The sequence below is a fragment of the Leptopilina boulardi genome, unplaced genomic scaffold, assembly GCF_019393585.1.
Source record: "Leptopilina boulardi isolate dan_hultmark-lab unplaced genomic scaffold, ZJU_Lbou_2.1 LbouV2_347, whole genome shotgun sequence".
Taxonomy (NCBI): Eukaryota; Metazoa; Arthropoda; class Insecta; order Hymenoptera; family Figitidae; genus Leptopilina; species Leptopilina boulardi.
In genome coordinates this window covers 59218-131306 of record NW_026137915.1, presented here as the reverse complement: position 1 = coordinate 131306, position 72089 = coordinate 59218, and the positions used below count along the sequence as shown (strand labels likewise).

Here is a 72089-nt window from a genome sequence, read left to right as displayed (position 1 = left end):
AAAAATAAAACTTTTTTTTTGGATCGCATTTTTTCTTCATAATCATTTATTTCTTTAGACAATTTTTTAAAATAATTTTATATTTAGTTTTTAAATAGTGTTTCTTACTATTTACAATTTACAATAACAATTGCAATGTTAACTAATTGTTTATTAACAATCTACTTATCCAAAATACTTCATATAGGGCTCGTTGGATGCGGAATTACATTAACTTTCAATTACTAACTTCAGAATTACGGTAACTTTATTCGTTTGTAAAATATTTCATTTGTTATAAACATTAATTAATTAATTAATTAATATCTCAAAAACTTTAAAAGATCCCACTCTGAAAATAACATGTTTTGTAGGAAATTAGTCAAGCTTTCCATTGAGATAGTTAAAAATAATTTTAAAAAATCCGATTTTGAGATAAACGTAAATTAACATTTTGACCTTGAATTTCGAGGTCAAATGTTATTTAAAAAAAAAATTTATTAACAGTGTGTAGCCCGTCCAAAAAGCTTTAAAAATCATTATATATGTTAACTTTTATGCATTCTACTTATAAATATTGTACATTGAAAAAAATTTTTTTTTTCAAAAGTCAAAAATTAAAAACGTTGTAATTCAAAAACTATTTTATTAAATTCAATAATAATTGATTTTTAGACTTTCACCAACAATAACAACATTTTAGAAAAGTATGGATTAAATTCGAGAACTTTTAATTTTTTGTTCGGACATTTCAGGAATTTTGCCTCATATATATATAATTTAAGAATGAGTAGAAATATCATTATATTTTACCATTCGACAAATATTGAGAGTCGATAATGAAGTGTCACTCATTATCATAATCTTCTCTTCTTTACCCATAAAATGTCAAGTACAGCAGTATACTGTCAGTTAAAAAGTGATTTTTCGGAAAACTCTTTCCTTTTCCTCGATCGATATATTTTTATACTTTCTTTTTCTGTATATATCAAGAATTATGAATTTTCTACCGTTTTTTCAATGTTTCAATAGTTTTTCATATTACTTTAGCACCTTTTTAGACACGAGAAATAATGCGGATGATTGGGCATAATGCATTGGACAATTGAACACACACTTCAATTGTCCGAATGCATTTTTTTAAAAAATATTTTAAAAATACCAGAAAAAGGTAGTTAAACATTTACTTATTCATCTCCTAAAATATTATTAAAAAATTTATTACTATTTAGGAGAAATCTTACGAAATACAATTATCGATTTTTCTAATGATTTTCAATAACATGACCTTAATTTAAATTTTAAAACCAAAATGGGATTTTTTCATTAATCGCCTGCGAAGATATAAGTGTTCAAAATCAGATAAAAGTAAAATTAAATTAAGTATTAACAATGAATTAGATAAGTGAATTAGATCTAAAAGGGGATCCCCATGTCACATAAAAAACTCACTTAAAATTTTATTAATTGCATCATTTTTATCGTTCTTCTCTACCTTTGACAAGTTTTGAGATAATAGAACTTCTTCCTTAATTACAGAAATTAAAAGAGATCTACATAATATTGCGTGGGAGTGCGATTTCTTCTTAGCATTATTAAAAGCAGTTTTCTCTATGTAAATATCACTTTCTGGATATAATTCGACGGCCTAAAATTTTATTTTAATTAATTTTTGAACTATTTCACTCAAAATATTTTATGTATAATAGTTTAAGAAGAAGGATCAGTTTTCGTAGAGAATTTTTTTAAAATAAATTATGGTACTAGTCTAAATTCAAATTTTGAAAAAATCAATGTTTTTTAACGACATTATTTGTTACATATTTGGAGTTTAAAGAGAAAAAAAGAGACAGAGGGAGAGAAAGATATAAATTAAGCGAAAAGGAGGAAGAGAGGACAGAAAAGCTGAAGAGAGAATAGTAAAAAGTGAAGAATAGAAGAGGAATTCTGAAGATAATGGAGAGAAGAAAGCATAGGGAGAATAGAAGAGAGAAAATTGAAGTATAAAGAGCAAATAAAGAAAAGGGAAGAGAGGAGAGAAAAGAAAGAATCAAGAACAGGGCAGAAAGAAAAAAATAAAAGAGTGTAGGAGAGTTAGAAAAGAGAACAAAGAAAAAAGGAAAGAGAAGAGAAGATAGAGGATAGAGAGAGAGAGACAAGGCTGAAAGGAAAAGAGTGAGAGTGGAAGGGAAAAACCGATAAAAGCAAGAAAAAAAAGTAAAGAAAGAAAGTGGAAGAGAAATGAGCAAAAGGGAAAGAGGCAATTCCAATAGAGAAATTCAAAAGATATTTCTGTCTCTTTTACTCCTATGGTACACGACCCATGTATAGTCAGGATCGGTTAAAGTATACAAACGCCTTAACGGAGCGTAATCATTTGCAGTCTGCTTTGTGAATAAAAAAATATTTAAATCTGTGCCTTTATTTGCGTTCGAATTAATATCATTTTCCCTTTCTAAGACCTCATCCTCAGAATCGTAGTCCAAAATCAGTTTTAATGACTCAGAATTGAAAGCACTGTGGTTATGATTTGGAGAATTAGACTGTCTTTCATTTGGAGAAATAAGCTGGCTTCCAGAAGAAGAAGGTTGTCCTTCAATCGCAGAAGGAAACTGCTCTTCAATAGAAAGAGTAGACTATCTTTGACAAGAAGGTTGTTTTCCAAACGCAAAATGATTTTCAGTTGAAGAAGCCATATGATTTGCATTTGGAAAATTCAAGGGCACTTGAATGACAGGAAGAAGTTGATTTTTATTCGAAGGAGCCATATGATTTGTAGTTGAAGAAGAAAGTTGCTCATTAATGACAGGAAGAAGCTGATTTTTATTCGAAGGAGCCATATGATTTCTAGTTGAGGAAGAAAGATGCCCATCAATGACAGGAAGAAACTGATTTTCAGTTGAAGGAGCCATGTGATTTGTTGAATATGAAAATTGCTCTTCAATGACAAGAGACAAGTGATTTTCAGTCAAAGGATTAAACTGTCTTTGATTTGAAGAAGAAGGTTGTTCATGAATAAAACGAGTCAACGCTTCATCAGTTTCTAAATGAGTAAGCCCCGAACTTTGATCTTATAGAAAATATTCTACTAACTGAAAAAAATTTTATATCTGAATAATGAAACAAAATTAAAAATCTGCATTTTATTAATACAATATAATACTCGTATTCAAACATTTTCCATACTTGAAAATTAAGCAAATGTTAAAAGTATATATTGCCTTTTTAGCTTTTCTTCAAAAAGAATTTTAATAAAAATTTATCAAAAGGATAATTTTTTCAAGAAATTTCTAAATTAAATTAAATTCCTAACTTAAACAACTTTTGTTGAATAAATTGAAGGAGAATATTATAGAAGCAATAGGTTAAGCATAGCCCTTGGTTCCTCTAAACTATGGTGGGCCATAACATCGATAAGGATGGCGACGGTCTCTTACATTAGTCTAAACAAATGAGTAACCACATATGTGGAGTGGACTGCAGAGGACATTATATGTCGAATCTTTGACTAAGACACATCGTCTCTTAATAATAATTAAAATTCAATTCATTTGATTATTGGTTGTAATACTTTTGTCATTAATTTAATATAATAAAAATATGTTATTTTTTTATTTATAAAATATAATAAATATTAATTTTCCTACAAATCAGAAGTGGGATACATCTTCGCATGTATCTATAAAGTGACTGTTGAACGCTTTAAGTGAAATAAATTTCATAAACAAAATTGTTCTCTGTGAGTGATAAGTTTTTGTGTAAAAAAATGGCACCTCATAAATCGTCCCATCGACGCAGAGAAGAACGTCGTTCACGAAGTAGAAGTCGTCACGATTCACGCAGTAGACATCGTGGTCACAGGGATGAAAGAAAGAAAGAGAGGGCGGATGCTAATAGAGAATCTTTTCATAGAGAACTAGAAGGAAGTTTTACACGATCAAGTAGCAAAGGATCGCAGCCTAGCAGTTGAATGAGTCGAGAGTCTGATATTGCTAGATTGGCTGAAGTTTTGTCAGGTATGGTAAAAACAGGTTCGAAGGTTCGATCAAATTATATTAATGAAAAAGTGTTGCCGGAATTTGATCCAGAATTAAAAAATTTTTCTGCAGCGGATTGGGTAGAGAAGGTGGACACGTGTGGTGAAATGTATGATTGGGATAGTAAAACTAAATTATATCTTGCTTTGTTAAAATTAAAAGGGAACGCAAAATTATGGTACGAGGGGTTGGAAAATGCACTTTTAACTTGGGAGGTCTTTTCCATTGCAATAACCAGGCAATTTCCGGGTGAAATAAATTTTGGAAAATTAATGGAAGAAGCAGTAAATTATAAAAGCTCTCCAGGTGAAGATTTGCAAAAATATTGCTTCATTAAATTAGGTAAAATTAACAAATTAAAATTAGATCTTACGGAAGATAAAATTGTTGATATAATTGCTCAAGGTTTGCATGATGAATCCGTTCGTATTATTGTGTTGGCAGCGCGTAACAAAACAATAGCTGATTTAAATAAATGTCTTAGCATTTTTATAAATAAAAATAAAAATCAATTGCTAAGTAAAGATTCCAAAGATTCAAAAAATCACAAGTCTTTTAAACGTCCATATACAAGTAGTGAAGAAGGTGAAAAATCAAAGTCTAAATCTAGCAATAAATGTTATTTGTGCGGTAAAGAAGGACACATTAAGCGTTTTTGTCCGAAATCGGGTGAAACCTCTAAGAAAAATCACGAATCCGAACCAAAGGGATCTGATCAATTAAAAAAATCTAATAAAGCCGAGAAAAATAAAAAGAAATGTAATTTTTGTAAAATGCCGGGTCATTTAGAAGCGGAGTGTTATAAATTGAAAAATCTAAAAGAAAAAAAAAGAGAAAAAAGAGGAGACTGCATGACTAACCGACGATGACACACGACTCTTATCGGTTCTCGAAGTTGAAAACGTTAAAATAAACAAGCCTCTCAAGACTTGTATTATAAACGATGAAATTCGAGAATGCACTATAGACTTAGGGAGCGACTGCTCTATTATGCGAGAATGTGAGGCACGAAAATTAAACTTAGAGTTCAAAGAAACGAACAAAATTTTATCAGGATTTAATCAGAGTATTGTCAATCCAATCGCGTATTCGGAAATAAAAATATGTATTGATGAAATTAAAACAGAAATTGAAATATTAATAGTAGCTGATAATCAATTATCGAAACCAATATTAATAGGTCGTAATATTCTAAAATCGGGAATTCAGTCATTAACTGATCAATCAAGAATACTTTTTTTTAAAACAGAAAATGCGAAAAATAAAAATAATACATTAAACTCGGTCGAAAATGTTGATGTCTTAAAACCAATTACGGAAGAAGATATTAAATTTGAAAATTTAAATAACGAGGAAAAAAATCGTTTGATAATTCTATTGAATCGTTTTCGACAAAATGTATCCTTTAATTTAGAGGAACTTGGTGAATCAAAAATTGTGGAAATGAAAATAGAATTGACTAGCAATGATCCAGTTTATCAAAGACCCTATCGAATGTCGATAAGCGAAAGAAAATTATTAAATGATTTTATTCTTAAATTTGAAAAAGCAAAGATTCTTCGCAAAAGTAATTCAGCATATGGAAGTCCTGCTTTCTTAGTTCCTAAGAAAGGTGAGAAGAAACGTGTTGTCTGTGATTTTCGCGGAGTAAATAAAATAACGAAAATTATTAGATATCCTCTTCCGTTAATTGATGATCAAATTGACAAGTTAGAAGGAAAAAAGTTCTTTATCGCCTTAGATTTAAAATCCGGGTTTTATCAGATTCCGATGCACCCAGATTCAATAGAGAAAACAGCCATTATTACCCCCGATGGTCAATGGGAATTTTTAAGAATGCCAATGGGATTAGTAAATTCACCTGATGTTTTTCAGAAAACAATGAATGAAGTATTAAAAGAATCAAATGCATCTATTTATATAGACGATGTAATTTTGGCAGTTGTGAATATTGAGGAAGGTTTTGAAGAATTAGAAAAAATTCTTAAGGCTTTTGAAAAGTATAATCTTACGATTAATTTAGAGAAATGTCGATTCTTTCAATCAAAAATTGAGTATCTGGGTAGAGAAATTTCTTCCGAAGGCGTGCGTTTGGGGATCAATAAAACTCGTGCAGTAATGTTTACACCTGATCCAATAAACGTTAAGCAGGTACGGCAATTTTTAGGGCTTGCCGGATATTTTCGAAAATTTGTTAAAAATTTTGCGAATAAACTCGCGCCGTTAACCAATTTATTAAAAAAGAACGCCGTCTGGAAGTGGGGATTGGAACAATCTCAGCCTGTGAGAGAGATAAAAGAAATTTTATCTACTAGACCAGTTTTGGCTATTTTCAATCCTAGCTTAGAAACGGAAGTTCATACTGATGCCAGCTCAATAGGATTAGGAGCAATATTAATTCAAAAATCCGGAAATGAAAAAAGAGTTGTTTGTTACTATAGTCGAAAAACTAGCCCAGAAGAGCAAAAATATCATTCCTATGACTTAGAAACTCTAACAGTATATGTTGCACTTAAAGTATTTCGTGTGTACTTAATAGGAATTAAATTTTCACTAGTCACAGATTGCATAGCAATTCGCTCCACCGCGAACAAAAAAGATATTCAACCACGCGTTGCTCGATGGTGGGTATATTTTCAAGACTATAATTTTGACATTGTTTATCGCCCAGGAACTCAAGTAGCTCATGTTGATTATTTAAGTAGAAACCCTGTAGACTGTTTAGCCGTGGATATAACCTCTGCGGAATGGATTAAAGTAGCACAAATGCAAGATTCTGATATAGAGGTTATTAGGAAAATATTAGAAAATGGGGAAGTTCGTCCTGATGTAAAACAATATTTCGAAAAATATGATTTAAAAGAAGGAGTTGTTTTTCGAAATACTGAAAATGGAAAAAAGTGGCTTGTGCCTAGAATGTCACGATTTAATATAGTTAAATTGTGTCATGATGATCAGGGACATTTTGCGTTGGAAAAAACTCTTGAGAAAATTCGCGAAAATTATTGGTTTAAAGGTATGAGACACTTTGTTTCTAAATATGCCTCTACTACAAATCAAAATCAGGACGGAAACCTGGTTTCCTTCATCCAATTGATAAGATTGCAATTCCCTTTCATACTTTACACTTAGATCACGTTGGTCCATTTGTTTGTTCTATTCAGAAAAATACACAAATATTAACCATAGTCGACGGGTTTACAAAATTTTGTATCCTCGAACCAGTTCAAAGTACAAAGACAAAGCATGTCATAAAAGCACTTGGTCAGTTATTCTCACTTTTTGGAGTTCCTACTCGAATAATAACAGATAGAGGAACTGCTTTTACGTCACATTCGTTTACAGCTTTTTGTCAAGATTTGGGCATTAAACACATTTTAAATGCAGTGGCAACTCCAAGAGCCAATGGACAGTGCGAGAGGTTAAATCGCACTCTTCTGAACTCTTTAGCAACTACCTGCGGAGGAGAATCAGAAGATTCTTGGGATAATCATGTAAAAAAGGTACAAAGCGCAATAAATTGTACATCTAATAGAACGACAAAAAGGAGTCCATCTGAACTACTGTTAGGATATAAACCTAAAAGCGTGGTAGAGCTGGTTGTAATACTTTTGTCATTAATTTAATATAATAAAAATATGTTATTTTTTCATTTATAAAATATAATAAATATTAATTTTCCTACAAAATATTTGAATATTTATTTTTCCATGGGAATTAAAATATTTTAAATGATTTCAATGTAAAAGATTTTTGTAATTTTTATTATTTCCAAAAATTTCAATTGTAATTCTTCCAAAATTCAATTATTTCTTTGTTGGAATTTTTGAGTAAAATTATTCAAAATAAAATCTATTTTTTAAGAAAATAATAAATGAATTATTTTTTAAAATAAAAATTTTAATAAATTATTACAAGTTAGCAAGAAATAAAATTTTCAATGATTTCAATTTAAATATCTTTTAAAATTTTATTATTTCTTAAAATTCATACTATAACGCTTCTTATATTAAATTATTATTTAAAATTTTAACTGAATTTCATTTTTAAATTAAATTCTTATTAGGAAGTTTCAATTCAATTGTTTACATACAAAATTAAATAATTAATTGAAAATCTCTTAAAGTTGAATTCTTATAAAGAATTTCATCAAAAATTTCTAAAATAATTGAATTTTTTCAAAGCATTGTAATTTACTTTTTATGAAAAGTTGTATTTTTCGAGAAATTCATTTAAAATAGTATTTAAAAAATTCAAATTCTGCGTTGCATGAGTTTTATCAAATTGTTTTTAAATAATTGAATTCCTGAAAAGAAATTTATTTATATTTTTGTAAATAATTGAATTCTTGCGAAGAATTTTATTCATACTTTTGTAATTAATTGAATTCCTTTTAAAAATTTTATTATTTGTGAAATTAATTGAAACTTGCACAAAAGCATTTATCAAAAAATTAAATCATTATTTTCAAATTTACAAAAAAAATTGCATTTCCTGAAAAAAGGTGAAAAGGGGAGAACAATTTTATTTAAGGGGAAAAATAGGGGAATAGGGGAGAAAGGGGGAATAAGGGGACGAACTGTGATCTCTGTAATATTAATAACAAAACCTTCTGAAGATTCTGGCCTGATACTCCTAGATTTTCTTTAGAAATATTTGATGACTTTTCATTCCATTTTCTTCTCAAACTTCTTTCATTTTTTGATTTTTTAGCTTAAGCAAATCTGATTCATCAGCTGAAATTAACAGTTAGAACATTAGTTAACCAAATAACTTAATAATGGATTTTTTTTACTTTAACCTGAAAATTATAGTAAATAATATAATAAATTAAAAAGAAAAATTTTATAGTAAGAGTAAGTGTAAGGGGAAATAAATTATTTAAATTATAATCAAGAAGAATTTATTGAAAATATTAATTTATATATGTTATATATTAATATAATTAGTGGACCGCAGCCATATCTATATGCAAAACTTGACTTGGAATCCAAAAGAGCTTTTGCGCAAATTGGACTCCTTAATTACTTTTCAGTCTCTTTATTATAATAGATCTAAACTTTCTTTACCATCCACGGATCATTGCATATTTTGTAATTCCTTTCGAAAGGATCTGCACCATCCCTTAGTCGTATGCCCGAAATACTTTTCAATTAAGGTTAAATATTTTAAGGATCAAACTGAGGATGTCGTCCAGTAGTCTTTTTGGTGTAATGTTCTCTCGTCTTTGGATGTCTCGGTTATTAATGCTTTTATCGCTATGTTTGTTGAGATGTTGAATGTACGAAGTTGCTGAACAGTATGTGGTCGTTAATAGTTATTTATTGATCTGTACTATTTTATTTGATTCAACTGTTTTATGTATGTATACTCTTCTATGTCTCAAACTGGACTTTGTATATATATGGGCTATTTTTGTCTAATAAAGTATAATAATATTAAAATAATTATCAATAATAATAATAACAACAATAATAATAATAATATAGTAATTAAAAAATATATATAAATAATATGCTAGATTAACATTATATTATTAATATCATTTATATTTATTTATTTATTTAAACTTTTTCCACTCTCAATCAATTTTAAATAATTTAATTTAGTATTATAATATTTTCTTTAACATTGATATAAAATAGAATTATATTTTATAATATAAATAATATAAGAGAGAATTAAAATTGAGTTTTATTTTCAAAAAATAAAAAATACTTACTTGAAATCCCTATTATTTTCCCAGAATATTTTTTTTGTGTCGTGCCCCCTCCTGCCACAGATAACACAGCCCCACAAAAAAAAAAGTGTCATGTACTTTTGACGGAATACCCTAAACCTATGTATTTTGACGCGCTGAACACGAATCCGAAGTCCGTTTTGCTCCATCACGTCAGGATTTTTTTCTAACCTCAAAAAACATGTCGGATTTTGAGAAGTAGGCGATTTTTTTTAAAATTGATGTATTAACTTCAAACTTGGTATCTGGGGGTTTTTTGTGTCGCTGATTACGAATCTGAAGTTAGATTTTCAAAATAAAAAATGGCGGATCCAATATGGCGAACGAATTTTGAAAAAATTTTAAGATTTACTTCAAACTTGGTATCTAGGGGTTTTTTGGGTCGCTGATTACGAATCTGATGTCAGTTTTCAAAAATTGATAATGGCGTATCTAATGTGGCCGATAGAAGTCCATGTTGGATATGCCATTTTGAATTTTTGAAATCTGACATCAGATTCGTAATCAGTGACCCAAAAAAACCCCAGATACACTATTGCACATTAATTTTTGAAAAATTTCGTAAAATAATGTCCTCCTACCAAAAAAAATTCAAGGGGTATTTCCCCCCCCATAAATCAGTTTTTGGGGAAAAACAAAACATACGTGTCAAATTGTTTTCAAAAAACTACAAAACTGCCAAGTTTCAGAAAAATCGGCGTATGTCACTTCCCTAGTGTTACTTGTCAGCAACTTAGAAAACCTGTAGATACCAAATTTCATAATAATCTGACAATTTTTTAAAAATAATTCCTTAATATTGAATCAGACATATCGAATTTCGGAAATCTGACATCAGATTCGTAATCAGCGACCCAAAAAACCCCTAGATACCAAGTTTGAAGTAAATCTTAAAATTTTTTCAAAATTCGTCCGCCATATTGGATCTGCCATTTTTGATTTTGAAAATCTAACTTCAGATTCGTAATCAGCGACACAAAAAACCCCCAGATACCAAGTTTGAAGTTAATACATCAATTTTAAAAAAAATCGCCTACTTCTCAAAATCCGACATGTTTTTTGAGGTTAGAAAAAAATCCTGACGTGATGGAGCAAAACGGACTTCGGATTCGTGTTCAGCTCGTCAAAATACATAGGGTTAGGGTATTCCGGTCAAAAGTACATGACACTTTTTTTTTTGTGGGGCTGTGTAATTGATTGTTGATCCAACTATCAACTCCACTATCTCATTCTCATCAAGAACAATCGAATTGTTTTCGATTATGATGAAATAACCATCACCTTCCAACAAATATTGTTCCATTTTTACGAAAAAAAACCACAAAAAAGAATTGTCAAACGCCAACTTTATTTTTGACAATATACCAAAAACACTTTGTTACTTAAGTTACCTTGGTTACCAGGCCAGTAAGCTCTCAAGAACATTTGAATGTTGCGGGCTTAACTTGAATTTTCTTTTTCGCAAAATCTTAAACTTTTTGCAATATAAGTGAGAGGATAATTAATTATAGTGAGTTAAATATAAACGAAAAAATTTTGAAAACAAGGAATAAATAAGTTTGACTGTAAGTATAAGCAACAATTTTATAAATATTAGTCTTTGCAATTGTAATTGTTACATTTTTTGATAATAAAGATTTTTACCATCCCTCTTCATAGATACAAAACATAATACTGATGTATTATGTTTCGTTTAAAAAAATTTTCTTTGCTTCTGTGTGAGGGAGTGAATTATGTTTTGATTATTCAAAGAAAATATATTTTTATTCAATTCTTATAATTACTATTTCTAAATTAAAAGACATTTACTTGAACATGATAAAAATAAAAAGAAACTTTTTTATATTTCATTACGTACATAAATTAATTAGTTTTCATACAAAATTTTAGAATCAGAACTTCGGAACTAGTTCGTAGATCCACGTTAATCATCAAAAATAAGCATGGATGCAAACGAAGATACGAATTTCATGGACCAAGTAGGTACTTTTATGCTTTATATGTGTAAAAATCAAGATAACCTTATTTTTCTTTCACATTGATATGAAACTTGGCCTCTTACTCTCACTCTCAATTTCACACAAATTTTTCTCTCACACTCACTTTCATTTACAGTCAAAAAATTTTCCCTCTTACACTCACCCTCACTATCAAATTTTTCACTCGCACAAAAAACTTACTCTCTCAACAAAATCTCACTCAAAAATTATTCACTTTCACTCACACAAAACTCTCAATCTCACTCTATCACCCACTCACTCATGTTTTTCAGTGTCACACTCGCTCCCTCCTGTATAATTATTGACACTCACACTCACCCTCCATCAAAAAATTCTCACTTTTGCACTCAATCTCACACACTCTCAATCAACAATTTTTTAATCTCACTCTCACACTCACATTTCAAATTTTTTACTGACTCTCTCACTGAAACTCGCTCTAAAATTATTCACTCTCACACATACTCCCACTCAAAAAATTTTCAACTTCACTCTCTCATTCACTCTCACTTTAATTTTTATTCTCCTAATCATTCTCACTCTATAATTTTTCACTCTCACATCCACTTTCCGCATAAAATTATTTACTCTCACTTGAAAATTTTTCTCTTCAACTTTCTATCTCACACTCACTCTCACTCTAAAATTTTTCAATACCTCTCTCACACTCACTCTCACTTGAAAATTTTTTACTCTTTCTCTCAATCTCAATCTATCACTCTCACTTAAATTCTCCACTGTCACAATCGCTGCCTCCTGTAAATTATTGACACTCACACTCATCCTCAATCGAAAAAATCTCACTCCTGCACTCAATCACACACACAATCAAGAATTTTTCATTCTCTGTCTCACACTCACCCAAAAAATCTTTACTCGCTTTAAAATTTTTCGCTCTCATACTCACTCTCGCTCAATAAACTTTCCACTCTCACTTTTTTTAAAAAATTATTGATACTCACTTTCACTCTAACTTTTTAATCTCACACTCTCTCCCACTCAAATTTTTTCCTCCCACTTATTGTTAGTCACTCACACTCACTAACAGTTTTCACTCTCACACTCACTCTCAATCAAACATTTCTCATTCGTCGACTCACCTTCTCGTTCTGATTTTTCTGTCTGTACTATATTTTCTCAATTATTCTTTTATATAGGATTCAGACAATGGCTGTGGTTTGACAGAAGATGGTTTGTCAACAGCATCGGATAATTTAGTTGACAATTATTCGACTAGTCACTTTTCAACCTCATCTTTGTCGTCGACGTCGAACTCACGTAATAGATCTTATATAGGAAGAGATGATTTGTCAACATCAGATGTCTCAGTTGGTTCTTCTGTTTCGACAAGTATTCTTTCACTCATATCAGCGCCATCGAGATCCTGCTCAAATAGTAGCGCTGCTTTACAAGAAGCTATTATGCTTGCTGAATCGATTGATTCTAGTGCTTCGAATAGTCAATCATTATCCAATAACGTAAATGTATCCATCAGTAATATGGAATAACTTTCAAAACATGCATTATATGCAAATTTCAAAGAGTATTACCAACTTAAAATAGGAGAAAAAAACTCTTCGCCGAAATGGCATGTTTTTCAAATATCATCCGAGATGGCATGTTTCACACGGATTTCACGAATAGGCATTTTTTCCAATCTTCACGCGGAATGACATGTTTTTCAAATATTTTCTGAAATGGCATAGTTTTCCACTAACCCGACGATTTATGAAAAATTTTTCATCTCTTTAGAAACGAAAGTGTTGAAAATTCAATTCAGGATTCAAAAGTGTTGCTTGATCTACCTCACACACTGCGGAAAAGAAATCGGCCAAATGTTGAAAACGAAGAACAACTGAGTAAAAAGCTAAAAGCGAATGACTCAAATAACCAGTAAGTTCATTTAATTTTTTAAAATTATAATCAAACAATTTTATAAAGAAAATAATGGAAAAACAAAATTTGAAATGTTTCTTAACATTTCTATAAATATAAAATTATTAATTAAAATTCTAAAATAATAATAATGAAATAAAAATAAAGAGAAAAAAAATATTATTATTATTATTATTATTATTTAATTACATAAAATATCGTATAAAATAAATATTAATTATAATATTAATGTTATTACATAATAATAAAAAACATAAAATAATTATTAAATTATTTATTTATTCAGAAATAAATAAAAAATCAAAATTTAAAAAATTTACAATTTTTTTATTGTAGAATCCAATAGTTTGAAAATTCATATGCTGACATTCATCTTCACTCACATTGTACTCTTACAAATGATGAAATTCAAAAATCGTTTCTCGATTGGTAAAGATTTGAAAGTAGGAGTATATTATTGCAGCCTGAATGTGAAAATGAAAAACACTGCTCTGAAGAAAAGAATATCTGTCTAGAAAAAGCAAATGATACTAATATTTTAATCGCAGAAAATTATTTGCCTGATCTCGACAATACAAAATCCTGCAAGAAGAACAAGCAAAGTATTATTCAACGCCTAAGTAAAACAATCAAATTTACGAAAGCTAGAGAACAAAAATTACGTCGAGAAAATAAAAAACTGAATGAAGTGATAAAGAGGAAAAATGCAATGATAACTAAATGGAAAATGAAATATCACAGGTTATTGAATAAAAATAAAGATAATGTCCTAAAAAACGTTAAGAAAATTGAGCGTAAAGGACCCACGGAAATTAGAAAGAAATTGTTACTTAGGGTCAGCCGGGGTAAATCCGAACGGGGGGTAAATCCGAACGCTAATTATTTCAGCTTAATTAAAATTTTTAAAAATAAGTTCGATATGAGAATTTTTACCTCAGATCCTCTTCAAGAGATTCTAAGTATTATCCCATTTTTCGTTTGTTAATTAGCAACAGCATAAACAAAGATAACGAGTATTGCAAAAAAGATTGAAAATCAAAGATGACACTCTTTCAGTATTTTGTCTCGTACTTGAAGAAAAAGAAGCTAAAAATTCATTTTATTATTTATAATTGTTTGTTATGAATACTAGAACAGAAACTATTTTTGATTTTTGCCTTCTGTAAAATTTTATTAATAATATCAGACCGTTCGTATTTACCCAGGAAAATTGGAAAACCGGGGTAAATCCGAACGGTATTTTCAATAATTTTTTTTTACATCAGAGCCACACAAAATTGTTTTTATTTGATTACACTATTATTTTAACATTATAAAAGTACATAGAAAAAAGTTTTTCTTTCTATACGTATCCTCGTTAGTAATTAATAAGCAGAAACTTAATCTCTGTTCTATCGAAGGAGTGTTTCAATTTTTTTGCCAAATGGTTTGTTGAAAAAAGTTTTTCAGGATCTTAATAAAATTTGGTATTCTACGGTTTTTGGGGTCGCTAATTACCAATTTGAAGTCAGTTTTTCAAAATTCAAAATGGCGGACGAGAATTAAAAAATTCATTGGATTCGCTCGAAAATTGTTACTCGGTCGCTGATTACGAATTTGGAGTTAGCAAATTTGATCATTTTTAAAAATAAGTTTTAGGAATGTCCGCCATTTTGAATTTAAAAAATTTGACTTTTATTTTTGTATTTACATTCAATCACTCCAAAATACTTTCTGTAGCAAGTTTTGCAAAAATCCGTTATGATTTGATAAAGTTATTGAAGGTTTTAATTGTGTAATGCATTTTAATTTTTAACCTGTTTGATTTTTGTATTTATATAGGATGCATTATTACATAATAAGTTTATTATCATATTTTTTTTGAGTTTTTATATAAGTTTAACAATTGCAATACTTTAAATTTATTTTCCCTAAGATTTTTCTGAAATACAGTGGCGTTCGTATTTACCCCGGTATTTTAGGAAAGTTGCAAAGTATCGAGGTAAATACGAACGCTAAGTTTCCTGCGATTGTAATTTATCAAAAATTTTTGCTACCCCATAAAATTGTTCTATGGAAGTAAAGTAACAACTTCATGCACCAGAATACCGGAAGTATTGTCTTTTAAAAGAAAAAACTTATGTTATTGTTGAAACTTACTAAAAGCGTTCGGATTTACCCCGGTTGACCCTAATGAGGCTTTTATTGAACAATTGAAGGAAAGACAAAATATCATTAAAGGGTGAAAAATAATGATCAGTTTTTTCACAATGCTTATCAAGGAAAATTTTGAAGAAATACAGATTTATGAACAGCGTGACACACTTAGTCTCTACAAAGACTCAAAAAAAGAATGCAAACTCGAAATCACTGAATTTTGAAAAGTCTCGTGCTAAAAAAATTGTTGTGAAAGCAGAGATACTAAAACGCGTAAAAGAATTTTTAGAAAAAGACGAAAATTCGATTATGGCTCCAGGTGTAAAAGATACGATTACAAAAAATAAAGTTGCTAAAAGGAAAAGGTTTTTATTAGATACAATGGACAATTTGTACAAAAAATTTAAAAAACAGGAATCAATTAAAATCTCCAGAGGATCATTTTATAACTCGAAACCGTTTTGGATTGTTAACCACGAAGTAACTGATAGAGATACATGTTTATGCAAAGATCACTCCAATATGAATTTTATGATAAAAAGATTGCATTCCTTGCATCTTTTGTATGGAAATTCGTCATTATCGTTTGTAAATTCATTGGTTTGTGATGTCGAAAATAAAGACTGATAGTATGAAAATTGCAAGGATTGTACAGTGAAAATTGTAACAGCAGAAGGAAATGATGATCCTACATGGTTCTTCAAGTCGTAGACAAAAAACGTTAGTAGATTAGGAGCAAAAGGCCTCACTTACAATGTCAAAATAACGTCAAAAGAAAAGATCACTTGCACCGTGACGGAATTTGTACAAGAAGTAAATTCAGCTATTCCAAATTATTAACATCACGTGTACGTTACTGGTCATCAACGCACGGCTTCAGAAAATATACAAATCAATCTGCAACAAAAAGAACTTTACATCGTTATCGACTTTTCGCAAAAATTACATCTGTAAATACAGTAATGAAATACAAAGCGCGCATTTTAGGGCATCGAAAAAACAATTATCTCTGCACACTGGTGCATTTTATTTTAGAGACGAAAAATTGTTGAGCAATTCGTTTTGCACTGTGTCAGAATGTCTAAGACATAAAGCAGTATTAATCTGGGCCCATTTGGAACAGATTAATAAAAAAGTTCCTGATTTGTCTGCATTACACACTTCCACAGCAGCCAATCTTTACTGAAAATTTCGTAAAGATTTCCTTGAAATCTTGGCAATATTTAATTGCAAAGTTTAATGAAAATTGCATAAAGATTTAAATGTCCCACCAAAATAAATATTTGGCGTAAAAGTTGACTAAAAATTTAAATGAAATTTTCAGGAAATGTTCGTCGCAAAAATTGACTAAAAATTTAAATGAAATTTTCAGGAAATGATAGTCGCAAAAATTGACTAAAAATTTAAATGAAATTTTCAGGAAATGTTGGAGGAAATATCTGTAAAAAATACAAAAATAATATTTAAGAAGTATTAATATTATTATTATTATTATTAATAATATTAATAATAATAATAATAATAATAATAGATAGATAGATAGATAAATCTTTATTATTATTATCAATAAAAAAGTGAATCGAAATAATACTGTAAAATCATGACTGAAGATCATGTGAAAAGGTCATAATAAAATTAATTATTTTTTTAAATATTATCTATTAATTAAAAATTCACAAATTTGCGAAAATTAATTTTAAAATTTTTTATTTATTAATAAACAATTATATTAGTATTGTTAAAGACAAGAAAAAGCGTTTTAAAAATAATTAAGAAAATAATTTCAATATATTAAAATAAGAAATGAAAGTCAACACACAAATTCTATTTTTTTAACATTTAAATCAAAATTATTATTCAAAAATTATTTCTTATAATTAAAAATGTATTAATTAATGAAAAATTAAGTTTTAAATATTTTATTTTTTGTAAAAGATTCTGGCCTTTACAAAATGGGTTTTAAAGTTGAAATAAAATTTTTTAAAAATTAATATTTCGATTCGAAATAAAATTGACTAAATAGACAGAAAAAAATGCTTGTAATATATTTATTTGTGACAATTTGTAAAATTTTATTATTTTCAAAATGTTGAATTACACTTCTTTAAAAATTCGTTTTTTTAAATTTTACTAAAATTAATTAAAAATTTATTATTTTTGAAAATTCAATTATTTTGAAAAGAATTGAATTAAAATATTTTTAAAAATCTAATTTTTTTAAATACCTACTTACTTTAAATAAAAAAATTTTAAATACATACAAAAAAAATATATTACTTAGAAATAGGATAAGTAAATTAAACAATTAATATAAACACATTTATTACAAAATTTAAGTAAATACAAAAACATATAATATAATACTTTTTGACAGAAATAAATGATATCTCAAGTTCAGGTTGTGTTTACTTAAATTTTGTAATAAATGTGTTTAATATATTTTTTTTGTATGTATTTAAAATTTTTTTATTTAAAGTAGGTATTTAAGAAAATTAGATTTTAAAAAATATTTTAATTCAATTCTTTTCAAAGTAATTGAATTTTCAAAAATAATAAATTTTTAATTAATTTTAGTAAAATTTAAAAAAACGAATTTTTAAAGAATTGTAATTCAACATTTTAAAAATAATAAAATTTTACAAATTGTCACAAATAAATATATTACAAGCATTTTTTTCTGTCTATTTAGTCAATTTTATTTCGAATCGAAATATTAATTTTTAAAAAATTTTATTTCAACTTTAAAACCCATTTTGTAAAGGCCAGAATCTTTTACAAAAAATAAAATATTTAAAAATTAATTTTTCATTAATTAATACATTTTTAATTATAAGAAATAATTTGTGAATAATAATTTTGATTTAAATGTTAAAAAAATAGAATTTGTGTGTTGACTTTCATTTCTTATTTTAATATATTGAAATTATTTTCTTAATTATTTTTAAAACGCTTTTTCTTGTCTTTAACAATACTAATATAATTGTTTATTAATAAATAAAAAATTTTAAAATTAATTTTCGCAAATTTGTGAATTTTTAATTAATAGATAATATTTAAAAAAATAATTAATTTTATTATAACCTTTTCACAGGATCTTCAGTCATGATTTTACAGTATTATTTCGATTCACTTTTAATTTTTATATTCACCTGCAATGTGAATATTCAGAATATTCAAATATCTCCGTGAAAACCTTTTTAAATGAGCCCGCCCTTTTAGGTCGATAAGTAAGATTATTTTTCTATCAGCAAGTTGTAGAGCCTGTGGAAAATTTTTTTTTCTCAGCCAGATATCTGTAGTGTAGTGGTTAGGGTCTTTAGCTAGCGCGCGGCGAACGTAGGTTCAATCCCCAGCACCCCACAATTTGTTTTCAAAAGGTCTTGCTCAACAAGCATGCAGTGCTTGATTCAATGTGAAACAAAGCATCAAAGCAGAGCAAGAATGTTTGTATATTATTTATTATATTTTTATTCCCACATAGTAAATTTTTTTATTGATAATAATAATAAAGATCTATCTATCTATTATTATTATTATTATTATTATTATTATTATTAATATTATTAATAATAATAATAATAATATTAATACTTCTTAAATATTATTTGTGTATTTTTTACAGATATTTCCGTCCAACATTACCTGAAAATTTAATGTAAATTTTCAGGAAATGTTCGTCACGAAAATTGACTAAATATTTAAATTACATTTTCACTCAACTTTCGCTATAAATTTTTAATGAATATTTAATTTAAATGTTCAGTCAATTTTCGCGACGAACATTTCCTGAAAATTTCATTTAAATTTTTAGTCAACTTTTACGCCAAATATTTATTTTGGTGGGCCATTTAAATCTTTATGCAATTTTCATTAAACTTTGCAATTAAATATTCCCAAGATTTCAAGGAAATCTTTACGAAATTTTTAGTAAAGATTGGCTGCTGTGGGGGCATCTAAAGTGACTGTCTCTCTACGCAATTTAAGAACAAAACCATTTTTTTTTGTTTCGACATCACTGTCAGGAATTGAATTTAGATCATGCCACAAGAAATTTCTCATCGCCTGGACATGGAAAGAGCACTGCGGATGGAGTTGTAGGCACAGTAAGGGAACTATGCGATAGAGCAGTGGCGCAAGGAAAAGATATTACGCTGATTCTATGATCAATATTGTAAATTCACTAGAATCCCAGAAAATTCGGGACTTCAAAATACTTGCATCTAATATAGAAAAAATGGATTCATTAGTGAAACCACAAATTAAGGAGGTCCGTCAAACCAGCACCTCCACAATTAAAATTTAGGAATCGGACTACACTAGATTTTTGGGCTTTTTTAGGGCTATTTTTGGGCCCTATTAAGAAATTTTGGACTCTTTAAATTTTTCCAAAAATTTAATTTTTATGTGGAGCTGCCCACTTACGTCAAGCTAGCACCTCCACTATGTAAAAACTTAAAATTAAAAAAAATCAAATACACTATATTTTTGGGCTTTTTTTGGGCTCTTCAAAAAAAATATTCCCGATTTATAAAACTCACCCCTTCATCAAAAACCAACCCCTTTAATATCAGCAATTTACATTTTCAAGGTTTTCAATTAATAAATTCATCGGATTATTTTAAACCCTAAAGCCAAAAACCACCCCTAAACTTCAAAACATGTGTAAAATTTGAGCTATTTACGCTTTTTCATTTTATTTCTTCTTCTAACTGATCCCAATATTTTTGGGCTCCTCAAAAACAGCCATCCCGATTTTTGGGCTCTACCCCTAAAGCCAAAAACCACCCCTAAACTTCAAAACATGTGTATATTTTGAGCCATTTACGATATTTTTTATTATATCTTCTGCTAACTGATTCCAAAATTTTTGGGCTGCTCAAAAACAGCCATCCCGATTTTTGGGCTCTACCCCTTAACCCAAAAACCACCCCTAAACTTCAAAACAAGTGTATATTTTGAGCTATTTACGCTTTTTCATTTTATTTCTTCTTCTAACTGATCCCAATATTTTTGGGCTCCTCAAAAACAGCCATCCCGATTTTTGGGCTCTACCCATAAAGCCAAAAACTACCCCTAAACTTCAAAACATGTGTATATTTTGAGCCATTTACGATATTTTTTATTATATCTTCTGCTAACTGATTCCAACATTTTTGGGCTGCTCAAAAACAGCCATCCCGATTTTTGGGCTCTACCCCTTAACCCAAAAACCACCCCTAAACTTCAAAACAAGTGTATATTTTGAGCTATTTACGCTTTTTCATTTTATTTCTTCTTCTAACTGATCCCAATATTTTTGGGCTCCTCAAAAACAGCCATCCCGATTTTTGGGCTCTACCCCTAAAGCCAAAAACCACCCCTAAACTTCAAAACATGTGTAAAATTTGAGCTATTTACGCTTTTTCATTTTATTTCTTCTTCTAACTGATCCCAATATTTTTGGGCTCCTCAAAAACAGCCATCCCGATTTTTGGGCTCTACCCCTAAACGCAAAAACCACCCCTAAACTTCAAAACTTGTGTAAAATTTGAGCTATTTACGCTTTTTCATTTTATTTCTTCTTCTAACTGATCCCAATATTTTTGGGCTCCTCAAAAACAGCCATCCCGATTTTTGGGCTCTACCCCTAAAGCCAAAAACCACCCCTAAACTTCAAAACATGTGTAAAATTTGAGCTATTTACGCTTTTTCATTTTATTTCTTCTTCTAACTGATCCCAATATTTTTTGGGCTCCTCAAAAACAGCCATCCCGATTTTTTGGCTCTACCCATAAAGCCAAAAACTACCCCTAAACTTCAAAACATGTGTATATTTTGAGCCATTTACGATATTTTTTATTATATCTTCTGCTAACTGATTCCAACATTTTTGGGCTGCTCAAAAACAGCCATCCCGATTTTTGGGCTCTACCCCTTAACCCAAAAACCACCCCTAAACTTCAAAACAAGTGTATATTTTGAGCTATTTACGCTTTTTCATTTTATTTCTTCTTCTAACTGATCCCAATATTTTTGGGCTCCTCAAAAACAGCCATCCCGATTTTTGGGCTCTACCCATAAAGCCAAAAACCACCCCTAAACTTCAAAACATGTGTAAAATTTGAGCTATTTACGCTTTTTCATTTTATTTCTTCTTCTAACTGATCCCAATATTTTTGGGCTCCTCAAAAACAGCCATCCCGATTTTTGGGCTCTACCCCTAAACCCAAAAACCACCCCTAAACTTCAAAACATGTGTAAAATTTGAGCTATTTACGCTTTTTCATTTTATTTCTTCTTCTAACTGATCCCAATATTTTTGGGCTCCTCAAAAACAGCCATCCCGATTTTTGGGCTCTACCCCTAAAGCCAAAAACCACCCCTAAACTTCAAAACATGTGTAAAATTTGAGCTATTTACGCTTTTTCATTTTATTTCTTCTTCTAACTGATCCCAATATTTTTGGGCTCCTCAAAAACAGCCATCCCGATTTTTGGGCTCTACCCCTAAATCCAAAAACCACCCCTAAACTTGAAAACATGTGTAAAATTTGAGCTATTTACGCTTTTTCATTTTATTTCTTCTTCTAACTGATCCCAATATTTTTGGGCTCCTCAAAAACAGCAATCCCGATTTTTGGGCTCTACCCATAAAGCCAAAAACTACCCCTAAACTTCAAAACATGTGTATATTTTGAGCCATTTACGATATTTTTTATTATATCTTCTGCTAACTGATTCCAACATTTTTGGGCTGCTCAAAAACAGCCATCCCGATTTTTGGGCGCCACCCCTTAACCCAAAAACCACCCCTAAACTTCAAAACAAGTGTATATTTTGAGCTATTTACGCTTTTTCATTTTATTTCTTCTTCTAACTGATCCCAATATTTTTGGGCTCCTCAAAAACAGCCATCCCGATTTTTGGGCTCTACCCATAAAGCCAAAAACCACCCCTAAACTTCAAAACATGTGTAAAATTTGAGCTATTTACGCTTTTTCATTTTATTTCTTCTTCTAACTGATCCCAATATTTTTGGGCTCCTCAAAAACAGCCATCCCGATTTTTGGGCTCTACCCCTAAACCCAAAAACCACCCCTAAACTTCAAAACATGTGTAAAATTTGAGCTATTTACGCTTTTTCATTTTATTTCTTCTTCTAACTGATCCCAATATTTTTGGGCTCCTCAAAAACAGCCATCCCGATTTTTGGGCTCTACCCCTAAAGCCAAAAACCACCCCTAAACTTCAAAACATGTGTAAAATTTGAGCTATTTACGCTTTTTCATTTTATTTCTTCTTCTAACTGATCCCAATATTTTTGGGCTCCTCAAAAACAGCCATCCCGATTTTTGGGCTCTACCCCTAAATCCAAAAACCACCCCTAAACTTGAAAACATGTGTAAAATTTGAGCTATTTACGCTTTTTCATTTTATTTCTTCTTCTAACTGATCCCAATATTTTTGGGCTCCTCAAAAACAGCAATCCCGATTTTTGGGCTCTACCCATAAAGCCAAAAACTACCCCTAAACTTCAAAACATGTGTATATTTTGAGCCATTTACGATATTTTTTATTATATCTTCTGCTAACTGATTCCAACATTTTTGGGCTGCTCAAAAACAGCCATCCCGATTTTTGGGCGCCACCCCTTAACCCAAAAACCACCCCTAAACTTCAAAACAAGTGTATATTTTGAGCTATTTACGCTTTTTCATTTTATTTCTTCTTCTAACTGATCCCAATATTTTTGGGCTCCTCAAAAACAGCCATCCCGATTTTTGGGCTCTACCCCTAAAGCCAAAAACCACCCCTAAACTTCAAAACATGTGTAAAATTTGAGCTATTTACGCTTTTTCATTTTATTTCTTCTTCTAACTGATCCCAATATTTTTGGGCTCCTCAAAAACAGCCATCCCGATTTTTGGGCTCTACCCATAAAGCCAAAAACTACCCCTAAACTTCAAAACATGTGTATATTTTGAGCCATTTACGATATTTTTTATTATATCTTCTGCTAACTGATTCCAACATTTTTGGGCTGCTCAAAAACAGCCATCCCGATTTTTGGGCTCTACCCCTTAACCCAAAAACCACCCCTAAACTTCAAACAAGTGTATATTTTGAGCTATTTACGCTTTTTCATTTTATTTCTTCTTCTAACTGATCCCAATATTTTTGGGCTCCTCAAAAACAGCCATCCCGATTTTTGGGCTCTACCCCTAAAGCCAAAAACCACCCCTAAACTTCAAAACATGTGTAAAATTTGAGCTATTGGCACTTATTCGGTCCTGGCGCAACGAACGAGATATGCAGCGAGGATGCAATAACTCACCTTTGACGCCAGATTTGAATAAAAGCATGCTCGCACATTTTTAAGGATTATTCAGAAACCACTGAATATTTTTAAGTTTCAAGGGCTCTTTTTAAAGCTTATACTTCAACGATTAACGCTATGTAAGTATAATTTTTTCCTAATTTTTTTCAAGATTGTGCAGGGGCCCAATTAAATAAATCAAAAATTACAAAATTACAAAAATACTTTCCTCCATATATCAGGTGATTCAATCTCTTAAAAAAATAGAAAAATAATGTATTGTACACCATTCGACGCAGAACTTTTTAAGCTTTCGAACGGTGTATGTTTCAAGTCTTTATCTTTTCTAAGCATTAATCTATCAGTTTTTAAACTCCGCACAAATTTTTCATCGTACGCACGCCCACCGTACCGACAATTGCCGACGGTAGTGTACATCCAAAAAATATGTTTTCCATTTTTATTTAATTAATTTGTATGTTAGGGTCATTTTATGGATACCTTAGGGACATTTTTAGAACGACTCAAGGATATTCTAACCCTTAAGATAATATAGACATACTGTGAATATCCTTAGGATGTCCTAAGGACATCCCTAATTATTCCAGGGATATCCCTAGGATATCCTAACCGACGCTACTTTGGATATCCCTGGGGTATCCCTAGGATATCCAAGGGATGTTTTTGGAATATCCTAGGATATCTGGTGCTGTGTGGGTACTGACACAACACTGATGTATACGATTTTGTTTTTATTTTTAGCATTTAAATCTTTAACTTGATTATAACAAAAGAACCATTCTTTTTTACAGCGAGGACGTTTCCAAATAGTTGGAACAGAGTACTTGATATTCTCTGTATCTTTATCCTCTTTCCAACGATTCAGCATCTTTCTGCAAATATTGCAAATAACATTGGGAACCCAGTTAATTTTTTTAAGAGTTATCCATTTCCAAATTAAAAATTTCTTCGTAAGTTTCACGAATATCATCAGTGACCTTTTTCCACAAAGAACTAACTTCCAATTTCGAGCAAATGTAACAAAAGATGTTACGACCTGAATCACAGTTATGTAATTGTGAGACGTGTTTGTCTTTTTTTCTTGTCGCATTAAACTCCATCCACAATAGCTAAGTCATCAGCCAATGTAGAGTTGCAGTCGTTGGGTGACGAAGACTGCGAGCCCGCTTTCTCACCCTGACCAGTCGCCGATACTGGGGATCCAAAAACCTGCATCGTAAAACGTTTTCTACATGTGTCTGCCATGACGGCATGAAAGCCGTGATCCAGAGACTTAACCGATTCACGGATTTTCTTCGAACCCGCCGTCACCACGGAGAGGTGCCGTGAATGCAGACACACAAAATATGTAAGGTAATTGGGAATTGGGAATTGTAATTAGAGCACCTTAAATTCATAATCCGCGACCCCAAAAACCACCGATTAAGAAGTTTCAAGCAAATCCGATGAATTTTTCCAAAAAGTGTCCGCTATATTGGTTTTTTGAGGTTATGTCAAAATCCTGATGTTGTGGGGTCAAATGGACCCCGGATTCGGATGTTATGAACAGTTCCTACGATCTAGACACGTAAAAAAACATCTTAATTCTAATAGTCTTATAATTCACCCTTAGCTGACGGTTCATAAGGAAACACCGCATATGGGCAAATCCACAGAACCGGCCGATTTCATGTTACTCACATATTTTTCTATTTTAGAAGTATTATATTAATTATTTTCATACTTCAACCATTTTGTAATATCTCTGAGAACCTATTGAAATAAGAAAATTGAATAAATGTGAACCTTCTAGTCTTTTATAAAAAATAAAATCGAATTAAGTAACTTAAAAAATGAAATTTACGGTGTTACTCCAGGTATAAATTTTAATTCTTATAGGTATAACTTGTTCGGCATAGATCCGAACAATTCCAAACTGTGGTGAATTATAGTTTACTTATTGAAGAATGTTTTGGAAGTAATAAAAAATATGTGCTCTTAAATAAAAAGAAATGATAGTCGTTGAAAGTAGCGTTACTCATTATTTTATAATAATGAAATGTCTATACATTTTTGTAAATATATTTTGCGGCGATTATTCGATTTGAATTTTTCAAATTGGAGCTTATTGCTTGTGAATAGACGAACAAATGTATGTATCATAGAATAGAGTGCAATCAGAATTAAAGAAAATATTCCAATAATTATCACTCTATGTTTAAGCGTGAACCATTTTCAACTTAGCCTTTTTTCAGTAGCACAACTACAGGATAAAATATGATGAGTTGAAAACATGTGTGATTATATAAAGACATTATTATAATTCTTGTATGCAAACGCCAAATTATATTTTCAATTTATAACGTCTAAAAATTAAAAATAAAAAAAAATTTATCGAAATTTAACTAGTTAATCGTGAAAAATGAATTATCCTTTCATTTGTTTTATTTTCAAAGTTATATCAAAATCGATGTCAATAATGTCAGTTTGTTGGTTAAAATAGTTAATATCAAAATTAGTAAGTAAACAATTTAATTTACAGAAATAAAAAATTAAATGCTAATAAATAAAATATATAATAAAATATGATAAAATATAAATAATTTATTTTTGATAATTAAAAAATTAATTATTTGTATTTTATCATATTTTATTATTCAAAATGTTTTGCACATATTTCAAATAATATATAAAAAAAACAAAGAAATGCCATTTTTAATTATAATTTCCAAAAGAAAAATAATATTTTCGTTTTTGGCTTTTAACTCAAACGGCATTAAAATAAAATGAATCACGCAAGAAGATAATTGTTCTTGAATATATTTTAAAGAAAGTAAACCATAAATAAAAGGTGTGCTTGCTATTTGGAAAATTTTCATCTTTATAAGTAAAAATCGGCCGGTTCTGTGGATTTGCCCATATGTACAAAAGAATTTTTCCGAATATTCTAAGGAATAATGATAGAATTTCATATTGGCTATCTATTATGTTTTCTGGAGATCCATTAATCAGTAAATTTATCAATTTTCTGCAACTGATCCTATTTCAACGTTTAGTGTAGAAATTGTATGAGAAATTTTTTTTTGTATAGGTAGTATTACACTTTTCAAGCAGTAAAAAACGGGTTTAGAAAAAAATTTTTTTCTCGCTTCTTAATTTATTTAAAGGAACAAATTTTTTTTTTTATAACATTATATGGCATTAAAACTTTTATAATAAATAAAATAAAATTTTTTTATTATCTCTCTTTGGTCACTAGAGGGCCTTAATCGAGTTTTTCTCGAAACGTTGTTTTTGAAACTGGCGGACAGCATAACTCGAGTTCTAATGAACCAATTTTTTTGAAAAAAATATCATTTTTTTCGTAATTAAATTCTTTAAGCATCCCCCCTAAATCCAATTATCTATTTCTTTTTGGATTTTAGCTACAATCCAAAAACTAACCAAAAAAGACCTAATTTTTAACATTTTTTTTTTAAATCGCTGCCATTTCGTTAATTTTCAATATTTTTTATCGGGGTTAGGGGGGATGCTTAATGACATGTCTCAGCTTCAAAACGGTTTTTTGTCTTTTCAGATCCGATGTCCCTGAGAGGCTGTAGCCTGTCCGCCGATTGCCCAAATTTTTTTTTTGCCTTGACTTTAAGGCCCTCTAGTGACCAAAGAGAGATAATAAAAAAATTTTATTTTATTTATTATAAAAGTTTTAATGCCATATAATGTTATAAAAAAAAATTTGTTCCTTTAAATAAATTAAGAAGCGAGAAAAAAATTTTTTTCTAAACCCGTTTTTTACTGCTTGAAAAGTGTAATACTACCTTTAGGCTGTTTGAGCTATCCTCCTTCTTTATACTTTAATTAGTTATAGAGCAAACGTAATCTATTTATTTTCGAAGTAGCTTCTGGAGGTCGATTACGTAACTTTGCCACTTCCCACATCCCACATCCCATATTTCACATCTCAATTCCCATATTTCACACCCCACTTCCCACATCCCACTTCCCATATTTCATATCCCACTTCCCATATTTCACATCCCACTTCTCACTTCCCTTATTTCATATCCCACATCCCACTTCCCATCTTTCACATACCACATCCCACTTCCCATATTTCACATTCCACATCTCACATTGTACATTACACTTTTCTTATCACGCTTCCCATCTTTTATATCCCACTTCTCACATCTCTCCCATTTCCCACAATTCAGTTCCCAATTTTCACATATCACTTTCTATTTCCACATCTCACGTTCCACTTCCCGAATCTTATATCCCATTTCTCAATGTTCACTCATTACCGTACATCTCACTTTCAAATTTTTACTCTTTATTCCGCACAAATTGCTGAATTAATAATGTTATTTTGAGAGAATGGAAACAGTTAATAAAAATTAAATATTTACAAAATGAATTAAGATTAAAGATCATGAATGAAAAATGTTAAGTTATTAAAAGTTAACATGTTGCAAAATTATTTTTGTATATAAATTTTATTTTGTATATAAATATATATATTTTATATTATTTTTCATATATATTATTATATTTTATTTTTATTTTATTATATATTATTATTTTATTTTAAACATATATTTTGTATAAAATTAAAATTGTTTTTAATATACAAATTTCAGTTTAAAATAAAAATTCAGTTTTTGAGAATAGAAATCTACAACAAAAATTTATACATTCATATACAGTGTATAGCTTTTTAATACAATGATAAATAATATTAGACTATACATTTTTAATTTAGAGTTTATACAATTTTTAAGATGCTCTTATATTAAAAAGGCAACTTTGTTGTACAAATATTTAAAAAAAAAATTAAATTTAGAGATTGCTCTGACTGATTCAGAGGAGGAAGAAATAGAAAAAGATAATTCTAATGACGATAACGATGATGATGAAGATGAAAGAGAAGCAACAGAAAAAGTCATCAAAAAAGAGAGAGAAAGAAAAATCGTTAAAGAAGATATTCAAAAGAAAAAGAATAGGTATCTTCAAGATTTCGTAAATAAATTTGGCAATGAGAAATCAAACAAGATTGAAAATAACCAGAAAAGTCCTGAAGAAATAAAAAATTCAAAAAAATCAAAAATGCATGATAACAGTATGTAATAAAAATTATAAATTACACTGAAAACAAAATTTACTTGATCAAAATACTTCAAATTATTTGAAAAATATTTAATTGGTTCAAATACTTTTTATTTGGATCCAAAAAAATATGTATTTGATTCAAATAACTTGAATTATTTGAATCGCACTTATTTGAACCAAATAAATCGTACTTGGTTCAAGTAAATAATTAGAATTAGAATTTCTTTATTTTGTCCCAGGAAAACCATGAGAACAACAATCAAATATACAGAAAATAAGAAAAACAAAAATAATAACAATCATAAATTAAAGATAATATCATTCGCAACATACTTTGAATAAATTTATCGCAATAGCAAATTATAAAATATGTATATAAATTTGAAAAAATTTTAAAAAAAATTTCTAATCATCAAGCGCAAACAAATAATTATGCAATTTGATTTTAAAAGTCGACGTACATTTAATTGAAATTATAGAACTGGGAAGAGAGTTCCACAGAGATGTCGCAGTAATTATGAAAGAGTTTTTATATTGTTCAGTTTTACAAGGAGGAGCCCTGAGAATATTAGGACACCTCAACGCTCGAGTAGTAATTTCATCCCTGAAAGTAAATTTTTCATAAAGATATAAAGGTTTTTTAGTATTTAAAATGACATGTGTTAAACATCCAATAAACCAGTGCCGTCTTTTATGAACACTCAGCCATCCAAGTTTTCGACGATATGGCGTTACATGTACATCCATACTTAAGTTGAAAATAAATCGAATACAAGAATTGAGTAGCTTTTCTAGTTTATAATTTAATTCATCAGTTAAATCATTGTAGACAGCACAGCAGTAATCGAAATGAGGAAAGATTAAGGACGTTACAATCTTTATTTTTATTTCTGTAGTGAGGGCATTTCTATTTGCTTTAAATTGCGATAAACTAGCATAAGTGTTTTTACAAATTTTACCAACTTGCTTGTCCCAAGAAAGAGTTGGTCTATAGATAACACCCAAGTTTCTAAAAGAATCAACAAAAGGAATAGTAATGTTATCAATCTCAATCGGGGGGTAATTACATTCATTGACATTATTTATGTACCAAGTAGATCCAAATATCATAGAATAGGTCTTATTAAGATTTATTTTAAGAATATTGGTCTCAGCCCAATTTAATACAGACTGAACATCTTCCTTTAGTAATGATAAATTATGTTTTAAGTCTTTCAAACTAGAATGCATATAAATCTGCAAATCATCCACAAAGTACATATGCTTACAATATTTGAGGACATTACTTAATTCATTTGTGAATAATAAAAATAAAAGTGGTCCTAGCACTGATCCCTGAGGAACTCCAGTTCCAATATCAGCCCACTCAGAATTATCTGAATTGAATAAATGAATTTATTTAATACAAATAATGAGTTACTTGAAACTAATCATTCATTTATTTCACTCAAATATTTCGTCTGTTTGATATAAATAAAAAGTATTTGACGCAATAAATTTATTTAATGGATTCAAGTCAATTAAATATTATTTAATACGAATAATGCATTATTTGATTCAATTAACAAAATTACTTGGATTGAAAAATCAATTATTTGGTACAAAAAAATTTATTCATTCAATTAAATAATTTATTCAAATAGAATACATGCATTATTGAACGAAATAATTTTCGTAATTGATTCAAATAATTATTTAATAGCTCCAATTATTCCATTTCTTTGCTTAAAATAATTTGTATTTCATACAAATAATTATTTATTTTATATGATAAAATAAAATACTTAAGTGTAGTAAATGTGTATTTGGTTAAAATACATATTTATTAAATAATAGACAAGTAAACTATTTACTTAGATAAAATACTTTTTACTTGATCCAAATAAATTTATATTTAATGTTATGTTATGGAAATATTTTTACATGGGTACGTGAAAATATTCATAGGAAACTCTCTGAAAGTTGATTCCCAAAAGATTCCCGCGAATTAACCTCAAAGAAATTCTAATAAATATTTTCATGTTAATTATTTTTATTACGGGTAAAATATAATTTATTTATATTATAGACAAAATTGCTAACATAACTGCTGTCGAGGTTATTCACGAAAAATTAAAGTTAAAAAAAGAAGATTTATTAAAAAAGAAAAGAGTCAGAGAGGAAACTGCGATTTATCGAAACAAAAAATTAAAAATCTTAGAAGATAGTTTTAAATTTAATAAAGAATTGGAGTTGAAAAAATTGAAAGTTTTGGAAGATATGAGAGACATCTTCGAGAAGTTAAAATAAATTTTATTTGCAAGATGTTAGTCGTTAAAATTTCGTTTATGTTTTTTATGAGCTTAAGAATACTGTGTTTATCGAATTTATAATAAAAAAAAATTAAAACCTATTGATATTCAACTGTATGTAAGTTACTTTGAATTTAGTTTACATAAAAACTCAATTTTATTCATATTTAACAACATATTATTCATTTTTGTCCATTTTATTTATTGCTTTTTGTCTTTGCCAATTTGTTATCTAAAAATATAAATTTTAGAAGAATTAATTCTTTATGCAGCGAAAAGAGAAATGTCGAAAGTAAATATTAAATACTCGAAAAATAGAAGCGACAAATTAATGTGGATAAAAACAAATATAGTAAATACGTAACGTAGGTAAGTAATGTGTAAAAACGTTCAAATTAAAAAGGAGTATGATCTAAAGATAGTAGGTGCAAATTTGAGAAGAGGAAGAGGGATGCGGATTGTGGGTAGCAAAAAATTGGAAGTTAAAGGTGAAAAAAACAAAGCAAAAAGTGGGATGCATGACATGAAGAGTGAAAAGCGGAAAGTAACATGTGGGAAACGATATATGAGAAGTGGAATGTAGAAAGTAAGATGTGAGAAGTGAAATGTGGGAAATGATATGTAGAAAGTAAGAATGTGAGAAGTGAAATGTGGGAAATGATATGTAGGAAGTGAGATGTGGTATGTGAAAGATGGGTAATGAGATGTGAGAAGTGGGATGTGAAATGTGAGATGTGGTATGTGAAAGATGCGTAGTGAGATGTGAGAAGTGGGATGTAAAATGTGGGATGTGGGATGTGAAATATGGGAAGTGGGATGTGGGAAGTGGTATGTAAAATGTGGGAAGTGAGAAGTGGGATGTAAAATGTGGGAAGTGAGATGTGGGATGTGGGAAGTGGGATGTAAAATGTAGGAAGTGGGATGTAAAATGTGGGAAGTGGGATGTAAAATGTGGGAAAGTTACGTAATCGACCCCCTGATGTATCTTATATGTATAATTTATTAATTTTTTGTAACGATATATTATGGATGAATAAACGATCTACTAATCTATACAATAATCTTAAAGAATCGAAAAATTGAGTTTATTTAAAATTTTATCGATAAATTATTATAGTTTTGATCTTAAAATTATCGCGTGGCATCACTGAAATGATATTAAAAAAAATTAGATGAACAAGAACTTCTGGGTTGAACTTAGTCCAAGCTCACAATAATATTTATACATTCAACATAGAATATCCATTCTATAGATATTTGACTGTAATTTGGTCATTTATTTGAGAGTTTTACTTTGACGTTTAAAAGTAATTCCAAAAATAAAATTAAGTGTGTACCCTGTTGAAAATTCCTATGTGAGAACACATATGGGATCCCATCCAGGATCTCTTGTGAGTTCTTATGTGGGTTCCCATACAGGTTCACACATAAGATCCTGTATGAAAAGGTTCCTGGGATGAACTTGCGTGAGATCAAGCGCACGATCTTATGTCTCTGTAAAAGCAATAACACAGGATCCCATGAGGTTTCCTGTGTAGGTTCCTATATGAACAACACGATAAATAGGAACACACATGGGATCTTATCCGAGATCTTGTATGAGTTCTTACATAGGTTCTCACATATAAGAAGATTAATAGGTAGATTTTATATAAAATCTTATTAAGCTGCTATTAATCTTCTTATATGTGAGAACCTATGTGAGAACCTATGTAAGAACTCATACAAGATCTCGGATAAGATCCCATGTGTGTTCCTATTTATCGTGTTGTTCATATAGGAACCTACACAGGAAACCTCATGGGATCCTGTGTTATTGCTTTTACAGAGACATAAGATCGTGCGCTTGATCTCACGCAAGTTCATCCCAGGAACCTTTTCATACAGGATCTTATGTGTGAACCTGTATGGGAACCCACATAAGAACTCACAAGAGATCCTGGATGGGATCCCATATGTGTTCTCACATAGGAATTTTCAACAGGGTACTCTTAGAATACTTCACCCTAAGTCGACAAATGAATTGTCATTGCAAGAATGCTTCAAAAGTCTTCTTTTGAAACAATAAAAAAAATTTTGTTAAGCGCATAGTTCTGACTCGCATAATACGTCTTTATTCTTTGCAAACTTCACTGCAACACATGTGAAAAGTTCGCTGACATTACTAACAAAAGTACTTACATAGAAAGACAGATGGCACTAATGTGATAAAACAAAATAAACGCGATGGCTCAACTCTGATCACTGTTCAACCCTGACTACTCTACCCTAATGTTAGAAAATACTAACTGATGGCTACACACGGTGGGTCCAAACCAAGTTCAACCCAAAGGTCGAGGCACTTCAGATTTTCTTGTGAATTTCTATTCTATTATGTCTCCTGAGAAATTTAAGACAAAAAAAGTCGTTAGACGCATTTTTAAGAAAATCGAGTTTTTGTATTTTTATGTTAAAATCACTGCTACTCATCAATAATTTCAACCCAAAATTCTAAGCTCTTCAAATTTTTTTGTAAATTTAATTTCGATATTATTTCTTTGAGTAATTCAAAACCAACAGAAAAAATTATTATTTGAATATATTTAGTAAAAACTTGATTTTTTGAATTATTATTTACTGAAGTCATTACTTTTTAAATGAATTGAACCGCCGACGACCAAAAGGGTTTAGGCGAGGTTTTCATTGGCCCCTGGAATAGCTGAAAATTCGCTAAAAGCGGGGCCAACGTTAGTCACGTGGAAGCCTTTTTGGTCGCCGGCGATTCAATTGTTCGACTGTGATTGTCACATATGGCGCGTAATAGTCAAAAAGAATATTCTGGATGATCTTATCATAGTTCATATTAAAAAATAATTATTTAATCAGAGTTTACTTTAACCCCAGCAGCACACACTTCTTTTTAACACGAAGCACACTCAGAGTACCTGTGATCCTGTATATTTTTCAAAATAGTGGTACAATAAAACAAAAATAAATTCAATATTAAAGATTTTAAAAAGCGCATTTTTTTGAGACTTAATGAAAGTAATTTTTATTTTTTAACAACGTCTAGGTGAAAAATAACTGAAGCATTGTATTCGGGGAGCATTGGAACGAATTACTAGAACCTAAAACAATTATTTTGAGGTCACAAGAAATCAAATTGTTAACATTTCTTAAAGTAATTTAAGGTTAAACTAAAAGATGACACAGACCCTGTGTGTGTTCCAAGGGTTAATTACTGTTTTCAATTCTATATTAACTACAGTTTAACAAACAAATAAATAATTATTACTAAAACAAAAATAAATTGGAATTATAAAATTAATCTAAATAAAATAAAATTACGGTCAGCAAACAATAGTTTTAAAAATCAATCAATCTGGCCTGAAAAGTCTATCGGCCTACGACATATATTATAAGTGAAGGGTAGAATGACAAAAGGGGTCAAGCGCCAATTCACTGTTTTTACAGGAAGTAAAAAAAACATTTTTAAAAATTTTGCAGGTCATTTAAAAAAAAACTGAGAAACCCGTTTCGATATATTAGTATGTTTTAATAAATAAACAACAATTTGTTGAAATAAACCTACATATTAACGATAAAATTAAAAAAAACTGCGGTGCCTTGAGGTTATATCAACTGCGCACATTTTCTTTAAGCATTAATTATAAAAAAAATATACAGTTTAAAGAAAAACTGGAAAATTAGTTTCTTTCTATGGAATCGATGAAATGAATAGAAAAAAAAATTCCTTTAAAAAATTGTTTGTTTTCAAGAAAATTACGAATTAATTGCTTGCTTTGGAATTGAGCAATACTTTCATCTTTAAATTCAATTGTTTACTTAGTATAATCATAAAAATATTTAAAAATTAATAACAAAATGATTTTAAAATTGTTTAAAATTGAAAATATATATTATTATTAATTTTATTAATTAAAATATTATTAAAATAAAATTAAAATAAAATATTAAAATAAAATCTAAAAAAATAATATTTTTGATCAAAATTGAACAGATGGATAAAAATGTGAAGAATGAAATTCATGAAAACATTTCACCTTCATATCGATGAGACAAAAGTTTTGAACGTTCAAATGAACGAAACTTTTTTTGCAACTTCTTTAAGTACTAATTTTATTACAAAATATTTGTTTTAATTATCTAAAAAGAAGTTATTGATTTAATAATTGTTTAATTTATTGTTTTATTTTACATTGTCATCATAATTTTTAATAATTTATAGATTGAAAAAATATTTCGCAATATTTTTAAATTTGTTAAGTTATGCATAATATTATTGACTCATCACTTTCTTTTGTTTTTCAATCAGGTTGCAATAAAGTAAATTTGAGGCTATTTTATTAATTTAATTTTTATTAAAAACTGATTTATATACGCAATAAAAAAGGAAATCCTTCTACGGAAAAGTGTAAATGAATTTTCTTAATTTTTTTATGCAAAAACCTCATTTTCGATAAATTGACGCTTGACCCCTTTTGTCATTCTACCCTTCAAGTATAATGCCTTGTTTGTGAGAAAAATTACACTGCAGTGACAACCACCTGCTGCCAGTAATATAAAGTTAGCTATCCACGTCACAGAACAGTGGTGCGGGTCAGCATGACTTCGCGCGGACTTGGCACACAACTTTCAATATTTATTTTTTTAAAAAGAAAAAAAATGATTTTCTGCAAAAACAAGATATTTTGTTTTAAAAAATCTCAGCTTTCCAATAAAAATTGAATAATGAAAATAACGTACCCAAAAATAAAAATAAATAAAATATTTTTTAAATTTTTTAAAATTTTGATCAAAACAATTTTTTTTCAGAATGAACTATGACATTCGAAAGTTTGTAAAATATCCAAATGAATCATGTCCTAAAATTATTTTTTTTATTGTTAGAATAATAAATAAACAAAGTATAGCTTGTCACCAAAAAATAAAAAATTGTACCCCCTCCCTTTCTACTTATTTTTCATAAAATTCAAAAATATTTGTCTGATAAATTACCAACGTATAGAACAACTCATAAAAAAATTGGAGAGAGATTAAACAAAATTTTTATTTTGGTTGGACATTTGACTTGAAATTGAGCATATTTGTTGAAAGATTAAAAAAATAAACAAATACAATTCACCTTCTGCTTTCATTCAAGGATTTACAAGCGATTATAATTTACTTATCGCCTGCTTTCAAACGTTAATTATTTTTTATACTGTTCGACAAAATGTATTTTCTTAAATATAATAATTTTTTCCTTTTATTTATTCTTATGATAAACATTATGTACATTGTTGTATTCTTTAATACAAATTTTGAAAATAATTTTTTTAAGATTTATTCTAATTAATGCCTAAAATCTATAATAATTAACTTTATTATTTCCATATTTTCTTTTTTGTTTGTTAAATAATATGACTATTTATCATACGACACTTAAGTTTTCTTCTTATCAAGATATAATCATTTTCCTTCTAATATTGTACAAGATTTTTTTTAGTTCAAGGCATATTTAAAAAAGAAAAAAAAAGTTTAATATTTATTACAATATCTACACATGAATTTAATGAACTTGTGAAAATTATTTTAACACAACTTTTTTATTATTTGCTTTTTAATAATGTAAAGTAAATTACTTCTTGAAAGTAATTATATTTTGCCTTCAATTTCGTTGACCTACAATGTATGATACATTATCTCACGAATTTCCGCTTCTGCCGACATACAGTTTTACGGATATTTACCTTTTTTCACAGATTATTATTCATTGTCATGATGTGACAATGAATAATAATAATAATGAACAAAAGTTTTCATATAAGCTAATTATAAATATATATATATATATATATATATATAATGTAATGCATTTTGTAGCTTTTTTATTAGTAGCACGCGAGAGCGAAATCTTCATTACATGAAGCATTTAACCTTCACTTTCATAGTATATCGAAATCTCTAAATCGTTTATGTCTTTTCTTCATTGAAAATAAAAAGTACCGAAGTTTTGATTATTTTAATACAATTCACGGAGAATAGATAACGAAACCCGCTGTTAAATGAGAATTAAAGAGGGGATCGTCAAACGAAGAGGAATAAATACAAGCTTTAAATTAACTGGTATTCAGTTGCATATCTAGTGTTGTCAACGTTTGCTTGTTTTTAAAAAATATAAATAATTCTAAAAAATCCACATTTAATTTCTTGCTTTTTCTTTTTAAAAACAGAAACAATTCTTGAAGGATTTAAATGGTGTAATTTATTTCTCTAGTCAATGTGTGCCAAACATATATATATTTATATATAAATATTTTAGAAAAAAATTGTATTAAATGTTATCAAGTCGAAATATTAATTAATAATTAAAAAACTAAAACTTAAAGCAGTTTACATAAAACTTAATTATATAGTTACAATAGTGCAATAAATTCAGCAGAATTGGATTGTTCTTAGAAAGAAATTCACCTTCAGCGTATAAAGAATGTACTATATGAAAGAAATGAAAAACATAATATTGTCTTTCTTCATAATTAATAGGTTTCTGAATGCCCAGTCATTTGGTATATCTTTTGGGTTTGTATCAATAGTAAAATATACTCAAAAAAGAGAAATCTTCATAAAAATTTCTTCCAATCAAACTTTCTATAAATGTCATATTTTTATTCAGTATTTGGCAAACCACAACCGATAATAGAGTTGTAAATAATTTTCAAGTTTATTGGAATGTGCCAACTTTTATGTGTCACAAGTATGGTTTGTTTTTTGAAGAAGTGTCGACTCATTTTGGCATTAGACAGAACGATAAAGATCAATTTCGTGGTGATGAGATCTTTATTCTGTACGATCCTGGATATTTTCCCGCCTTACTGAAAGACAAAAAGGGTACAAAAAATTAATTTTAAAATCCATAATAAACTTTAATAATTTTTTAATTTAATGTTATCCAATTGATAAACATTTCTTTCTTTGTAGAAAAAGTATATATTTATGTCTTTGTTTCATGAAGGTAAAGTTTGGAGGAGGAATGGAGGAATTCCACAGGAGGGTAATTTGACACATCATCTTCATTTATTTGAGCAGCACGTTGAAGAACAAGTGTACAATAAGTCATTTAGTGGGATAGCAGTGATTGATTTTGAAAGTTGGAGACCAATTTTTAGACAAAATTGGGCATCATTGAATCAATATCGTGAACTTTCAATTGAAATTGAACGTCTGAAGCATCCATTTTTAAGTAATGATGTCATTAAGAATTTAGCTGAGAGAAATTTTGAAACTTATGGTAGAAAATTTATGGATGAAACTTTAAAACTTGCCAAGAAATTACGGCCATTTGCCAAATGGGGTTACTATGCATATCCTTATTGTTATAATTTTGGACCGAAAAATCCATATTCTACTTGTGCTCAAATGGTTAATGAAGAGAACGACAGGTATTTAAGAATTTATAAAATTGAGAACAATTTTTTTTAATTTTATGCAATCTTTAACAGAGATTTGTACAATATTTTTTGTTATTTCTATACATTCCCAGTTATTGATTCCATTAGCTTTTAATTTGATGAATTGTGTGTGTTAGTACACAAAATTCACCAGTTGAAGTTACTACAGTTTATTAACTGTAGCTAAAGTAATATTGAACTTTTTCCTTTAAACATCAATCTTAATCTAAATAACAGCTTTTACACATTCTAGGCATTATTCTCGTTATGTTTTAATTACGTTAATTGCTTTCATTTAACAAACCTCTCGGCAAATTGTAATCGAGCAATTCTAGTACAATATCAAAACTGCTTTAAAAACACATATTTTAATATCCTCATTATTTATATAGATATATGAAAATATTAAAACATAAACTTTTGAAGCATTCATAAGCTCTCAGTCCGAGGATTTCTCGAATATTATAATATTTCTTTATTTTTATTTAATTAAACTTTTATGACATACCGATTCTGAGAAGCAAATGAATTCAAACACGTGGTTGAATGACCATAAATTTATGAGTAGAAAATTAGTTAGGAATATATTTTATTCTATACAGAATTATGAAAATTTATCAAGAATTCACAATCATTTTAAACATTAAATACTATATCGTCAGATTAATTGTTTATTTAATAATCTAAAAAAATATAATTCTTTTATTTATTATTATTTTCTTTAGCATCAAATTCTTCGAAACTATAAATAATCAATTGTTTTAACAAGAAGAAGAATTTTGAAAAGTTATTTTACAAAATAAAAATTTTACATTTTGCTTTACAAAAGCTAAAAATCTAAATATTTATTGGAAATATTCCTTTAATTTAGTTTGAAAAAGCGACAAATACTTTAAAGATAAAAGATAAGAAAATAAGTATAGAATAAGAAATAAGCAAAATAAACCTATAAGAATTTTTTTTCTTTTATTTTCTACTATATTTTGAAAATCTTATCTGATGATATAGTTCTCACGCGTTTCATTATATTGAATAATAGAAATTAAGAATATAATGTCCCTTTAAATTTGGACAATAGCTATTATTCCTTTTGCTGATTTGATAATGAGTGGGTGAGTGATAATTACCTAAACATTTATGTTTATGGTCATTCAACCACGTGTTTGAACTCATTTGCTTCTCAGAATTGATGTGTCATAAAAGTTTAATTAAATAAAAATACAGAAATAATATAATATTCGAGAAATCCCCGGACGGAGTGCTTATGAATGCTTCACATTTAGTGGTTATATACCTTTATGTTTGTCAAAAAAAAAGAATTTTAAAAAAATTTAGTAGCCGTTGTTTAACATTTTTTTAAAACGAAGTTTATTTTATCGAATAGTACATATTTCAATGTATTTGTATACCCAAGTGCGAAAACCAACACGGCCAAATACTGGCTCAGTATTGGCAAAATTGGCCCCGAGCCTTGGCAGATAATATTGGGCCGACTCTTGTGGTGCTATTGCGGTTGGACGTCGGCTGCCAGTCCTCGGCAGACATTATTGGCCCAATATTTTCTACCATGCGCTGAAAAAAGAGTTTGGTTGGTATTTAAGCTAGGAAAAAAATTCCCTGTCTTTTCCCTGGCTTTTTACAGACTTTTCCCTGACCTAAATTACACTAAAAATTTTTTTATTTTTATCAAATAAAATTTATTTTAATACAATTAAATCATTTACCTGTCTAGTATCTACTAAATATAAATATTCTAAGTATAAATATTCTTAACATTTAATTTAAAAGAATTTTTACGGCGTCAAATCTCAAATTATCAAATTTTTATTTAGTAAAATTATATAAAGTAGATTTTCCAGTACATCGAATTTCAAATTAATACAATTTCAATTTAACGGAGTTTATGTCAAGAAAAATTGCATAAAGAAACATTTTTTTAACAGAATTGTCATTAAATATATCCACAATTAACAGAATGTTTATTTAACAAAACTCTTGATTAAAAAAGTTTTTATTAAAGAAAATTTTAATTCTAACTAATTCTTCTTTAACAGAATTCTCATTTAAGAAAAATTCTACTTAGTTCTTTTTTGCTTCCTCGTGGAGGAAGCTTTGTAGTCCTTTCGTTTATAAAACTTTTCAAAGTGACGGAAACAAATTTTTTTCTTTATAGAAACATGTTATATGAGATCCTGATCAATTGTCCGGATGTATGTATGTGTGTGTATGTGTGTGTGTGGATCCCTTTTTTGTTTAGAAGATAACTTTAACAGGTTTTAATGTATTTAGATAAAATTTGGTAGGCTCATTTATCATATTAATATCTCAAATCTGAGGAAGCAAATTTTTTTGCTGATCGTAAAGAGGAAGCAAAATGTTCATGTAATGAACATCTGAATTTACAACTTGTTTTGTCAATTGTTATAGACATTTTCGTTAAATTGAAATTATATTAATTTAAAATTTTAAAAAAGTATTAGAAAAAATGCTTTATAAGAGTTATGCTAAATAGAAATTATTTAAATACAATTTTAGTTAAATGTAAATTCTTCGATATGAAAATTTTACATAATATAAAATCCATTTTATACAATTTTGCTAAATAGAAATTCGATAATTTAAGATTCGACGCCGTAATAATTTTTAGAAGTTAAATGTGGGTATTAGCATTAAATAATAAATTATTCGTACCTATTCATGAATAATTTAATTTATTTGAAGTTGAATCGATAAAATAAAATTGTATCAAATAATTTTTATTTACATTAAAAAACCAAATATTTCACTGAAAAAAATTAATTAATTGTTATCCAAGTTTAAAAAATCATTTATTAGATTCAAAAAATAGTAGTAAATAATTATTTACTTAATGAATATAACATATGGGCGATTCCACGTCAAATTTACAAACAAATTTTTAATTCGGCCAAAAACATTTTTTCTTCATTCCTTATTGAAAAAAAAAGAATACGTATTTTTTTTTTATGGCCAAATTTTCTCACTATGAATTTTTGAAATTTTAGATTTTCAAAAGTAGACTTATTTTCAATTACATGTATCTTTAAAACTATCAACTTTAGAAAAATTTTGCTAAGAGAAAAAAAGTTTAGTTTTTCACGACTTTTAAATAATGTAAACAAAAAAAAAATTTTTAATTTTTATAAAAAAAATATTAGTTTTTTATAAACAAATTAATGTTTTTTACATTTGGGCCCGATTTTTTTTTGTATACCTACCTAGAAGTGTTAAGAAGACTTTAGAAAAGGTTTCAGAGTGGGCCTGATAAGTTTAATAAGTTTAAATAAATATTTAAACTCGGATTGCAAGCTTAATGCGCGCGCGGTGCTTTGTGAGTCTATCTAGTTTGAAAAGAAATTTTCTGTAAGAGACATTTTATATTTTTTTAACTTGTTACATCTGTTTATTACAAAACGGATTTGTTAAAACTTTAAATATAAACATATTTAAACATTGACGTAATTTCGTATTTTACATTCCTCAGAAATATTGTCGTTTTACGTATTTGAGAATTTTGAAAAAATGTTTATATGAATCATTTTAATTATTTTTAATCAGAAAATTTATTTATATTGAGCACAAGAATTTTTTTTGATGATTGGAAGCAATTTTATTGAAACTTTGTGAATATGTTCCTTTATTTGTTATCCAAATGAGATCAATTTTTTCAAATTTCAAAAAATGAATTTAAAAATTTAGTTTTACTATTTTCCTGGGAAAAAAAAATTTTTTTTACTGAACTGTTTTTTTCTTAAAATAGCATCTTTTGCGAGAAATTTGATAAAAAATTAATCTCATTGGATAACAAGAAAAAAGTTACATGGTTTTTTAAGAAAATAACACAAATTTTAAATTAGAGATATCTCCGAAAATTTTGAAAATTTTGAGAAATTGTTTGTGGGCTTTTATTCTGTACAAATAAAGGAACATATTCAAAAGGTTTCAATAAAATTGCTCCAATCATCAAAAATTTTTGTGATCACATTCCATAGAATTTGCTCAACTGCGCCATTACTGGGACAAGATTCATTCCAACCTTTGGAAAAATGACATGTCAAAAAAAATTCAACATTTCAGCCTTTAATGTGCCAATTATGACCCAGTATTGGGACAGAGTTCATCCCAATTATGGCAAATCAGAATTATCAAGTATTGGTGCCCATATTAACCCAGTAATGAAACAGAGTTCGGCCCAATTATGGCAAATTAGAGCTACCGAGAATCGGTGCCAATATTGGCCCAATAATGGGACGAGTTGATCGCCAGTATTGTCCCAGTAATGTTTGCCGTACTTCGGCAAACATTACTGGGCCAATGATAGGCCGTATTAGGAGTCTTGGCTTTTCGCACTTGGGTATACATTTTTATTAAAAAATATTAACCCCTTAAGTGTGAGGCTACGTCTATAGACGTACATTCTAAAGTGGGCTTCCAGTGTGAGGTACGACTATAGACGTACATACAAAAAAATTGATAAAAGGCACAAAAAACAAGTAGATTTACATTACACATACGTTATTTATGGTATTTTCGACGTTAAATCCGAATTTGAAGTCAAATTTTGAAAATTCAATAACCAAAATCCAATATGTCTGCTCAAAAGTAGACTATTTTGAAGGATACTTTTATTACATTAAATCTCAGACAGCATACATTATCTTATCAAACTAATATCTCACATAATTATATCAAAATGTTTTCGAGGTCGCTGATTACGAATATGAAGTCAGATTTTAAAAATTCAAAATAACGGACAGGAAAATTAAAAATTGATCGGATTCGCTTGAAACAAAAATAAAAATTGATCGGATTCGCTTAAAACTCGTTATTTAGGAGTTTTAAAGGTCGCTGAATTTGAGTATGATGTACTCAAGATATATTTTAAGATAGATTTTAAGATATTTTAAGTTAGAAAAAAGTTAGAGACTTTTAACTTAGATGTTTGGAAAGTTAATAAAATTTTGCTTCTGAATGTATATCAAGAAAATTATTTCTTTTCTTTTAGTATTTATAACACCGAAAAGATTTCAAGAAAAAATTATGCAATTTTCTTACTTTCGTACTAATGTTTTTGACTTCCGGCATAATCTTGAATAATGTATGGATCAATTTGACAACATAATCTTTAGGGTCTTAGCTTTAATTTGCATTTTTGAAACCTAAAAAATGTTTTGTGGTTCCTGAAATATGTTAATAAAGATCCGAGCATGTTTTTCTACAACTCAGCCGTCGATCATCACTTATCGCCGCCTCGCTGCTGGGTTGTAGAAACACATGCTCGGAACTTTTTTAACATATTTCAGGAACTACAAAACATTTTTTAAGTTTCAAAAAATCAAATTAAAGCTAAGACCTTAAAGATTGTGTTAAAATTTAAAAAATTAAAAAATTTTTGTAGTTCCTGAAATATGTTAAAAAATGTTTAAGTATGTGTTTCTACAACCCAGCAGCGAGTCGGCGAAAAGTGACGATTGTTGGCAGAGTTGTAGAAATACATGTTCGGACCTTTTTTAACATATTTCAGGAACCACAAAACATTTTTTAGGTTTCAAAAATGCAAATTAAAGCTGAGACCCTAAAGATTATGTTGTCAAATTGATCCATACATTATTCTAGATTATGCCGGAAGTCAAAAACATTAGTACGAATGTAAGAAAATTGCATAATTTTTTCTTGAAATCTTTTCGGTGTTATAAATACTAAAAAAGAAAAAAATTTTCTTCAGATCAGCTTTCCAACTATCTAAGTTAGAAGTCTCTAACTTTTTTCTAACTTGAAATATCTTGCTTTAAAGTCAGCGCCGAATTTCCACTCCTCGAACGTCAGCCGTACCGACAATTTCCGACGGTAGTGTAAGTTTTTTAAAATCCAATATGGCGGACGACAAAATTAAAGTTGATCGGATTTTTTTCTTTCCTTAACATTTATGTCTAAAAAAAAATAAAAAACAAATCTAAAAATACAAAAAATTTTTTTTAAAAAATAAGAGGTGTAAAATCCTGCCGCACACCTCCACGTGGTACATTCTGGGGTTGTAGATAACTGTCGCCATATTTCATCCACTGTTTTTAATTTCTAAAATCTAAATTTGAATTTAGATGACACTGAAAACCTTTGTAATAAGTTTTAAATAAATTCGATTGCTTTTAATTTTTCTGTCCGTCATTTTGAGTTTTAAAAAACTAATATCAGATTCGTAATCAGCGACCTTGAAAACCTCTGAGTAACGCGTTTTAAGCAAAAACTGATGTATTTAGAAAAATATGTCCGCCATATTGGATACGCTATTTTGAATTTTGAAAAACTAACAACAGATTCGTTATCAGCGACCTCAAAAACCTCCAAGTAATAATTATGTTTCAAGCGAATTCGATGTATTTCTAATTTTTGTCAGCCGTATTAGATCCACTATTTTGAATTTTTAAAAATGGACTTGAAATACCTAATCAGCGACCCCGAAAAGCCACGAGTAATGAGTTTCAGGAAAATTAAATCGATTTTTAAAAAAATTTTCAGCCATATTAAATCCGCCATTTTTAATTCTTAAAATCTGACTTCAAATTCTTAATCAGCGACCCCGAAAACCTCCGAGTAACGAGTTTCAATCGAATTCGATGCATTTCTAATTTTTTTTTGTCCGCCATATTGGATGACCACGGATTCGTAATCATCAGCATCTTTTTCACGTTCATTTATTCCATTTGAAATAAAAAATAATATTTTTTAATTTTAAATATAATTTTATTTGAAATTTCAATATTGAAATTTATTGTTGAAATAATTTGCTATAATAATTTAATTTTCATTCACAATACAATTTTTTGTTGCATGGAAAATTTTGTAAATTAATTATTAAATATAAAAAACATTGTGGGTCAGTCCATTATATTTTGACGAAAGTTGTTGCGGTAAATTTTTAGAAAAATATTATACTTTGTAATAATGATTTTTTAATATCCGTACAACACATTTGTGGGTATTATTATTCGAAATTTAATATATTTGACTAAATTTTAATTTTCAATTTGAGTTGCACAGAAAAAATCTTATTTTGACAGTTATAGGAATTTATGATGAGAGTACAGAAGCCTATTTAACTTATATTAATTGATTATTGTGTAAAAAGAACAAAATCATAAGGTGAAAATTTATTTGTAAACTTTTCTGTCAAATGGGAGAATTCATCATATTTCAATTAGAAAACTTTTGAAAGTCATGATTAATTTAACAAAATTTACAAACTTTCCAAACAATTCTAATTCAAATATGATAAATTTTTCTAGTTATGCTAATGGTTATAAAATAAATTCTTTATTTAGACAATGATTTTGATATCACGGAGAGATCCGTAGGAGTAATTTTTATAAAATGTAACACTGTGTTTTATTACTTTGCTTTGCATAGTCCGGTAATTTTTAATATTTTATGTAGGAAAATCATAGAAAGGAAAAACTAGAATATGAGTTATCTAATTATAAAAGAAAACTTTGTTTTTTATATATTTTTTTTTGGTTTTTCGTAGGATGTAAATAAAATCTGCTACACCAAGGAGGGAATTGCAACTCCAAGGATCAGACGCCTTGGAGCCCGGCTCTCCAGGTTGTGCGAGGTTTAGCTTTCTCCTGCCGACCCGCTAAAAGAAACACCCTTTGGCTGGACACTTTTCACTACGGAACTACCGTCTGGCTTTAAACTTCGTAGGTGAAGGTCCCTGGGATTTCGCTTGCGCGACCATGCCTTTTGCCAATCTTCCTGGCCTATTTATTTTTCGTACGAGCGAGAGTCTTCTTAACTTCCTCTAGGGCTGACCTGAAGACTCCGCATCCTCCACTGCCTGCGACGTGATTCGTACTGATGTCGCTCAGTTTCTTGCATAAGAAGCAGCTTGGGCTCTTCTTACAGTCCGCATACTTATGACCGGCTTCTCCGCATCTGAAACACGCAGCCGATCTATCTTCTGCTGCACAACTTCTTGCTATATGACCATAGCCAAGACATCGATGACACCGTAGTACCATCACTTTTCTTTTAATTGGGCAGCACATAAAACCCACTTTTATGTGCCCCAATTTTTCTAGTCTGTCCGCTTCATCTGGGTTGGTGACAACAACCGCGAGTTTCATTCCTCTGCGATTAGGTCCTAGGACCGTCACTTTCCTGCTTCCTGACTTTCCAATTCCTCTATCCAACACTTCCTGTACCTCATCTATCTCAGTAAGGCAATCCAAATCGCGGATCTCCAATGTGACTCTTCGATCGACCAACTGTAACTTGCCCATACCTTCAACCGCCCTGGTAACCTCTGCGGTGAATGCTTCCTTGTTTGAATATCCTCCGATTTTGATGAGGAGATCCCCTTTCTTCGTAGCTCTTGCTGCTACCACTCTGGTATGGCTGGCGTCTGGGTTTACTTTCTTTCAGAGTTTGCTCAAAACGTCAGCATACGTACTCCCCTTCGCAACCTTGATGACCATGGTAGATCCTCTCGTCGCTGTTTCCCGTCGTTGAAAAAGCTCTGGCCTTAAGTTGTTCGTCGCCTTTAAGGTTGGTTCCGGATTTTCTTCTGCCTTCTTTTTCTTACTTCCGTTGGTTTTTGTCTCCTCCGGACTGTCCTCTCCTCTTCTCCGTTTCTGAGCGTCCTTTAGAACGCTTCTAAGTTGGCGTTTAAACTGACGCTCTCTTCTGTTTTTTCTGTCCATGTGGTTATCTGCCGCATTTCCCAAAACTGCTTCCAGATCCATGTCCAACTTATCGGCCGCTGCGTGTTTCACCTTCGCCTCCTGGACAAGGACCTGAAGATTCTTCAGTCCGTCCTTGATTGTCATGTTGACATTCTTTTGAATGTCACAAGATTTGATCATTTTCACGATCTCTTCTTCGATCTTGCGAAGCCACTCCGCTTCTTCTTTCCTAATCTTTAAGGAAACTTCACGTTCCTCATTGATCGCCTCATCGTCCACTTCTGAGGGAATCGGACTATAGGCGCTCTTCGCACTGCTGCCACTCATCACACTCAGAATACTCGATGCACTTCCTCTTCTTCGGCTATCCCTTACCACGGTGGTCTGTGGTACTTCGAAATCTCCTCTAGCCTCGTCCACAATGATAGATGGTACATTCAAAACAGTGTTGCCCTCCTGCATCCACGGGCCACTGGCCATCGCCCCCACGCTAAGCCCTTGACGATCGGAACCAGAGAGGGATTTAGCGTTTGCATTACCCTGCAGGTACTCTTCTTTTTTACAGTCGTTCATCATGTCATCATGTTTTGTCCCGTATCGTGGGATCTTCGGGCGTCTACAGGGTACTACCATCTCGCCAGGATGGGCCCAGAACCGCCTCCGTTAGTTACAATGACGTAAACGCCAATGATATCCAGGGTCACTTGAACTATACCAGGGGCATAGCTCGGAAGTGGAGGTCGATGTATCTCTCACGGGTCGGCGGGACAAGTCCCTGCGTCCGATCACAGAGTTTAACCCCTTTGTTTTTTATATTAAAGTATAATGTAATTTAAGAGGTTGTGTTTCGAAAGTTACTTTTCACTATAGTAATTTTTAGTGACCCAACGAATGCTTACTCGGCGCGAGTGTTTCTATTGGCTACTATACTACCATATTATTTTAAAAAACGTAGTAATTTGTTACAAAATAGTAAATATATATTTTTATAGTAAATATTACAAAAAGTCCCTTATTGCCGGACTATGCAAAGCAAAATAGTAAAACATAGTGTTACATTTTATAAAAATTACTCCTACGGGTCTCTCCGTGTAGAATCATTTACAACATGTTACTCGGGAGTTTTCGGGGATGCTGATTATGAATCTGATATTAATCAGTTTTCAAAAATGTAATTGGCAGATGAGTTTTTAATAATTGATTGGATTTAATTGGAATTTAGATAATAGATACTTAAGAGTTATTGAGTAGCTGATTTCGAATCTGATATTAGTTTTTAAAAATTAAAAACATCTCAAATGATTTTTTACAAATTAACTGAATCCGCTTGAGATTGGTTACTCGGGAATTTTTGGGCATGCTGCTGATTACGAATCCGTTATCAGTTAATTAACCCTTAACTGGCACCATGGGTCCACTAGACCTGAGCACTTTTTCAAGCTCAAATTAATTGAATGTGTAGCTTTTGAATATTTTTCATATTTTAGTATATTAGTTCGACATATTCTTAGTAATTTTGTAACTTTTTTGATACAACTAATTCGACACAAAGAATAAATTAGCTTCAGACATTAATAATTATAAATTTTTTATTTTAGCCTAAAAAGTCACCTTTTATTCTGCAAAATAAATACCTTTTTTACAAGTCCTGCTGTTGTGGTAATTTGCTGCTTAAAGAATAATACATCATGAGTAGAACCTTAAATTTTTAAGTCATAATATTAAAATTTAAATAAATTATGAATTTTTATGTAAAAACACGCAAGTTTTCGTTTTTATTTTTCACAATTTTTTTAACTAACCTAAAATAAATGAATCCCTGAAAACTAAGTACATTTTAAAAAACACATCATAGGCTACCTCAGATTAACTTTTTGTGCAAAAATATTCAATGCCGGCTGTACAATACACGTTTAAATATGTCGGGTCGAGTAAACCTGTTGTGCCATTTACGTTCAAACGCGGAATTGTTCCAGCTAAGGGTTAACATAATTAAAGGAATTACTGATTAATTTCTAATGTTATTCTCCAAAAATTATGCAGAATCTTTAACAGTTTTCTTGAAAGTATCAAATTGAGACCAAAGATAGCATCAAATCGTTGTAACCCTCACAACAAAAGGATATTCAGGATATCCTTGGGACGTCCTGGGGATATCGATTTGTTTTCGGCGGTTTGGATATCCCTGGGATATCTTAGAGATGTCCATGGATATCCAGAGGATATCTTAGGGATATCCGAATCGCCAAAAGCGAATGGATATCCCCAGGACGTCCCAGGGATATCCTGAATATCCTTGTGTTGTGAGGGAACGTTTTGATGCACATAAGTTATATCAAAATGAGAGCGTTTTGTAAGTCATTTTTAGAAATGATCAAATAATAAATATTTTTCACCAAATGTTTCTGTTCAAAAATGATATTTTTCACTTTTTCTTTGATAAAAAAAATTAATTTATTTCACCAATATTTTTTATTAAAAAATTAATTTATTTCACCAATATTTTTGATTAAAAAATTAATTTATTTCACCAATATTTTTTATTAAAAAATTAATTTTTTTCATCAATATTTTTGATTAAAAAATTAATTTATTTCACCAATATTTTTGATTGAAAAATTAATTTATTTCACCAATATTTTTTATTAACAAAAATTTTTTTTCATGAAAATTTCCTTTAAAAATGTATTTTTCTTTCTGTAATGAGGAGGGGGTAAAAACCTAATTTTTATTGGAAAAAAATCTCCATTTTTAGGGTTCCGTACCCGAAGGGGGAACCCTATTAATGAGACTAGTGAAGCAAGGCATGTACCCCCCCCTAGCGGCCACACGAATTTATCTAGAGGGCTGAAATTTGGTATACATATGTATTTTGGCGTGTAGATTACAGGAAAAATATAGCGAATCTCATAGGAATTGATTATCATAGCGTTGTCAAGGAAAAACCATGAATTTTTACGAAAAATCCCTGAAAATGACTATGTACCCCCCCCCCCTGGTTGCCACATCTTTTTACATAGAGAGCTCAAATTTGGTACACTTATGTATTTTTACGTGAAAATTACAGGAAAAATATAGCGAACATGATTCAGATCAATTTACATAGCGTTGTCAAGGAAAAAATTTTGAAAAAAAGCGTTTAATCCACCTAGCGCACACACTATTTGACCAAGACAGTTCATATTTGGTATACTTACGTATTTTTGCGTGTAGATTACAGGAAAAATATAGCGAGCACGATTGGAGTTGATGATCATATTGTTTTTAAGGAAAACTCATATTTTTAGAAAAAATCATGGATTTTTCGAATAAAAAAAGAAGAAAATTTTATCCTAAGAGATCCAAATTTATACTTTTTTATGTATTTTTGCGTGTAGATTACAAAAAAAATATAGCGAGAACGATTTGAGTTGATTATCATAGCGTTTTCAAGGTAAAACTGATAATTTTCGATAAAAATCATGAATTTTCCTCAAAAAATGAAGAAAATTTTATCTAAAGAGCTTGAAATTTATACACTTTTACATATTTTTGCGTGTAGATTACAAAAAAAATATAGCGAGAACTCCAATTGTGCTTGCTATATTTTTTTGTAGTGTTTTGCCATTCTTTATAATTTGCCATTTTCTTTTTTTTACCATTTGCTATTTTTTTTATCTTTTGACATTTTTTATTTGTTGATATTTTTATTATTTGGTGAAGTCTAAAAAAAATCATAAAATTGAAAATGTTAAATGATAAAAAAATTTTTAAAAACTTATGATATGTATTTCCATGCTCACATTACATGAAAAAATAATCAAAATTGGAATTTTTCTATCAGCCTTCACACTTTAAACCCCTGAAATTTTAGGATTAGGGGTACGGAACCCTTGAATCCCTGTTGAAAATTCCTATGTGAGAACACATATGGGATCCCATCCAGGATCTCTTGTGAGTTCTTATGTGGGTTCCCGTACAGGTTCACACATAAGATCCTGTATGAAAAGGTTCCTGGGATGAACTTGCGTGAGATCAAGCGCACGATCTTATGTCTCTGTAAAAGCAATAACACAGGATCCCATGAGGTTTCCTGTGTAGGTTCCTATATGAACAACACGATAAATAGGAACACACATGGGATCTTATCCGAGATCTTGTATGAGTTCCTATTTATCGTGTTGTTCATATAGGAACCTACACAGGAAACCTCATGGGATCCTGTGTTATTGCTTTTACAGAGACATAAGATCGTGCGCTTGATCTCACGCAAGTTCATCCCAGGAACCTTTTCATACAGGATCTTATGTGTGAACCTGTACGGGAACCCACATAAGAACTCACAAGAGATCCTGGATGGGATCCCATATGTGTTCTCACATAGGAATTTTCAACAGGGATTAGTGCGAGTGAGTGGCGGGTCCAGTTGGGGGTCAATAGGGTCATGACTCCCCCCTGGAGCAAAATATTTGTATTAAAAAAAAAAAAGGTCACACAAAGGTGGTCGACGGACGTCGATCATCTATGGATCACCCCCCCCCCTAGAGTAAGTTCTGGATCCGCCACTGGTGTAACTCGCACTTGTCCGATTTTTTTTTGACGCCACGAATAGAAATCTTTCTTTCTGTTGAGAGAAGGAGTTTAAATCTTTATTTTTATTAGCAAAAAATCTTTATTTTTTATTAATGAAATGGGACTAAATATTGTTAATTTAAAAATTTTAATTTTTTCTCCATTTTTAATTTCTGACACAATTAATAGGAATTTTTTTCTGTAGACAGGAGAAGATTAAATCTTAAATCTTATTGTGAAAAAATCTCCATTTTAATTTGACAATATTTAGTCCTATCCACTAAATACATAATGGAGATTTTTACCCAAAAAAAATTAAGATTTAAACTGATCCTCTCAAGATTTCTACTCGTTGCGTTAAAAATTAAAAATGGAGAAAAAATTAAATTTTTTTATTTGACAAGATTTAGTCTTATCCCCTTAATAAAAAATGGAGATTTTTTTCCAATAAAAATTAGGTTTTTACCCCCTCCTCATTACAGAAAGAAAAATACATTTTTAAAGGAAATTTTCATGAAAAAAAATTTTTGTTAATAAAAGATATTTTTTTCAATCAAAAATATTGGTGAAATAAATTAATTTTTTAATCAAAAATATTGATGAAAAAAATTAATGTTTTAATCAAAAATATTGATGAAAAAAATTAATTTTTTTTATCAAAGAAAAGGTGAAAAATATTATTTTTGAACAAAAAACATGTGTGAAAAATATTTAACATTTGATTAAAAATATTTGTGAGAAAATTAATTTTTTCATTAAAAATATTGTAAAAAATAATAAAATATTTTATGAAAAATTTTGTTGAAAATAATTAATATCTTATTTAAACCAATATTATTGATTACAATATTACTTTTTTTGATAATACAACACTGAGAAAAAAGGTTTGAGCTGACAACCAAATATTTCATTCAATATATGTGCAACTAAAATTTTTTGGTTGACACAATTAAACTTTAGTTGACAACAACCAAAGTTTGTTTCAGACGACTAAATAAGAAAATGAAAAAGAATTTGGTAGTCTCAACCAAACTTTGGTTGATGTCAACTAAAGTTTAGTTGTGTCAACCAAAAAATTTTAGTTGCACATATATTAAATGAAATATTTGGTTGTCAGCTCAAACCTTTTTTCTCAGTGAATATATCTTTTTGACCAATGTTTCCGTTTAGCAAGTAACAATTTTGCTTTTTATAAAAACGATTCAGAAAAAATTTAAAGAAAGAAAAAAGATGAGTGCTGCAACCTATCTTGTAAAAAGCTCGGCTATATTTATATTATCGACAAATTTTTTTTTTCATGCATTTTAGGTTATGTTTATAAGTTGTCACTATTTAATTATCGAATTGCACACTGTCTTTGATTTTCTATTATTTTCATTTTCAAATTAAATAGTGAAATAGTCTCTGCAATTACACTATTACGAAGATAACTGAAAATAAATAGTTTATTTTTCAGTCGATTCATTTCGGCCATGATTAATATAAGTTGATTAAATTTTTTGCATCAAAAAATGAGACCGCTTCGCGTGTCATTTCTAAAAATGGTTTACAAAACTCTCTCATTGTGATATAACTTATGTGCGTCAAAACGTTGCAATAGAAAATGATACAACCAACTTTACTGTGTTATACACTCGAACTTTGTTCAAAAATGTCTTTTTAGTGAAATTAGTTGAGATTTTTTCATTAGAATAGTTAAATAAAATTTATTATGAATTAACAATTCATAGTGTCGAAAAATACAATAAATTTTAAATTACTTAAATTTATGAAATTAAAAATTATTTTTCCTGAATTTGACATAAATAAGGTGTTAAATCTATCTACCCGCTAAAATACATATGGGCGATTCCACGTGAAATGTACCTTTGACCCTCTAAATTCGTCTAAAATATTTTTTTTCTCGTTCTTTGGAGAAAAACATGAAATACGCATTTTTTTGTTTTCCCTGGCGGATTCGATTTGCGTAATGTCTACTTAACTAAGTGGACTTTAGGTAGACATTAGGTAAACATGTAAAAAAACGTATAAAAAAGCTATTAATCGACTTATTATGATAAAAAAAGTTGATAAAAGGGTAAATGAATGTTTATAGAGTAAATTCGTACAAAATTTGTAATTAATAAAGCATTAAATAATTAATGAATGGAAATGTGCGCGAGGTACCTGATCAGTTCAGCTGTACAATTATTTTCGTGCTATTTTCATGAAAAGAATATAAATTAACGGCAAAAACAATTGATATTTATAAAAAAGTGTAAAATTGATTTAATTTGAGTGTTTGCAATACGAATTATTAAATAATAATTAAGTTTTTATAAAATGTGAATAGTGTTGTGAAAACCTGTGAAAACTAATGAGTTACTACATTACCGATCGCATATGATAATAAAAAGTTCTCGATGAGTGTAACAAGAAAGCTGCAATTTAACCAAGTACATAATTTCCGAGAATGCCAGAGATGGCGCCACCAGTTTTTACAATACAATGCGAGCATATTTTCTTCCAAGCTTTTGCTTTGAAAGAAACTAATTAATTAATTAATAAACTAGTTAATTAATTAATTATTAACTAGTTAATAAAAAAATTAATTTATTTATTAATTAAGAATTAATAATATGCAAGGAAAAGCAATAAATAATTAAATAACAATAATTTTTTTATTAACTAGTTAATAATTAATTAATTAACTAGTTAATTAATTAATTAATTAATTAGTTAATTAACTAGTTAATAAAAAAATTATTGTTATTTAATTATTTATTGCTTTTTCTTGCATATTATTAATTATTAATTAATTAATAAATTAATTAATTTTTTTATTAACTAGTTAATAATTAATTAACTAGTTAATTATTTAATTAATTAATTAGTTTCTTTCAAAGCAAAAGCTTGGAAGAAAACATGCTCGCACTGTATTGTAAAAACTGGTGGCGCCATCTCTGGCATTCTCGGAAATTATGTACTTGGTTAAATTGCAGCTTTCTTGTTACACTCATCGAGAACTTTTTATTATCATATGCGATCGGAAATGTGGTAATTCATTAGTTTTCACAGGTTTTCACAACACTATTCACATTTGATAAAAACTTAATTATTATTTAATAATTCGTATTGCAAACACTCAAATTAAATCAATTTTACACTTTTTTATAAATATCAATTGTTTTTGCCGTTAATTTATATTCTTTTCATGAAAATAGCACGAAAATAATTGTACAGCTAACTGATCAGGTACCTCGCGCACATTTCCATTCATTATTAATTATTTAATGCTTTATTAATTACAAATTTTGTAAGAATTTACTCTATAAATATTCATTTACCCTTTTATCAACTTTTTTTTATCATAATAATTCGATTAACCCTTTGCGTCACAGTGGGTCGCTCAGCGACCCACCTTTGGTTTTTCACTATATTACAATTATATTTCATATGAATTCGCTTGAAAATCGTTACTCGGGGGTTTTCGGGGTCGCTGATTACGAATCTGACTTTAGTTTTTAAAAATTCAAAATGGCCGATCCAATATGGCGGACATAAAAGTTAAAAATTAACTGAATTCTCTTGAAAATTGATACTCGGGGGTTTTCGGGGTCGCTGATTACGAATCTGATGTCAGTTTTTAAAAATTCAAAATGGCGGATCCAATATGGCGGACATAAAGTTGAAAATTGACTGAATTCGCTTGAAAATCGTTATTCGGGGGTTTTCAGGGTCGCTAAATACGAATCCGATATCAGTTTTTTAAATTTCAAAATGGCAGATCCAATATGGTGGACGAAAAAATAAAAAGTCAAAGCATTCGCTTAAAACTCGTTACTCGGGGGTTTTCGGGGTTGCTGATTACGAATCTGATGTCAGTTTTTAAAAAATCAAAATGGCGGATCCAATATGGCGGACATGAAGTTAAAAATTTACTGAATTCGCTTGAAAATCGGTACCAGGGGTTTTTCAGGGTCGCTGAATACGAATCTGATGTCAGTTTTAAAAAATAAAAAATGGCGGATTCAATATGGTGGACATGAAGTTGAAAATTGACTGAATTTGCTTGAAAATCGTTACTCGGGGGTTTTCAGGGTCGCTGAATAAAAAAATAAAAATAGAATTTCAGAATTTTAAATGTTTTAATAGAGATAATAGATGCTTATCTTTAAATCATGTACCTGCCAACCCTTGGATTAGTAACCTGTAAAAATAAACGTTTTTTACACTCAGCAGTATTGTTATTTACAAAATTGTTAGCATTTATGTTTTTGTAACTGAATCCAATGTATACCTTTTTTTACTATCATAAAGATTGTTGACGATCGTCATTTGTTTCACTGACTTTTTTTTGCGACGATCGTAATTTGTTTTATTTATAAAAATAAAAAAAAATAAATAAATAAAAAAAAACAAGGTGGAACCAAAATCTTGCCAAGTCCACGTCGTTGGTTCTGGGTAACGCTGAGAGCAGGATAGATAAAAAAATGAAATTATTATTTTCGAAAACTGACATGAGATTCGTATTCAGCGACCCCGAAAACCCCCGAGTAACAATTTTCAAGCGAATTCAGTTAATTTTTAACTCCAAGTCCGCCATATTGGATCCGCCATTTTAAATTTTTAAAAACTAATGTCAGATTCGTAATCAGCGACCCCGAAAATCCCCGAGTAACAATTTTCAAGCCAATTTAGTAAAAAGAAAAATGTGTGACTTAAAGGGTTAATAGCTTTTTTATACGTTTTTTTACATGTTTACCTAATGTCTACCTAATGTCCACTTAGTTAAGTAGACATTACGCAAATCGAATCCGCCAGGGTTTGTATAATTGGCTAAATTTTTTAGGTATGAATTTTCGAAATTTTGACTTTGTGAAAGTAGAACTTTTTTTAATAGCTTATATTTCTGAAAATATTTAATTTAGTAAAATCTTGTCAAAAAATAAGAATTTTAGTTTTTCTTAAACTTTTAAGAAAATTTTTTTTAAAATTTTTAATGAAAAAAAATTAATTTTTTATAAACAAGTTAATTTTTTTGAATTTGGACTCGATTTCATTTTTTTATGATTTATTCATACCTGAAAATTTACAGACGATATTAATTTCGTAATTAGGAACTGAAATCATTAAAATTGTTTCAACAATTGAAATATTTTTTTTCAAAAAACAAAATCAGGTGTGTTATGTAGAATTTTATCATCGTTAAAATAAGACCAAGGACGTCAAAATCGGTTGAAATTTGTAATGCGCGTAGAGCTTGCAAGTAATTTTTTAAAATTCATTTAAACTTATTTAACTCATCAAGCCCATTTCGGATATTTTTGGAAAATCTGTATATTTTTAAGAATTTAAAATTTTGTTTTTTAACCGAAAAAATATAAATTTTGGTTCAAATTAAAATTTCTACGTTTATGCACTAGCTATTGTACGTATTAAGATCCCCTAAAACTTTTAGCCCGATCGGTTTTGCGGTTTTGGAGAAATCGATTTTTTGACCGATAAAAAGGTATGTAACCCATGTATGTATCTAACCCAAACAAACGGTGAACCGTTATCATTTGTATAATTGGCCCAACCATTGGCAAGAGAAGGTGGACCGACTTTGCATAAGTTGAACCAACTTTGGGCCGACCAAAAATTCGCACCTGGACCGTATCTCCACTCGATAAAAATAAAAAAATACCGTTTGTTAGCTTAAGATGTTTAATTAAATTATAGAAATCGATACCATAACGGTTCATTTAATCCAGCATAGAAAATTTTATATTTCAACTTTGGTTAATAGTTTTTCGGGTCGCTGATTACGAATCCAAGGTCCGTTTTTGAAAATTCAAAATGGTAAATCCAATATGGCGGTTATTTATGATTTTTTTTAATTTATCGGATTTGCTTGAAAATCGTTACTCGGGGGTTTTCGGGATCGATGTTCAGGAATCTGATGTCAGTTTTCAAAAATTCAAAATGTCTGAAACAATATGTCAGAAAGATTTTTTAAAAAAATGTAAATGTAAAAAATATTCTATCCTTAATGTGCAAAAAATTTGATGTCAGAATTACAAAATTCAAAATGGCGCATCTATTAAGAAGACAATAAATTTTTTAATTGACCAGATTTGCTTGAAACCTGCTACACGGGGGTTTTTGGGGTCGCTGATTACGAATATGAAGTCAGATTTTCTAAATTCAAAATGTAAATTACAATATGGCGGACATAAAAATAAAACTTGATCGTATTGATTTTAAACTTGTTATATATTATATGTCCGTCATATTGGATCCGCTATTTTAAATTTTGACAAACTGACATCGTATTCGTAATCAGCGACCCCAAAAACCCACGAGTAACAAGTTTCAAACGAATATGATGAATTTTAAAAAATTTGTCCGCCATATTGAATTTTGAAAAATTTGCAAATCTGACATCAAATTCGTAATCAGCGACCCCAAAAACCCCTGAGTAACAAGTTTCCAGCGAATTTAATTCGATTTTCAAAAAGTCGACCACCATATTGGATCCACCATCTTGAATTTTTTGTTCTGGCTCTTAATGTAAATCTTTTTCTTTACTGCATGTGTACATAGTTTTTGGGAAAGAGTTTGATGACCGGAATTACTAAATTAATAATTAAAATGAACTAATTTCTGCTGAGATGTACCGAATCCAATAGATTTTATAATTTTTTAGGATGAGTTATTTCCGTTATTTTTTGATAAATCAAAAAATGGTTTGGTGAGATTGTCTGGCATACTAAGGAGGTCAAATTTTCCATAACAGAAACCGATTTGACGAGGGCCCAAAAAACGGCCTTATTGACCCTCATCCTTTAAATTTGATAATTTTTATATTTTTGCAACAGTCATGAAAATCGATATTTTTATTAAATTAGAATTTTTGTTCTTACTTTAAATGTTACATAATCCGATGGACATTTCATTCTAATAAATTAACAACTACCCAGTCGAAAATCTTACGCTATATGAAGTTCAGTAAAAAGCCTAATTTAAACGTTAGGATAGCTGCTAAGAAAAAGTTAAATAGCAGTAGAAATGCTATCAAGAAGCATGTTATGTCCGATTTTTCGCTTTCTTAACGCTTCCATTATTTTTTATGTCATTCGAGTAATTTGAGATTTTCTTTCCTGTGCTTTCATTAGTCCAAAGTTTGTCATTTTAAATGACGCACTATTTTTTTAACCAATAAAAATGCTTTTGCTTAATTTACACTTCCAAAAGGCTTTCTGGACGCTCTAAGAAAGTTTTGGATTTTCAACTGAGTTTCTTTAAAAAAAATTCTTAAAAATGGATATTTTTTGTCCTCCTGGTATCATACTACTAAGTTTTATTTAAATTCGTTAGATTACCTTGAATTGTGATTAAAAAACCTTCTGAATTGACAGATGTAAAATAAAATATAATAATATAATGCAATAAAAGAAAGAGATAAAATTAAAAAATAATTTTTTCAAAAAATATAGTCAATTTTCGTAGATATTTATAATATAATATATCAATGTACGTAAGTATAAAGCTGTATATGCACAAATATGTTTAAGTTGTGTATATTATTCATTTAAATGCATGATATACTAATATTTATACCAATCTTTTGTGTTAAGTTGCTAAACTCAACTCTAAATAAACTTATACTCTAAATTTCAACATTTGGGACTGATTTCATAATTTCTCGCTTAAACGATCTGCCAGGATTTCAATTCAAACGTAATTTTTGGTCGGAACTTTCCGGCTTTCTGACCACCGTGTAAAATTTTTTTGGGGTAATGGGATAATTGTGTCAGTCAACAGAGTTTCGTTACCTTGATATGGCTTTTCTAATTTCTTTGAAACTTGAAAAATATTCATATAGAAAATTGGATATTATTGCATATTTAATTGCTAAGAATCCATATTTGTGATTTATTGCCTAAAACGTGGTATTATTGGACATTTTACTACTAAAGAAACTGTAAAACTTTTTTATGTCTTAAATACTTTGTAAAATGTTAATCTGTCTAGAACTATTGATAAAATAAAAAAAATATTTAAGGGAACATTCCAGTTCAAAACGGGGAAAACGAAGGCTTTTTTAGGATGTATTTCTAAAAAAAAACCATTACATTTATTCAGAAATTTTTGTTTACATGTTATAAGTAACTTATTGAAGAATATAAAAAAAAATTTTTCACTTGTAGTCCTAGATGGAGGCGATGTACAACATTTTCAAAAAATGTTCATTTTTTCATAGGGGGATAGATTCCGAGATTTCTTCAACAGATAGAGACATAAAATAAAAAACATTTTTCATCACACATGCACGATTTAGTCAGTTTTACGCCCCACCGAGCGAGCTTAAACTCCAGCTTTTCGAGCGGCGTGCGCGGGTGCGTTTAAATTAAAAATTTACACTCTAAGGAGTAAAAACGTGACGTCACACACATGAAACAAATCATTTACATACACTTTTTAGACTTTCGTTGTTGCTGTGCGCATGCTCCATACCGGCGCACGCAGGTCAATGTTTTCTGTGAGACAGTCTGCATGTCTGCTAGATATACTAATCGGGATGTCATTGGCACCGACTCAAAAACCTGAAGTTTAAACTCGCTGGACGGGGCACAAAACTGTCGAAATCGTGCATTCGTGATAAAAAATATGTTGTTCGACATGGGGAAGGACCGATTTATGGAGAGGACTGAATTTTTAGTACTTGACGAGCACTGCAAATCACTCAGCCTTCGGCGCTTGGGCTACGGCTTCGTTCATCTCAGTGCTCGACTCGTGCTAAAAACATTCGCCCTCTCCGTAAATGGGTCTGTCTTCCCCATGTTAAGCAATATGCTATAAACTTTTTTTTCCATATTCTTCAATAAGTTATTTATAACATGTAAACAAAAATTTCTGAATAAATGTCATGATTTTTTTAGAAATACATCCTAAAAAAGCCTTCATTTTCCCCATTTTGAACTCGAATGTCCCCTTAAAGAAAATATAAATTACATTTTATTGGAATTTCAAGTAAAAGCTCCCAATACCGCATTTGTGGGGTAATAGGAAAAAATGTAATTAAAAAAAAAATTTTTTTTGCTAATTTAATTTTTTTCTCTTACTTTATAATTAATTATAATTAAAAATAAATAACATAAGGAGGAAAAAATGACCACAACCATACCATGTAAACTCACCACGACCTTACTGTGTAAGCTTACCTTAGCTTTACTGTATCAGCTTACTGTGAGGCGGAAGTTTTAAGTTAAAAAAAAAATTTAATTTTTAATTAAAAACTACAAAAATTGCAAATTGTATTCATATACGTATTTAATTTCAGATTGTATTGGCTTTTTTCGCAACAACAAGTACTCTTTCCTTCAGTGTATTTGAGGAAGAATCTGGCAGAAAGCAAAAGAGTGGATTTTATAAAGGAAAGAGTAAACGAGGCTATTCGAGTTGCTGGAAACATAAGTCCTAAGCCAAAAGTGATGCCATATCTTTGGTACAAATATCAGGATAATTCTGATATTTTCCTTAGTAAAGTTAGTTTATGTTTTATTTAAATACTTTATTAGATTTATCAGTAACTAAAAATACGTAAATCTAATATCATTTTTTAAATTTATTAGCAGAGAAAAATTGTCATAAGATAAAAAAAGGTTACTAATTAAGCTAAGTAGATAATTAAGCAAGCCGTCTGCTCATAATTTGGACTGCTTGCTCTATTATCCCAACGAACTGTTCACTGGAAAAACGGCTTAAGTCGTTTTTAGAAATTTTGTGAAAAATTAAATTTAAGATTCATATTTGAGGCATTATTCGTGAACTGTCTACCGTTTTTGGTCATGTCCTTCGATTGCTTTTATACTTTGTGAACTTACTCCTCCACATGAAAGTAATTTAACCTGCAAGTATTAGATTTTTTCCCCACCCCATTCGTACATTAGTTACAAAGCGTTGAATACACGTATGCACCGTGAAATTCAAAAGTTCATAACTTTTTTTGGTAATATTGCAGAATAAGGACTTTTCTCAATTTTTAAAATTTTTGGTTCATTCCTTGTGGAATATTTTTATTTCATCATAAAAAAGAGAAATTCGGTGGGGGAAGAAAAAAAAGTTAAGTACCGTAAGTCAGAGATGAGAAATTTTGTCTAAAAATGACTTTTTTTAAAAAGAAATATATTTCCAAATAGCTGGTACCCCGCTTTTCATGGAACCCCGCACTCTTACGTATTTTGACACGAATATTACGTAAATTATGTAAAATACATTGTCCGCAGAATATTATTTAATTACTTTCGGTTTAAGGATGTACCTTTATTCAAGAAAAAAACTATATCACTCAGTCATATCTGTTCCCCGTAAAAAATTGTTAAAATTTGGGTTGATTTTGAACTCCGCAAAGGGAACCTCCCCTTAAAGAAATCTTGGCGGGGGGGGGGGGTCGAATATGACAGAAAGTATTTTGCGGACATAGTCAAGTAGGATCCACAACAGTGGCCCAAGTGACAGCGTAAGTTTTTTTGTACGTGTGCCTAATTTAAGTATAAAACTTAAAATTACGTAAAATACGTATTACACTTATGGGTAAAAATTCGTGAACCGTTCCCACCTAAAAAAAAGTTTCAGGATCGGGTTAATACTTTCCTCAATTATAGTCCTAGGATACATGCATTCAATCACCAAAGAGATTTTTCAAAAAAGTGACGGGTTGTCAAGGTACAGGGGTTACAAAATTTCACGTTTCACCGCGCACGGTAATATTCAAATTGCCATAACTTTTACTAGAATGAATCAATTTTAAATTTCTATGAGTGCTTTTCAAAGCATTTTTCATCAGCTTAGCGATAAAAATATTAATTTTAGTAAAAAAAAATTTTTAGTATGAAATTTTTGAATTTTAAAAATATTTTTGAGTTTTTCCTTCAAAACGGCTTTTTTGATATTTTTTTAATTATCATAGTTCGAAAGCTTGCCTTTTTTCCTAAAAATTGATGTATTTCCGAAAGTGGGACAAAAATATTTGAAGTGTTTACAATACTTTTTGTGAACGCGTGCTCTGGGCGTCGAGTATCTGTTGCGTTGTCTGGCGCGCCATATACATATATACGTGATTATAACCATTAAATATATAATTCGACCAATCAACGCGCTCTATACAGTGTTCCCCTCCATTGTACCAAATAAGCGAGCACACTTGAGTCACTGCAGCGAGGTGAAAGATATTCTATTCCTGATCGTCAGACAAAGTAGTCCTTGTGCAGAGAAGTGTCGTTGCTGTTTTTTAGTTTAGTATTCTGCATGATTTGTTTGTATAAATTGTTTTATATTATATAATTATTCATAACCCGTTTTTAAGTGTCTTATCATTTAATTCCTTTCAATATGATTATCACAAATCTTCTTATTCAGATATCAGATTTATATCTGAGAATCTTCAAAAAAATTTATCAACATTCCAGCCATTGCAAAATTATGTTCATTTTGCAGAAAGGAAATGACATCACTTTCTTTAATGTCCCCTTTGCAGGTTTATGTTGATAATGTAAATGAAACGGATGACAATACTTGTGAGCCATCTATTTTCCACGAGAAAGTTGAAAATGAATTTGATTGTGAAAATTCAGGTAAAATGTTATTTAATGATCATGATTCTTCAGAAGATGAGGTATATCCTCCGTTATTATCACAAAATGGATGCAATGATGATTTACATAAGGCAGCAATGGAAGTTTTTGAACAAATTAAAGAAAAATTCAAAAACTCTACAAGCAATGCAGAAAAAATTCTGCTTTTGACTCTTACGCCAAAATCTTGGGGGCGTAGAAGATTAGCAAAAGAATTTGATACATCTGAGCGGCTAGTGAGAAAGGCTAAAATGTTGGTAGCTGAGAGTGGTATCTTAACATCGCCTAAACGGAAAAAAGGTAGAACACTTTCGCCTGAAACCGAATCAGCTGGCTTGTCCAAATTCTCACAGATAAAACCACCTAATTGCGTACTTGCTGAATCTAAAGGTACTCACACAGTTTGCGTATGTGTTTACCATGAAAATGTGAATCTTATGATAGACGCCGTAAATATTCAAGATCTGACTTGCGATACAGATTCTCCGATGATTACTTATCATGACGCTATAATGAAAATAGTATGCAGTAATGCCTCTCCAGATTGCTATTTGGATGAATGCAATTTATGTCCTGGTACAGATCAGCTTATGAATTTTTTAAATACAGCTTTAACAAATCATTACATTCAAAAGTTCGAATTTCAATGCTGGCAACAAACTGATAGAAGTACGCTGCACACTGAAATAGCAGATGCAGAAGATTTCACAGAAAGACTTTGCGAGCGCCTTTACCATTTAAAATCTCATTCCTTCGTAGCCAAAGAACAATCGTCTTTTCTTAAAAATCTGAAGACCAACCTGAAGGACGGAGAATTTATCGTTCAATGTGATTTTGCTAAGAACTAAAAAAACGCAGCACAATCATTTCACTGGAATAATAACCAGGTTACAATTTTTACAACGGCAATGTACTACAAGGATGGTGATAAGTTAGAACATTGCAGTCTAGCTATTTTATCAGATTGTCTCAATTACGATACAGCTGCTGTTTATGGGTTTCAGAAAATTATAATGAAATTTTTAAAAGAAAATTTTGCACCCAAAAAATTGTTCTATTTCACAGATGGAGCTCCACAACAGTTTAAAAACAAGTACAATTTTATAAACCTGATGTATCATGAAACAGATTTTGGTATTCCGTGTGAATGGCACTTTCATGCAACCGCTCACGGAAAAGGACCTGGAGACGGCATTGGGGGAACTTTGAAAAGACTTGCACGCATATCAAGTCTACAAGCATCATCAAAAAATGCGATTTTGACAGCTGATGATCTTTACCAATGGTCAAAGAAAAATTTAACTGAAATAACAGTGTTATTTAGTAGCAAAGAAGATCATGCTGCTTGTGCAGAAGAACTTAAGATTCGTTTCGCTTCATCCAAAACAGTACCCGGTACTCTAAAGTATTATTGTTTTATCCCCACTAAAGATTCAACTTTGATCTTAAAAAAATATTCTGCATCTTCGAAATATGATGTCTTTCCTAAGACTAAGTCTGTAGGGAAAGAAACACGAAAACGCAAGCGTACGACCATGTAAAAGAATTGAACGTCTTTATCATGATTGAGAGAAATGTAAATACTAAAGCGCTAAAAAATTGAATCAGTAATTGTTTTATTTTTAAGAATTTTTGTTTAGTTTTATTACTGTTTGATGTTAAATATTTTTCATTTTAGTTTTTAATTAATTTATTCATGTTTGTTAACAACAACGTAAATAATGGAAAAATTTATATACTTGTAAATATGTGTAAATACGTTCTGGTAATAATAATGTAAATAATGTAAATATGTATATACTTGTAAATATGTGTAAATACGTTCTGGTATACTACTAACATTAATTTACGTAGTACTGATGAGCTTCAATAAAAGCGAAACCAGAGATCTACTTCAAAAGCTAAAGCTTGGAAAAAAGTCAACAATATTAACATTTATGGTCGAATTATATATTTAATAGTTATAATCACGTATATATGTATATGGCGCGCCAGACAACGCAACAGATACTCGACGCGCAGAGCACGCGTTCACAAAAAGTATTGTAAACACTTCAAATATTTTTGTCCCACTTTCGGAAATACATCAATTTTTAAGAAAAAAGGCAAGCTTTCAAATTATGATAATTAAAAAAATATCAAAAATGCCGTTTTGAAAGAAAAACTCAAAAATATTTTTAAAATTCAAAAATTTCATACTAAAAATTTTTTTTTACCAAAATTAATATTTTTATCGCAAAGCTGATGAAAAATGCTTTGAAAAGCACTCATAGAAATTTAAAATTGATTCATTCTAGTAAAAGTTATGGCAATTTGAATATTACCGTGCGCGGTGAAACGTGAAATTTTGTAACCCCTGTACCTTGACAACCCGTCACTTTTTTGAAAAATCTCTTTGGTGATTGAATGCATGTATCCTAGGACTATAATTGAGGAAAGTATTAACCCGATCCTGAAACTTTTTTTTTAGGCGGGAACGGTTCACGAATTTTTACCCTTAAATTAGACACACGTACGAAAAAAACTTACGCGGTCATTTGGGCCGCTGCTGCGGCTCCCATCCGACTTTTTCCGCAAAATACTTTCGGTTATATCCGACTAATAATATTGTGCAACTGCACTTAATACAAAAAACGACAAAGTAATAGAACAATATAATATTCTGACAAGAATGACTCGACTAGACCGCAGTAAAATATCGACTGACTATTATCGACCGCCAAAACTGCCCAAAATCACCGCTGAAAAAGAGAGCGCGCTGACGTTCATCCTTGTCCATCCTTCTCGCTGACGAATTTGGCGGCAACTTGTCTCGAAAAACTGGAACCAACGCTGACAATGAAAACCTTAATACACACACGTGCGAGAATCCAAATCTCAAGACTAGCTATGAACATAGCTATGTTCATAGCACGCTGACACCAAGACGAACAGCTGACGGAACGAGAGGGACAAAACTCTGACTTCACAATATTTAATTTAAGGAACGATTTACATCGTTACAATGTTTGTTAAAAAAAATTAAAGTAGTCGCTTCAAAAAATCACCCCCAAAATTTTTTTTTTTAATTTAAAATTAATTTTCTTTACTTTTTCAGAAAAAAAATTTGAGATTTTCTTTAGAATTGCTTTAACTTTATTTATAACATATCCAAAGCTAATTAAAATGGGTTTAGTAGTTTTCGTGGAAATTAGGTTTTTTTAATTTCCTTCCCCCCTCTATAACTGCCCCGCAAATGCGTATTAAGGGTTCATACTTGCAAAACTTTTTATTCATGGGGGTACCGATATATGGTGCCAATTTGAATTTAATAGCTTTGGGGTCACTTTTTGAATGCTTAACCCCCTATACCGTTTAAGAGTAGTTTTTAAAAAAATTAGCTAAGCTAAATTGATTCCGGCGATTATAAAAATATTGTTAAAAATTGACTAAATCGTTTATTTTCATCAAAAACAAAATTTTGGTTCGAATCTGGACACCCTTTGAAAATCTGCTGAAATTATTAAAAAATGAATTAAAACCACCTCAGATATAGAAAAAAGTAATAATTTTTTTATTTTAAGAACCTTCAGCTGCAAAACAACAATAGAAAATATAATTTATCAGTCACTTTACAATATTCGCCTTGTCAGTACCAAGTGTTTTAAGAACCATATTCGTTTCAGTAACGTTCTTAAAACGATTTTAACACGTTTCATGTCAGCCAAAAATGTTTTATAACACTGATGGAACATTCATGTTTTTAAAATGTTTTAGGACATTATTTGGCGGACATGAAACGTTCTTAAAACATTTTTAGAACAAACATGGTTTTTTGCTGGAATGCAATCTGACACACTTCAAATGCACAGGCCATCTCATTCAATACATTTTATAGAGTTTTCGGCTGTCAATTTATGTCGTAAGACTCTAAACAAAGAATGCAAAAGTCCACGTCTCATCACAAGGCGGAGAATCCCTTACTTTTGCGCGTTTAGACGATGTTTTGGCTGAGTTTGCTTGCCACATTTAGCCTGTAGATTGATTGTAGGATTTTAACTTCTTCTGAGTAGACATGAATAGAAACTATTAATATTAATGAAAAATTAATAATGTTGATATCAACGACGATATTTCACTATTTGTGAAAAAAGAGAAGAGAGATGGCCACAACCGAACCACTTCAAGTGTCCGCAACCGAATTTGTCAATCATATTAAAATGTGGTGGCGGTCGGTATTGAATCACAAAATATAATAATGTGTAAATATGCATTGCACTTACCTTCTCGATTAATCCACATCAACTTTTGTCGGTTTGAAAAATGGTGAAACTTTTGTGATAATCTACTTGTATGAAAAAAAAATTTCTTCAGAGCACAAAACACATTTTCAACACAACACATAATATTTCCTAAATATTTTTGAAAGATTTAAAATATTCCAATGAAAAGTTCTTAAAATATTGTTGGAAACACAAAAATGTCCACCTTTGAGGAAATATTGCCATGTAATTTTCTGAAATATTACACATTAAGATTTCTGCAATATTACACATAAAAACTCCTGTAATATTTAGGAAATATTTGACAGAAAGTAAAATTTTTTGAAAATATGAAATCAATCGGTATTTTCTAAAATCTGCAACACCTTAGGATCCTACAAAATAAAAAACTACTGGGCAACTGTAAAGGCCATAGATACTGAGATTGACCAGTGACCATCATTTAAAGACGTTTATCCACGGAAATACAGACTTGTAGAAAATAATAATTAATTAACAATTAAAATAATATTATTAATTGTACTTTCTGAAAGATGAGATATTAATTTCCAAGAAAAAAATTTAAAACCTGCAAAATTTATTTGTTTATACAATTTGCATAGGGCATAAAAAACTACGTTCGGACATAGCATACACTTGACATTTGTTAGATTTGATTCATTTGTTTATTGTCAAAAGTTACGCAGGGGTGTGCTTTTTTTGTATGCTTTAAAATATGTCATTAACAAAATTTTTTTTGGATGGCTTTTTCAGAGAATGCCTCATACATAATTCAAATATAGTTTTCTATACGACTTTTAAATAAGAATAGTGTTAAACTAAAATTTAAAAAATTATGTTTGCAGAAGGACATAGAGGACGGAATTAGTGAGATCGCTAATCGAGGAGCGGACGGTCTTGTAATCTGGGGCAGTTCATACGATCTTAATAACAGGACCAAGTGCCAAAAGCTAAAGGACTACCTAATTGATATACTAGGACCAGTTATATACAATATCAAGATTACCCAAGAGGAAACGGACATAACCACAACTACAACCAATTATAACTAAATGAATTTATTAATTCATATTAGCAAAAGCTATTAAAAAAATTTAAAATACAGAATTAAGTTTAACTTTTGCTCATTTCTATGTACATTCATGTTTAATTTGTTATAATTTATGTTGATATTGGTTATTAATAAGCATTATTTTTTTATTGACAATTAAATTATTTTATATTATTCAATTTCTACAACCTGTTGAATTTAAAGTTAATAAATGTTTATAAAGGTTAAGTTTTGGTCTGTTGTGACTCCCATAATATTTTCTTTTGTATCTACAAATTTTTAATCCGAATGATTTTTTTAAGCTGTACATGAATTCGATTAATTATAATGTAAACCGCATATTTCACAAATTCCACTGTGCTACTTTAAAATTTAAACAAATTAGGCATATAGTGTGTTAACCTAATTTGGGTACGCTGAATTCAATGGCGTTAGCCGTTTTTCATGATCGGGTGAAATTTTCAACATATTCGCCATTTTTTTTTGTCCATTATTAAAATACAGCATTTTCAATAATCAAAAAGCATAAAATTGACTTAAAACTTGATACTCACAGATTGTTTGGGTCGCTGATTACGAATCCGGTGTCACTTTGCCAAAATTCAAAATGGCGGAATCAATATGGAGAACTTTTTTTTTAATTTTCGAATTTGCTTGATACTCTCTTCTCGGGAGTTTTCGGGGTCGCTGATTTCGAATCCAGTGTCAGTTTTTCAAAATTCAAAATGTGATTTTCAATATGGATGACTTTTTTCAAAAAATCGTTCGATTTCATTGCTACATGAAGCTCTTGCCTACATTTCAAAATATGTAAGTTGGTCTACTAAAAGGAACACGAGCATGACCTCATTTGACAGTCACTTACTGCAATTCAAAATAGCCGATTCACTCGTCGTACGCGCGGACGATGAGCTAAGTGGTCAACAATAAGTTTTTGCATGCACGTAGGAAGAAAAATTGATGTTCTCTTTTTGGCGATTCTGATTAAAAAAACATGCTTTTAAGAAATCCTTAAGTCAGTAACAATAATTTCAAATTTGATATGGTAAATTAATTTTTTACAATATATCGAATTCACTTGTAACTCGTTACGTAATGTTTTGGGGTTCGTTGACACCAGTTTCGTATTTACTCTATCCTTGTTACTGGCGACTAATCTAGGGATTTTTAATAGTACATTGTGCAACGAGAGCGGAAAGAAGCTTCTTTCCGACGAGATTGATTGCTGCTCTCGCTTTGCTCGAGCATTAACTTACAATCTCGTCGTAAAATGTTACTTTCCGCTCGATTCGCATACAATGCTTTGTGCCATATTTACAAAAAAAAAATTTTGTCTAATGTTTGTCTAATTTTGTGTTGTCTAATGTGCATGAAAGTGTGCAGCAATGTGTACTTTGCGGCACACTTTATCAGAATGCAGAAATCAACAACTTTGTGCTGCATTTACGTTAAATAAAAGTAGCGCTTTTCTTGCATGTGTTGTACACATTAATTTACCACCTTACATTTGTTATGGTATATTTAAATTCTCATGTCAAAGATAGCTAAAGTTTTATCATTAACTAATAGTGCAAATTTTCCTGTGTGAATTTATATTTATCAATAATAAAGCAACCTACCTATTACTGATATAAAATTTCCACAATCCCTATTTTATTAAACAACTTTTTTTCTAAAAATTTTAATTATGTGTTACCGATGCTGTACTCTTACTGTATTGAGGTATTTTATTTCCGTTAATTAGCTTTAAAAAAATTTTTTTTACTTGTCACGATAAGAGTGGTAAAACATGACGACGACTTTTAAACTATATAATCAGAATAAATCATTTAATTTTGATGAACCTATGTCAAATTCTTTTATTTTACACTTTCGCCTCCGAGCAGAAATTCGACAACAGATTAAACAAAAAACAATACAGCTGGAAGAAATTCATCAACAATCAAATTATCTCAAAAAAGTTTCTGAACAAATATGTCAGGTTAAAAAAATATCAATATTTCAAATATTTATTTTGTCATTTAATATCAGTGAATTTTGTGTCAATAAAAATAGTTGCAAGTATCAAATTATATATAGACCTACAAAGTACCTGAACTAAGCCCGTCCGTGAGTCGGATTTTCAATTTTTACCATCCACTACATAGATAGTGATTAAAATTGGACGGACGAAAAGATAAAGTGAATACTTCACGCCGACGAAGTCCAACGGAAGTCGTCTTTAATAAAAATCCAATAATTTGAATAAAATCAAATTATTGAATTTTTGTCTTTTTGACCGGTCAGTCCGCACGTGTGGTGCCTGCGCTGTTTAGATTCGGTGGACCCGTAAGTGCATTCTTGTGCGCTACCACTTGACATTTTCGCGCTTTGATAAGTTTGTGCATTTTTCCGCCCGTCGGATAGCAGCTCGACGCCTCGCCATCGTTAGCTTGCGAGGGTATCATAAGCAGTAGAGTAAGTGTTTAAATATTTATCGTTCCTTCTTATTTAACTGTATTATTTTTATATTTTAAAGTTGATATTTCGTTCTGATAAAATAAATGTATTAAAGGGTCTTAATTGTTTTATTGTGTTTTATCCCTTAAATTTATTCTCTAATAACGTAACTTGGCAGTTTCTTTTAAAATAGGATATACGTCCCCATAAAATAAACGGAATTTTTTTTAAATTTCGGCAGCTTGGTGCCTCCAGGACATAAAAATAATAATTTCATAATTAATATTTTTCGGTTCGTAAGAAGCTGATGGTGGCAGCGGTGGAATTTTTCCTTACGTTACTGCCAGCTACGCTATCGGAACAATTGATTTTCATCAATTGTCACCTTAGAGTTTTTCAAACATTTTTTTATTTTGACAAAATTTCATGTTTACTTTTAATTAAAAATTTTTTTAATTATACCTTACTAACATTTCAAGACTAAAAATCAATCATTCTAATTTATTGAGTGTTTGATTTTCTTTTCCTTAAATTGAAAGAAAAGTACATGATGACTTTGTCTTAAAAATAAATT

The 72089-nt window shown here is 29.8% G+C and overlaps 1 protein-coding gene across 1 annotated transcript; it reads left to right on the top strand.

Moving 5' to 3' along the window:
- Nucleotides 1–37599: 37599 nt before the first annotated feature.
- LOC127286105 (hyaluronidase B-like) lies at nt 37600–69257 on the top strand. Its single transcript, XM_051312408.1, has 5 exons — nt 37600–38044; nt 38139–38353; nt 38478–38904; nt 61471–61675; nt 68871–69257. Exons 1-5 carry the CDS (start codon nt 37953–37955, stop codon nt 69075–69077), a joined length of 1146 nt encoding a protein of 381 aa, XP_051168365.1. The 5' UTR covers nt 37600–37952; the 3' UTR covers nt 69078–69257.
- The last annotated feature ends 2832 nt before the right edge of the window (nt 69258–72089 follow it).

Coding starts and splice junctions, on each gene's coding strand:
- LOC127286105 (XM_051312408.1), top strand. CDS start 37,953: ATGTACTATATGAAAGAAATGAAAAACATAATATTGTCTTTCTTCATA. Junction 38,905..61,470: donor GTTAATGAAGAGAACGACAG/GTATTTAAGAAT, acceptor ATTTAATTTCAG/ATTGTATTGGCTTTTTTCGC. Junction 61,676..68,870: donor CTGATATTTTCCTTAGTAAA/GTTAGTTTATGT, acceptor TTATGTTTGCAG/AAGGACATAGAGGACGGAAT.